At 44.4% G+C, this 72089-nt stretch overlaps 1 protein-coding gene across 1 annotated transcript; it reads right to left on the reverse strand.

The window, feature by feature from the left end:
* Positions 1 to 5100: 5100 nt before the first annotated feature.
* On the reverse strand, positions 5101 to 49720 carry CDC37 (cell division cycle 37, HSP90 cochaperone). Its single transcript, XM_073622563.1, has 9 exons — positions 49562 to 49720; positions 42292 to 42413; positions 38661 to 38936; positions 31713 to 31818; positions 31243 to 31358; positions 14626 to 14748; positions 13593 to 13775; positions 7164 to 7235; positions 5101 to 5761 (listed from the first exon to the last, which is right to left on the reverse strand). Exons 2-9 carry the CDS (start codon positions 42391 to 42393, stop codon positions 5615 to 5617), a joined length of 1125 nt encoding a protein of 374 aa, XP_073478664.1. The 5' UTR covers positions 42394 to 42413; positions 49562 to 49720; the 3' UTR covers positions 5101 to 5614.
* Between the last annotated feature and the right edge of the window lie 22369 nt (positions 49721 to 72089).

Here is a 72089-nt window from a genome sequence, read left to right on the forward strand (position 1 = left end):
AGCTAAATTGAGGAAAAGGACCTCCAAGGTAGTATTCTCAGGAATATTACCAGTACATCGAGCCACACCAGAAAGGAAGAGGGAGATTAGGGAAGTAAACAAGTGGCTGAAGAGCTGGTGTAGTAAGGAGGGGTTTGGGTTCCTGGAGGACTGGGCCGACTTCTCAGTCGGTAACCGGTACTATAGAAGGGACGGACTGCACCTAAATGAGGAGGGTGCAGATCTGCTGGGAATGAAGATGGCCAAAAAGTTAGAGGGGTTTTTAAACAAGGCGATGGGGGGGATGGTCCAGAGGCAGAGATAGCCAGCACGGAAGATATTCCAGAGGGTAGTATTGGGGGCATTAGTGGCAGGTTAACCAAAGCACAAAAACACAAGGTGAGTATAGTAGCAAGTCCTAGTTGCAATCTCGAAACACCCAATACGAGGACAATATGCGACCGGTCTAAACTATGTGGCATGTTCACCAATGCCAGGAGCATGGCAGACAAGATGGGTGAACTAGAGATACTGTTGTACGAGGAAGATTTGGATTTTGTGGGAATTTCAGAGACCTGGTTCAACAGCTCTCATGATTGGCTGGCAAACATTCAAGGGTATACCCTTTACCACAAGGATAGGGAGGGTAAAAAAGGGGGAGGGGTATGCCTATATATCAAGAATAATGTACAAGTGAATGTGAGAGATGACATCACTAAGGGAGCTAGGGAGGAGGTGGAATCCTTATGGGTAGAGCTCCAAAGGGATGAAGCTAAAGGGAAAATAATACTAGGAGTATGCTATAGGCCCCCTAACCTGAGGGAGGAAGTGGAGACGGATTTCCTATCACAAATTGGATTAGCAGCAAGGATGGGAAGTGTTATCATAATGGGGGATTTTAATTATCCAGACATAGACTGGGTGGAAGGAACCGTGCATTCATTTAAGGCTCGCCAATTCCTTAATGTCTTGCAGGACAATTTTAAGGGTCAGATGGTAGACGCACCAACTAGAAATAAAACATTACTGGATCTACTGATTACCAACAATACAGACCTGATCACGGATGTGGAAATATGGGGCAATTTAGGTAACAGCGATCACAGGTCAATTAGTTTCAGTATAAATCACACAAATAGGAAACAAAGGGAATACAAAGACACTGAATTTCAAAAGAGCCAACTTCCCTAAACTACAAACCTTGCTAAAAGGCATAAACTGGGATAAAATATTAGGAACAAAGAATACGGAGGAGAGATGGGTTTGCTTTAAGAGCATATTAAATAAAGGCATTAGCCAATGTATCCCATTGGGTAATAAATTTAAAAGAGCGAACAAAAGTCCTGGATGGCTTAACTCCAATGTAAAAATGCATATAAAAGCAAAGCAGAAGGCCTTCAAAAAATACAAGGTTGAGGGATCATCCTAAGCATTCAGACTTTATAAAGAATGCAACAGGAAATGTAAGGGTGCAATTAGGACGGCTAAGATAGAACATGAAAGACACATAGCGGAGGAGAGCAAAAAAAATCCCAAGAAATTCTTTAAGTATGTAAACAGTAAAAAAGGGAGGACAGACCATATTGGCCCCATAAAGAATAAGGAAGGACGTCTGGTTACAAAGGATGGGGAGATGGCAAAGGTATTGAATTTATTCTTCTCCTCAGTCTTCACGAGTGAATCAGGGGGCTTCAGTAACCAAAACTGCAGTGTTTATCCTGACACAACACAGGAAGCACCTCCATGGTTAACAGAGGACGGAATTAAAATTAGACTTGAGAAACTTAACATTAATAAATCACCGGGACCAGATGGCTTGCATCCAAGGGTACTTAGGGAACTCAGTCAAGTGATTGCCAGACCGTTGTTCCTAATTTTTACAGATAGTCTACTGACTGGAATGGTACCAGCTGATTGGAGAAAAGCCAATGTAGCACCAATATTTAAAAAGGGCCCAAAATACATGCCTGGGAATTACAGACCAGTTAGCCTAACATCAATAGTATGTAAACTCTTGGAGTGGATGATAAGGGACTATATACAAGATTTTAGTAATAAGAACGGTATCATTAGCAGTAATCAGCATGGATTCATGAAGAATCGTTCTTGCCAAACCAATCTATTAACCTTCTATGAGGAGGTGAGTTGCCATCTAGATAAAAGAAGGCCCGTAGACGTGGTGTATCTGGATTTTGCAAAAGCACTTGACACAGTTCCCCATAAACGTTTACTGTACAAGATAAGGTCCATTGGCATGGACCATAGGGTGAGTACATGGATTGAAAACTGCCTACAAGGGCGAGTTCAGAGGGTGGTGATAAATGGGGAGTACTCGGAATGGTCAGGGGTGGGTAGTGGGGTTCCCCAGGGTTCTGTGCTGGGATCAATCCTATTTAATTTGTTTATAAACGATCTAGAGGATGGGATAAACAGTTCAATCTCTGTATTTGCAGACGATACTAAACTAAGCAGGGCAATAACTTCTCCGCAGGACGTGGAAACCTTGCAAAAAGACCTGAACAAATTAATGGGGTGGGCGACTACATGGCAAATGAGGTTCAATGTAGAAAAATGTAAAATAATGCATTTGGGTGGCAAAAATATGAATGCAATCTATACACTGGGGGGAGAACCTCTGGAGGAATCTAGGATGGAAAAGGACCTGGGGGTCCTAGTAGATGATCGGCTCAGCAATGGCATGCAATGCCAAGCTGCTGCTAACAAAGCAAACAGAATATTGGCATGCATTAAAAGGGGGATCAATTCCAGAGATAAAACGATAATTCTCCCGCTCTACAAGACTCTGGTCCGGCCGCACCTAGAGTATGCGGTCCAGTTCTGGGCACCAGTCCTCAGGAAGGATGTACTGGAAATGGAGCAAGTACAAAGAAGGGCAACAAAGCTAATAAAGGGTCTGGAGGATCTTAGTTATGAGGAAAGGTTGCAAGCACTGAACTTATTCTCTCTGGAGAAGAGACGCTTGAGAGGGGATATGATTTCAATTTACAAATACCGGACTGGTGACCCCACAATAGGGTTAAAACTTTTTCGCAGAAGAGAGTTTAACAAGACTCGTGGCCACTCATTAAAATTAGAAGAAAAGAGGTTTAACCTTAAACTACGTAGAGGGTTCTTTACTGTAAGAGCGGCAAGGATGTGGAATTCCCGTCCACAGGCGGTGGTCTCAGCGGGGAGCATTGATAGCTTCAAGAAACTATTAGATAAGCACCTGAATGACCGCAACATACAGGGATATACAATGTAATACTGACACATAATCACACACATAGGTTGGACTTGATGGACTTGTGTCTTTTTTCAACCTCACCTACTATGTAACTATGTAAAGCTCGCAAACAGTTTGCTGAAGACAAGCAGACTAAGGACATGGATTACTGGAACCATGTCCTGTGGTCTGATGAGACCAAGATAAACTTATTTGGTTAAGAAGGTATCAAGCGTGGTGGCAACCAGGTAAGGAGTACAAAAACAAGTGTGTCTTGCCTACAGTCAAGCATGGTGGTGGGAGTGTCATGGTCTGGGGCTGCATGAGTGCTGCCGGCACTGGGGAGCTACAGTTCATTGAGGGAACCATGAATGCCAACATGTACTGTGACATACTGAAGCAGAGCATGATCCCTTCCCTTCGGAGACTGGGCCGCAGGGCAGTATTCCAACATGATAACGACCCCAAACACACCTCCGAGATTACCACTGCCTTGCTAAAGAAGCTAAGGGTAAAGGTGATGGACTGACCAAGCATGTCTCCAGACCTAAACCCTATTGAGCATCTGTGGGGCATCCTCAAACGGAAGGTGGAGGAGCGCAAGGTTTCCAACATCCACCAGCTCTGTGATATTGTCAGGAGTGGAAGAGAATTCCAGTGGTAACCTGTGAAGCTCTGGTGATCTCCATGCCCAAGAGGGTTAAAGCAGTGCTGGAGAATAATTTACAAGTTATACAAGCTGTACACTCGCTACATGAAAGGAAAAGAATAAAATATTTACAAAATGGGGTGTACTCACTTGTGAGAATATTATATATACACACACACACACACACACACACACACACACACACACACACGTTAATCAAATAAATAGTCTCCCTACATGTCTCACGAGATTCCAGTATCAGGGGACATTCTCCACTGTTTGAAGCGTTTGTAGATTGCTTCACTTCATAAAACAAGTGATCTACACTGCTTCATAAAACTGGCATTAAGAGGATAGAAAAAGAAAGAAGATGTGAAGGGGTGAGTGGCGCTACCTATATTAGTGGCTAAGTATTAAAAGACACAGTGTTATTGTGGAATGAATTATAACAAAACAGTTTCCATAAATGTGATAGTGTAATATCTATTAAACCTCACCTACCCCAGTAGGTGAGTACTAAAATTTATCACCAAAAATGTAATGGCTTACAAATTAGTGTACTTTTATTTGGATTTGGTTCACTCACATTCTGTATTTTGGGCTTGGACACTATACGCATTGTTACAAGCATCACTATACTATCATGATATTCATGTCTGGATGTTTTATACACTAATTTGTAAGCCATTACATTTTTGGTGATAAATATTAGTACTCACCTACTGGGGTAGGTGTGGTTTAATAGATATTACACTATCACATTTATGGAAACTGTTTTGTTATAATTCATTCCACAATAACACTGTGTCTTTTAATACTTAGCCACTATAGAGTGATTTGGTAGAGCACTATTTGACATATAGGTAGCGCCACTCACCCCTTCTTTCTTTATATTTTAGAGCTCTCTTACGGGGGTTTTTTGGGGTGGCTGCAACCTTCACACACATCCTAAGCGCAGACCTTCCTAATTAATTTATTAAGAGGATAGAGCTCTCCTCTGTGAATGCCGGAGAACAGAGCAGTGGAAAAAAAAAGTTCTAAAATGATTGATCTTCGTCTCATTTTTTTACATTACAGAATCCTGACATTTTAATAGGGGTGTGTAGACGTTCTCTCTCTCTCTCATATATATGTGTGTGTGTGTGTGTGTGTGTGTATATGTGTGTGTGTATGTATGTATCTGAAGTTACCCTTTAACATTGGCTATTGCAGTACACATGTTAAATGAAACAAATACACCAAAGAGTACAGTGAAAAAAGTAACTTTATGTTATTTTCAGTGCTGTAACAAACATAAAAGCAGGACAGGCTAAGGATTCACAGCCGCATGGGACACTGATTAAAAGTGTCCCAATGACTAGTTTACACGCAACAAACTAGCAAAATATGCAGGTAATCTGTCCCCAATCTGCATGCTTGGCTCTAAGGAGTTCAGATGCTCATTAACAACTCCCAGGATGGTGATCTTAACCCACATTATTTTAAAAATCACAATCTCCTGGGTAAAAAAATAAACAAATATGTATTTAACTACCTGCAATAAATCATGGAGCTTGGGAATATATGGCATTTTACACTTGAAGTGTATCCTGCTTTGCCCACATCACCAGAGCTTTGTTCCCCTTTCAGGTTAATGGTATTTGCTGTATCTCCCCACCCCCCAGAGCTTGCACAAGAGATCTTGCTAATTCTATTGCACCATATTGAACTGCTGCTTTGGAGAGGACGCTCCCCCACCCCCAACTCCAAGACTGGACATTTTATGACGCTGTGCTCTGATTGCCCCTTTCGGTCTTAGCTTCTTCATATACAGGTTCTGTTTCTGCGCAATCAGCGCCCAGGCCATCTTTGGCATTCGGAACCCAGAGTCCCGAGTCAACACATTGCTTCATGTAAATGCTGGCTTCCTGCAGAATGTAAAGAGAAACATACTTCAATGTATAGCCATACATCATGCATTGGTCGTGGTTACAGAGCACCTGTATTACAGCTGAGCCCTGGGCCAATATAAAAAGACACAAATTATAGCAGATTACAACGCTGTGTAAACAATTTATTGTAGTCCACTTACAGGTAGTCAAAAAATAATGGCATCATGAGGTATATATTCTACTATACATCACGATGCCATTATTTTTCTACTACCTGTAAGTGGACAACAATAAATTATTGTTTTTATACCTTACAGGCTTCACTATTGGTGCATGCTTTTTCTTTCCATTTGGGTAACTTCTCATTGATGAGCGTATATCATATGCATCCTTGTTTTGGCGTTTGATGAGCTGGTGGCTATATGTGGTCTGGATTACGGATTCCCTGTGATCGATTTGCAGTATTTGGAGTGTGACACCTTGATCCTCTGTGATTTATGATTACATGCTTTTTTACCATTACTTTCTGGTAAGCAGACTGGATTTACTTGGGTGTGGTGTGCTGTTTCATACACACTGAAGCTGGTGAAGGGTCCTTCATATTCCCTATCTCTTCAATGACAGAACTGCCATGTGATTAATGACAATTTGAAGCTCTGCAATTTGGACTTTTTAGATTTTTGTTTGACGATCAACGAACTGTGCTGGCTGCTTTTCAAATATTTTAGACAGTAAAAAAAGACGGATGGGTATCTGCGCCAAGTGTGAAAGAGGGCTTATGCCGTGTACACATGACCGGACTTTTCGACTGAACTGGTCCGACGGAACGAATCCGTCGGGCAATTTGATCGTGCGTGGGCTTCATCGGACCTTTTCTGTTGGACTTTAGAAACAGAACATATTTCAAATCTTTCCAACGGACTCGAGTCTGATTGAAAAATCCGTTCGTCGGTATGCTAGTCCGACGGACAAAAAAGGACGCAAGGGCAGCTATTGGCTACTGGCTATGAACTTCCTTATTCTATTCCAGTCGTACATCATCACGTTCAAAACGATCGGACTTTGGTGTGATCGTGCGTAGGCAAGTCCGTTTCGTTGGAACTCTGTCGAAAAGTCCGCTCGTGTGTACGCGGCATTAGAGTCTTTGAGGTTTAAATTACTTTACAGTATATGTAACTAGGGAGGTCAACGAGGGCTTGTTTTGAAGCTCTTTTACTGCCTGTTAAGAATATGTGAATAATTTAATGTCCACAGTCAAGGCACAGGTGAACTTTAGGGAAAAATGTAGGGACACCACTGCTAAAAAGAGTGTGTGTGTATAATATATATATATATATATATATATATATATATATATATATATATATATATATATATATATATATATATATCCTTGTTATCACTCCCCCGCTACCATTACACCCCCCCCCAAACTCACCTTGGGGTCCATTTTACTGATTGTCTCCTTTAACATCTCTATGTCTTTTGAATCAAAACATTTCTGTAATTCCTGTTGGAAATAAAATACAAAAAAAAAAAAAAAAAGCTTGTATTATGGCCGTTATCAAACCTATTAATACTAAAATCAATTATGCCAACTCCACACATTGAAAGAGTTGTTAATCTCTCATTTTGAGTTATTTTTCCCCTTCTGCCACATGCAGTCAGTTTTTCTTACAGTTACATTACACGGATTTAGGTTTTGGAGACGCTTACATTCATAGAGCTGCACTCACTTTGTTAGCTGTCAGTGGCTGTCAAGTCACTTTTGTTTATTGCTATGACAGAGGCTGCAGCAGGGCACATTTTGTGACATGTGAACATGCACTGTGCCCACCAATTCAGACAGATGAACAGAAGGTGTGCCGACAACTGTTACTTAGCAGGCATGAAGATCCTAGACTTTGACACCAGTTTGAGTGAACCCCTATTGTTGGAAACATGCTGTCATCATAAAGCCTAAATTTACTGTAAGTCACCAAAATTTGGATTTTTGCTTTACCTGTAAAACACCCCCCCTTTAAGTACATTACAGGACAAAAAAGGGGGAGATTTAGTAAAACTGGTGCACACAGAATCTGCTACAGCTGTGCATAGTATCCAATCAGCTTCTAGGTTTTAGTCTGATGCGATGCAAATGGGTGAGATTCTCATGCAGATTTTTGCTTGAGTTCAGTGAGTTTTGCATTGTGATTTATGATAAAGACAGTGCAATTGTAACGCAAATTTAATGTGTTTTCAGACATTAGACAGGAAATAGGAAATGAGAGGAGGAGCAGGAGGGGGGAAATATTAAAAAGTCTGGAACACATCAAATTCGCATCAATGTGAACCGGCACTTATTGTTAAAGCGTAATTAAACAAGCTAAGAGGAGAAGGAGAAGGAAGAAGGAAGAAGAAAGAAGAAGAAAAAAAAAAAGAGGAAAAAAGAAGAAAGAAGAAGAAGATCCCTCACCTAGGCACAACCCCTTTTAACCACCTCAATACTGGTCACTTTCACCCACTTCCTTCCAAGACCAATATTCAGCTCTCAGTGCTCTCGCACTTTCAATGACAATTACTCAGTAATGCTACACTGTGACCAAAATTAAATTTTTAGAATTTTGTTCACACAAATAGAGCTTTCTTTTGGTGGCATTTATTCACCACTGGGTTTTTAATTTTTTTGCGATACAAGCGAAAAAATAAATAAAGAGTGAAAATTTGGAAAAACAATATTTACTACTTTGTTTAAAAAGAAATCCCAAAAAAAAAAAATCAAAATTTCATCATAAATTTAGGCCAGAATGTATTCTGCTACATGTCTTCGATAGAAAAAAAAATCCTGATAAGTGTATGATAATTGGTTTGTGTGAAAGTTAGAGAGTCTACAAGCTATGCTACGAATCATTGAAAATTGATCAACCCTGATGCACTGACTGCCAATCTCATTTCTTGAGGCCCTAAAACGTCAGGACAGTACAGATACCCCTTTTTGTAAAGATGACAGTCCAAGGTACAGGCAGTCCCCGAGTTACGAACCTCCGACTTGCGAATGACTCCTACTTACGAACGGGAGTCGACATGACGTTCTGCGCATGCGCGGCCACTTTTTGACAGCGGGCACCTCGGAAAACGACGTCTGCGCATGTGCGGCTACTTGACAGAACATCAGAAACCGATGTCTTTGCCATTCTGCGCATGCGCTTCCAACTTATGAACATTTTCGACTTAGGAACAAACCGGCAGTCCCTAACCTATTCGTAACTTGGGGACTGCCTCTATTTAGTAAAAGGCATAGTGAGTTTTTTTTTAGTTAAAATTTTTTGCCCATAATAGTTTGGAAAATGAAGAATTTTTACTATTTATTTTTACCACAAAATTGTCATTAACAAGTTATTTCTCACATATGGCATAGATAAACACCTCAAAATATAGTCTGCTACTCCTCCTGAGTATGGCAATGCCACATGTGTGACACTTTTTCACAGCCTGGTCACATAGAGAGGCCCAGCATGCAGGGGGCACCATCAGGCATTCTAGGAGCATAAATTACACATTTAGTTTCCCGAGTATCCATCACACTTTTGAAGGTCCTGGAGCACCAGGACAATAGAAACGCCCACAAAATGAACCCATTTTGGAACGCAAACACCCCAACGTATATTAAAGGCATTTAAAACATATATGAATATAAATAATAAACAGAGCAGCCTGTAGTAAGACTCAATGTCTATATATAAAAAGAAAACCATAACAATACATTTTCATACTGCGCTGTATTATTATTTTCTTTTTATGTGTTAGAAATATCTTATAAATTGACAACTTTTGTGAAAAAAAAAAAAATTATATATATCTATAGAGATAGAGAGAGATATCTATCTATCTATCTTATATATATATATATATATAATTTTTTTTTTTTCACAAAAGTTGTCAATTTATAAGATATTTCTAACACATAAAAAGAAAATAATAATAATACCGCGCGGTATGAAAATGTGTTATGGTTTTCTTTTTATATATAGACATTGAGTTACTACAGGCTGCTCTGTTTATTATTTATATTCATATATGTTTTACATTTTTTTGCACATCCAGAGTGCACCAATTGAAGGTTTTGCATAAATTTAATTTTTTACTATTTCTAACACATAGCATGCACACAGCAAAAATTACACCCCAAAATACATTCTGCTACTCCTCCTGAGTATGGCGATACCACATGTGGAAACTTACACAGCCTGGCCACATACAGAGGCCCAACATGCAGGGAGCACCGTCAGGTGTCCTAGGAGCATAAATTACACATTTCATTTCCTGAGTACCTATCACATTTTTGAAGGCCCTGGAGCACAAGGACATTGGAATTAGATGTGCCAGATGATCACGGACCGATGTGCCAGACGATCACGGACAGAGGTTTACTAAGGACAGGATGTGTGACAGGTGTTTTTCACTGTTTGGGGACACTAGCTGGGTCATCAGTGTGTAAAAAGTTGTTAAAAACAGCGCATACACACTGATCCCCAGCTCCCAGATCCGCTCTCCCCCCTCTTCACTGACTGTGTGAGGAGAAGCAGAACCGATTGCCTGGCAATGGCTCTCGGTTTTCATTACACGACGGCTGTGATTGGATACCGCCGTCATGTGATCAGGAGGGCCAATCACAGAGCCCTCCTGCTGAGCGACGTTGCCCCGTCTCTGGAGGACTCGGGCACATCAGGGTTACGCCACTGCGCAGGCGCACGATCCCACTTCTTGCGACGTCCCCCCAGGCTGTTTCCATCACATTATGGCTGTGATTGGACACAGTCATGTGATCAGGAGGCCAAATCACAGAGCCCACCTGCCGATCTGAGATGCGGCGTGTCCGGGTTACACGCGCAATCCCACTCCTTCTGAAGGACGTTCAGGAATGTCCATTTAGAAGGAGGAAGCTCCCACCCGGCTGTTTATGTGCACTGGCTGGGTGGGAAGTGGTTAAGCATAGTTAATTCTCAGTTTTGTAGCAAGCAATGAGGAACAGACGAGAGGAGGGATTCCTCTGTTTCTGTGATACTCCAAAATATAAAAAAAGTAAAACTAAAAATGTTAATTTTTTTAATTGTACATCACAGGACACGGTACTTTATATTTAGGAATACTTGGGATGTCCAAAAACACTGAACATGGAGGGGTGGGCAAAACCGCAACAAGGCCAAAAAAGCCACCTTTAGAATGTTTCTAAGTGGCATCTGCAGAGGCGTAATCATCTAGGTGGTAGAAAATGTGTGAAAAGAACACCAGGTAGCAGCCTTCTAAACTTAAACAGAAGCAATAATTGCCCATGAAGCACTGACACTTCTGGTGGAATGGGCCTTGACCAGAAAATGAGAAGCCTTGTCCTTAATACCAGTGGCAAAACTAGAACCTTCAGGGCCCCCTTTACCCCCTGCTGGGGGCCCTTCCCTCTGAGCTTGGTCATAAGTGCGACCTTTGTGACCCTGGTAGTTTTGCTACTGGTGTCAGTTTATTTTAACCCTTTTTTTTTTTTTTTTTTTTTTTTTAGGAGCCCAGTTGGGGTGCTTTGGTGAGATATCGGGGGTATAAACAGACCTCTGATGTTCCACCTTTTAAACTAAGAAAGTAGACTGAGGACACAGCCCTCAATCTCCATTTCTGAAGCCTCAGCTGTATTGAATGGACAGGAATAGCTCAATGCAAAGCTTCCCCATTCATTCAGGAACTGAAGCATAGTATACACAGTTTACTGTGTTTCAGTTACGAATGGACAGAGTCAGTGATCGGTACACTGACTATTCATTTAGACAAGCTCTCCATCCATCCTGACGGATCCCCCGCAGCCAGCAGGAGAAGGGAGGGGGGGGGGAACCCGGCAGTGCTACAGCGAACAAGAGTGTGGGAAGAGTATGTAGGGGGGCATCAGAAAGAAGCAGGATAGGAGGAGGAGGAGCGGTGGTAGCTGCTGAATGCCTGTGGGGGGTGGTAGTAAAAGCGGCATTCAGCAGCTGCAGGATGAAAATGGAGAGAAAGGTTCCTCTGCATGCAGCTGCCCCACCCCCCACCCCCACTGCTCCTCCTATCCAGGTGTACAGAGGGGCTGCACAGGCCAACTGCAGCATGGGTCTGGGTCACAACTGCGACCCCTGTATTGCTCCTCACAACATTCACAGGCTCTCAGGCACTTACTGACCTGTATGGGCGGTGTACTGGGCTGTATGTGTGCTGCACGGTGTATACTGACATGCATAAGCGGTGTACTGAGCTGTATGTGTGCTGCACTGCATTTCCTGATATGTAAACAAATATTGGATTCTAAGGCCAACTAATCGGCTGACCAACTATTCCATTATGAAAATAGTTGACAACTATTTTCATAATTGATTAAGCCGATTAGTTGTTTCAGCCCTACTCCCCAGCCTCATAATGAAAGAGAACTAAAGCCCCTTTCACACTGCTGCGACTTGAAAATCGTGCGATTTCAGGGAATGCTTGTGTAAACTTGAGGTCTATGAACCTCAACTTGCATCACAGTCGGACCAAAGTAGTACAGGGACTACTTTGAAGTCGCACAGATATAAATGGTACTCTTGGAAATCATGGGGCATCACTTGTAATGTGACTTTGCAGTCCCAAATCGCAGGACAAGTCGCACAAGTGTGAAAGGGGCTTAAGTAGGCCTTTTCCCTGCTAAAGTTTGCAAAAAAGAGCATTAAAAGAAAAAAAAAAAAAAAAGTCTTAAGTGTAATGCTATGAGAAAAAGAAACAAGTAACAAATTTAATGAGGGGTTATCCCAATTTGATTGCAGAAGTTGAAATACACTTTTCCCCCAGCCCCCTCAGTGGAAGGCACAAAGGAGTCTCCCAAAGACCATCCTAGTGGGTGTCCATTAGGGCCCTTTCACACTGGGGTGGGGGCGGAGTTGGCGGTAAAGCGCTGCTATTGTAAGCGGCGCTTTACCGTCGGTATTCGGCCACTAGCAGGGGTGGTTTTACCCCCCCCCCCGCTAGCAGCCGAGAAAGGGTTAAAAACCACCGCAAAGCGCCTCTGCAGAGGCACTTTGCCGGCGGTATAGCCGCGCTGTCCCATTGATTTCAATGGGCAGGAGTGGTGAAGGAGCGGTATACACTCCGCTCCTTCACCGCTCCGAAGATGCTGCTAGCAGGACTTTTTTCCCCGTCCTGCCAGCGCACCGCTCCAGTGTGAAAGCCCTCACTGGCTGTCCACTCTACTGCCAACTGCTTGCTTTGGTACATCTCCCCATTTGTCATCAAAATTATTCCATAGAATACTGTTATTTCATCCGTACAATACAGTGGTCTTATGTGAAAAGATGAAGGCTTTGGAGATTAAAGTACATGTAAACTCTCTCCTTGTAAAACAACCCATTCCGTTTAAAATAGAAATGAAAGGCAAAATATTTGTGTATAGATATATAAAACATTAAAAATACCTTTTTTTTTTTTTTTTTTTTTTTATAAGTGATCACATATGCTCTGTTCTCAGCTGAATGAGGAGCTCATACAGCTAAAGAAAGAGAAACAGCAGTACACTGGTCTTCCCATTGAATGGCTGTGCAGAGGAGGCGTCAGAAAAATACTGATCATTGAAGGAAAGCAGGCTGAGTTCTCAGCACAGCTAGAAAACGGTGTGCTCTCCTGCCTATTGTAGTGAGTTTTTTTTTGTTTTTTTTATTTTTATTTTTTATAGGAAAGCAAAGGGACTGGCAGGAACACCAGGGATTTAACACAATGGAAACAACACAAAGAGAACAGGATACTTTTCCATACAAGTACATGGTAGACCAGGCACATATCAGGAATAGGAAATGTTGGGTTTAAGTATTCTTTAAATGTCTGGGGTATGAAAACTGCTACTTACAGGAGGAAGCGTTTCATAAACCTCTACAGGATCCAGCCCTCCTGGGCCTAGCCTCTTCTTCCGTTCCTCTTCCTCATATTCCTTCAAGGCTTTCTCTATCCGCACCTTGGCTCTCTCCCGGACTCTCCCCTTAAAGGATTCCAACTCATCATTGAACGCGTCCATATATTGCTGATCTGCGGTCTGAGAAATGAAGAGATTTTTTTAAAAGAACTTCCAAAATCAAGCACAAGTTTACAATGGTTAGCTATACTTTTCAAACTTTTTCCATTGCCAAAACTTAAAAGGGATCCTGTCAGTGAAAAAAATAATGAAAAAAGCTCCTGCTTTTATATTTACTTGTCCCAATTTGTAGAAACTTCAAGCCACTGCTAAGGAAAGCCCCCTGAAGGATCATCACACGTGACACCCTTGTGTCCCCATGGCACTATTGTGTCTTGCAGTGACGTTGGGGTTTGAGGAGGAAATGCAGATCATTCAGCCAGCTTAGCTCAGAAACAAAGCAAAGGTTTTACAACCCGTCCCTTCAGAGCGCATGTGACCGCGACGTCACCCGCTGCATGCAGTGTAAATAGCACGGTTTAGGAGATATTCACTGTACCTACAGGTATGCCGCCTTATAGGCCTACCTGTAGGTACAAGTTACAAATAAGACTTTACTACCACTTTAAGACCCCCTTCACACTGAGGCACTTTTCAGGCGCTTTCACGCTAAAAAAAAAAGAGCCTGAAAAGCTCACGAAAACCTATTTCCATTAAAATCAATGAATGCTTTCACACTGGGGCAGTGGGCTGGCAGGGTGGTGAAAAAAACGCCCCTCTCCATTGAAATTAATGGAAGCTCTTCAAAAGCGCTCAAATGTTTTACTGGCAGTTTAGAAGAGCCTCAGTGTGAAAGGGGCTTAAATGCTTTTAACAGATTGAATAAGGAAGATGCATTTTATTTGATGGTGGTGTGCGGCCATCTGACTTTTTTTTTCTGTTGTACTAAAGGTACCCATGGCTCAGCACATCTAATAATCCACGCTCTAACCTTAATCTTGGTGAAGAACTGGCGGAAGCAGGCTCTGGGATCCACCTTCAGGCTCTTAGCCAGTTCTAAAATGAACTGCATGACGATAGTCTGGTGAGCCACTTGTTCCATCAGGGCGTGTTTCTACAGCAAGAAAACACAGTTGTTATGCCATGAAGAGTCACATCTAACACATACAGAGAACCTGACAGTATCAATCAATTAAAAACAAGTCAGATGTACAAGTAATACAGAGTGGGTAACAAGAGTATATAAGTACTATCATCCACACAAATATTAAAGTGGTTGTAGAAAAAGATTTTTTTGCCCTAATGCATTCTCTACATTAAAGTGTTAAGTCTAATTTAAAAAACACTGCCAGCCCCTCTATTAGGGGCTAGCATACCATACTATGCAAGTCATTTCTAAAAACAAGCGTTGGAAATACCTATTTAGAGCGATCTTCAGGCCTGTCACGTGACTCGCGGCTACTTTACAGCTCCGATACATGGCTTCTGCGGGAGGGGCAGAGATCTCCCTCTGATGTAAGCCGGGGAGATCACGTGGCCTCCCGAGGAAGCCCTGTCTCGGAGCTGTAAAGCGGATGAGTTTTCAGATATTACTTACCATACAAAGTGTGGTATGCCAGGCTCTAATAGAGGGGCTACCATTGTAGGTTTTTAAAATTTTAATAATAGTGGAGGGGGGCGGAGACAGACACAGAGGGGGAGCCGACAGTCAAGGAGGAGGGGGTGAGGGGGAGAGAGAAGAGCAGAGAGGACAGCTGCCGATGACAGAGGGACGCCCTCTGACCACGGTGGTCCTGATTTTCATGGTCAGTACAGAGAGGGGATAAAGGAAGGTTTTTTGTTTTTTTGTTTTTTTTTACAGTTTAGAGGGGGGCAGATAACACAGCACAAGCAATGTGCTGTTTAATCTGCTTTAAGCGACCAGGATCTGAATTTTATTTTTTTTTTTTGGGTTAACAAACACTTTTTTTTTTTTTCCTTAAAAACACCGTTGCTTCCTCCAGGCCCCCCTAAATACTCACCTAAGCCCAATCTCGATTCAGCGCTGTTCCTGTCTGTAGCAGCTCTGCTCTTCTCACAGGACACTTGGTAGCAGCAGGAGCCACTGACTCTTGCTGCTGTCAGTCCGGGAGAAGAGCTGCTCCTGTGAGGAGGGAGCAGGGGCAGGGCAGAGTCGTGCTACGTGTGTCTATAGACACAGCCCAACATGCGCTCGAGATCTCAAGAGCACCCCATAGCAAGCAGCTTCCTATGGGGGCACTCAGAGAAGAAGAGGAGCCACCAAGTGCGTTGGCGGGGGACCTCAGAAGAGGAGGTTCGGGACCGCTCTGTGCAGAACCATTGCACAGAGCAGGTAAGTATAACACTTTTTTTTTTTTTTTTAAACAAAGAAATTAAAACCTTTACAATCACTTTAGTCATAATGTGGCAAACTGATGTATTGCCACAGAACATGCTCACTTTGCTTCTGACAAACACTGCAAAATCTCTTCGGTCCCATTCATATGGACACCCTCTGTTCCGTCTTAGAAGGGGATCCTAGACTAATCCCTGCTGGGCTGGATCAGAACAAAAACAGACATCATAAATGGGACATCCGTGTCCGTTCCCCTCTTTACCTCCATCTTGTGACCCACATGATCCCCATTCACCAACATCTGATTTGTGAAGGCGCACAGCAGGGCAGTTAAGCACGCTTTCTTAGCTGAAACCTGCTGTATTATTACAAAAAGGAAAAGAACCAACACACCCAAGAATGAAAAAAAAAAATTTAAATTCCTACACAAGGTCATGGCAATAACCAGAAGATTATACATGTGCAGAAACATACGCGCGCGCACACACACACACACACAGTCTGAATTACAATACATCAGTATTTTCAAACATCCCACCCACATATCGTAAGGCTGGTTTCACATATATGTGAATTGGATGTGGGTTTTTTCGCATGACAAGTGAGTGTGACCGGTTCTCAATGGAGCCAGTTCACACAGGTACAGGGAGGCCGGGGAGCGGCCTGTGGGTCGCTTTGGGTTCGGTTCAGGTGCAAATTCAGGCAAAAATTCTGACCTGATTCGCACCTGAACCAGTAAACAGACATGCACCAAACCCCAGGCACGAACCCGCAGCCACACATATGTGAACCCGGCCTAAAAGGTAACCACGCAGGTGGAGTCATCAGTGTCTTAGCAATGCTATATTAATAGTATTAGTTACCAAACCATGAACTGCTGGTCGGACATAAAGTCCACTTTGCAGGTTTGACCTACAGGTAAGCTTATAATACAGCTAACCTGTAGGTAAAATGAATATCTCCTAAATAAGCATCATACACTCTGATGGGATGGCATACTCATGTGGTCTCTCCATAGCTCTGTTTCAAGGCCGTGACTCCTGTGCGCATGCGCAACAGCATTGTGGCTCAGCCATTTAAACGGCCGGAGCCCGTGATCCCGGAAGGAAGACCAGGTAAAGGTGGAATTGCTGTCAGAGGTGACAGCATGCCACTGGAGGGATCTAGTCTTTAGGCAAGTCTGACATAATGTGCTAGTATGGGGACCTTTAGAAGTTATGTTGTGGCACGGAGCCTGCATTGACACCTGACCAGAGTATGTTCCTATTGATTTTGAAGCGTTCTACAGGTGTTTTTGAATGTGTGTAAACCATTTACAAAGGCTCCCATTAAAGTGCTTGTAAAGTCTTGTTTTTTTTTCTAAAAGCATGACAAACATGTTATACTTACCTGCTCTGTTGCAGTGGATTTGCACAGAGCAGCCCAGATCCTCCTCTTCTCGGGTCCCTCTTCTGTGCCCCTGGCCCCTCCTTCCTGTTGAGTGCCCCCACAGCAAGAAGCTTTCTACAGGGGTACCCAAGCTGAGCTGCAGCTCCGCGTATCCATTCAGACACAGAGCTGCGTTCGCCCGATCCTCTCTTGATTGACTAACTAAATTTGATTGACAGCAGCGGGAGCCAATGGCGTTGCTGCAGTGTCTCAGCAAATCAGGACGGAGAGGTCCGGACAGCCGAGACACTCATAAACATCTCTGGACAGAGATGGGGCTCCGGTAAATATCAGGGGGGCTGCTGCACACAGAAGGCTTTATCTTAAAAGCGATTGTAAAGTCTCTTTTAAAAAAAACAAAAGACCATGTTATATTTACCTGCTCTGTTGCAGTGGATATGCACAGAGCAGCAGCCCAGATCTTCCTCTTCTCGGATCCCTCTTCGGTGCTCCTGGCCCCTCCCTCCCGTCCTCACAGCAAGCAGCTTGCTATGGGGGCACCCAAGCCACGCTGCAGCTCCATGTTCAAACACGCACCTGCCATTCGGCCCCCCACCCTCTCTCCTCCGATTGGGTAACTAACTTTGATTGACAGCCGTGGGAGCCAATGGCGCCGCTGCTGTGTCTCAGCCAATCAGGAGAGGAGTCCCGGGTGGCCGAGGGACTCGTGGACATTGCTGGACAGGAATAGGGTTTGGGTAAGATTAAGGGCTGCTGGGGAGGCTGCTACACACAGGCTTTTTTTTTTTTATCTCAATTGCATAGAATGTAGAGCTGCACAATTAATCATTAAAAAATCGTGATCTCGATTCAAGCCCCCTGACGATCTCTATTGCAGAGTTTGCGGCTTCTTTCATGTATTTCATATAACAAGTGGAGAGACTTATCTGCTCTCAGCTGTCAAAAGAAAACCTCTGGGCAGTCTGCCAAGTTTTTAACATGAAACATTGTAACTAACTCTTCCTTCTTAGATCAAAGGGATAAACTTCTGTGTGAAAAAAAAAATTCAGGCAGTCTGCCAAGTTTTTAAACATGTAAATGCAGGAAGTTTAACCACTTAAAGTCTAAATCTTTTTCTGACACTTGTTTCTTAAAGTGGATGTAAACCCGAAATTTTTTTTTTCTAAAGTCATAATGTAGAGTATAAGATTTCCTCTCATTTGAGCCTAGTCTTGCCACCACAAAGAGTTAATCCAGCTCTGAGCAATCCTCTCTTATTGTTCAGTGAGATAAATGTTGATAAACAGAGAAAAACTTTGTCAAATCCTCCTCCTTGCTGTGAGTGACAGGTGATTTACATATCTTGTGCACTAGCCTAAGACATGCATTATTTTTTAATTCCCTCCCCCACTCCTTTCTTCAGCAGCTCTGCAAGGATTGGCTGTTCCACACCTCAGCATGATTTGGCATGCTAAAGTCATGTGGTTACTTTCCTGTCTTTTCACTGGATGTTAGAGATCATAGCAGAAGTTCAGTGTAAGAAATACACAGGAGAAAATGCATATTGACAAGGGGCGTAGAGAGGTGGGCGGGGAGTCTGACATCACGACTCCACCCACCGAGCTCCAGACAACAGACCCACCCACAGAATCTGCAGTTTTTCGGGTCTCATAACAGACAGAGGGGAGACATTTGACAGGTAAAAGATACATGCAGGAGGCGTGTATATCCTTATAGATAACCCCAATGGCAGTAGTTTAGAAAGGATGACATTCATCCACTTTAAGTTAAAATCAATATTTTTTGCTAGAAAATTACTTAGAACCCCCATTATATATATTTTAGCAGAGACCCTATGGGGGAAAAAAAAAAAAAAAAAAAAAAAAAAAAAAAAAAAAAAACGAAACTGAAAAGTTAACCCAATTTGTTTTTTTTTTTAATGTGAAAGATGATGTTACTCCACAAAAATCGTGAGAGAATCGCGATCCATCTTCTAAGCAAAAAAAAATCATGATTTTCATTTTAGCCAGAATCGTGCAGCTCTAATAGAATGCATTAAGATAAAAAAAAACTTCTGCCTTTACAACTTCTTTAAAGTCTATGGGGCTCATGCACTTTTTGAGCTCAGGTTGCCTTAACATACAAGTGCGAACAGTGACAATTAGAAAGAACAGGATTCTGCATGTTGATCATAGTCAGACACAGAGAAAGGAGCAGAAAAATGCACAAGTGTGAATGGGGGTTTAAGATGGCAATGTTTGCCGTTCACACATTGATACCTGCACTAAAATGGTCGCTTTAGGGAATGAAAAAAAGCCAGTAAACGGATGTTAAAACAATCTGTGTTTTAACCCACTGCTCAACCACAAAATGATAATAAAGTTTTATTTAAATCAATTCAAACAACGTGAGGAAAACGATCCCTTGATCAATTGTTTGCTGGTAGAAATCAGAATCTTCCAATCCACTTAAAATGTGTATGGATAACATCACAGCTTTTTTTATGGATATATGTATTGAGTTTAAAGACAAACTTACATACAAAAAAAAAAAAAAAGCTTTTGTTGTCCAAAGCAGTTCCTAGAAGGTCCATGCACTCAAACAAGCAATAAACAGTAAATAAATGATTATCATTACACACGTCTCTTGTTATTAAATGTATAGGTACTAGGAGCTGTACAGGTATCAGAATTTCGAATCAGTGAAATAGTAATTGAAATCAATAGGGTAGTTGGCACGACCAAAGAATAATATAGCTAGCGTATTTACACAGGGTTGAGGGCTATCTATCCATCTTCTCCAAATTTTATGAAATGTTTTACCAGTAGTTCTTTTCCAAGTCTCAAATGTGAGTTTACACAATGGTAGAGAGTCGTTGATTAATTTCAACCAAAGAAGTCTCAATGGGGATTGCGATCCCTTCCATGATAAGAAGGTGGACTTCTTTGCATGAAAGTATAAAATGCAGAGTAGTTTCTTAGCATGAGAGAGAATAGGTAGATCACCAAAGATGCCCAAGAGGCAGTTCTTGGGATTCATGATGTTTGGTAGACCTAGTGCAGAGGAGATAAAAACTGGATTTTTAAAACAGCTTACCTGTAAAATCCTTTTCTTGGAGTATATCACGGGACACAGAGCACCATAATAATGACTGTGTGTGTGTTATACGCTTACCTTTAGGTGATTGGACACTGGCAACCAATAGTAAGACGGTTCCTCCCATAAAACCCCTCCTACACAGGAAGTGCCTCAGTTTTTTAGCAAGCAATGACGATCCCAGAAAAAGAGGGGAGGGACCTCTGTGTCCCGTGATGTACTGCAAGAAAAGGATTTTACAGGTAAGCTGTTTTAAAAATCAATTTTTCTTTATCGTACATCACAGGATACAGAGCACCATAATAATGACTATGTGGGCTGTCCTAAAGCAATGCATCTGAGGGGGGGAACACATCATCCTTAGACCCATGGATCTGAGATTATAAAGCAGCCTGCAAACGCTGTGGCCAAACACAGTCTCTTTTTGAGACCTCATATCCACCTGGTAAACCTGGTGAACGTATAAACTGAAGACCAAACGGCTGCTTTGCAAACCTGAGCCATAGACACCTGCTGGCGTACTGCCCATGATGCACCAACCCCTCTAGTGGAGTGTGCTGTTAAATCGCGGGGTGGAACCCTACGCTTTAATCCATACGCCTGGACAATACGCCTGGACAATAGAATCCACCTGGATATAGAAGAACTTGTTGCCGGCTGTCCTCTTCTAGGACCCTCAGGCAATACAAAAAAGCAGTCAGTTTTCCGAAAAGGAGCTGACATTTCCAAGTAAACCTTTATCGCTGTCACCACATCCAGTGGGTGAAGCGACCTTTCCTCCCTAGTTTTAGGGTTTGGAAAAAAGGAAGGTAAAATGATATCCTGATTCAAATGAAATTTGGAAAGCACTTTTGGTAGAAAATCTGGACGAGGTCGCATGACCACTTTGTCCTCATGAAGAACCATAAAAGGTTCTTTGCACGAAAGGGCGGCCAATTCTGATACCCTTCTGGCTGATGTTATAGCCATTAGAAAAACGAATTTCCTGGTCAATAGGACCAAAGGGATATGCCTAATAGGTTCAAAGGGCTGACTCTGTAAGGCTGACAGTACCAAATTTAGGTCCCAAGGACACAAAGGTGGTTTACGCGGTGGCCTCAGGTGCGTTACTCCCTTGACAAAGGTTCGCACCAAAGAATGGGATGCAATTGGTCTTTGGAAAAAAAAAAGATAAGGCCGAAATCTGTCCCTTGATTGTCCCTAAAGCAAGCTGCAAGTCTACTCCTGTTCGGAGAAAGGCGAGCACCCTTCCAATCGTATACCTACGAGGGTTCCATTTCCCTTTTCTCACACCAAGAAATGTATGACTTCCAGACTCTATAATAGATGGTTCTAGAAACGGACTTTCTAGCGTTTATCAGTGGACAAGACTGAACCCATAATACCACGGTCTTTCAGTAGTCTGGTCTCAATAGCCAGGCCATCAAATTCAGCAACCGTAAAGAAGGATGGAATATGGGCCCTTGAGACAACAGGTCTGGGCGGCAAGGAAGAACCAACGGATCTCCTACTGCCAACTGCACAATCTCCGAGTACCATGATCTCCTGGGCCACGCAGGTCACCGGCTTCCATTCCTCCCGTATTCTGCGTAGTAGGTGCGGCAGAATTTGGATCGGAGGGAAAGCATATATCAGAGAATACTGATCCCAAGGAACCACTAATGCGTCTATCCCGACAGCAAGCGGATCTTTGGTCCTGGACACAAACCTGTCCAGTTTGGCATTGAATCTGGATGCCAGCAGATCCACATCTAGGGTCCCCCAGTATTGGCAGATCTGTAGAAAAACCTCGGGATGTAGGGATCATTCCCCTGGTAACAATTTCTGGCGACTCAGGAAATCCGCCTGCCAATTGTCCACCCCCGGGATAAACACTGCCGACAAAAACGCCACATGATTTTATGCCCAGGTTAGTATACGATTCACTTCTTTTTGGGCTGCCCGACTCCTGGTACCCCCCTCGTGGTTGATATACGCCACTACTGTGGAGTTGTCGGACTGAACTCTGACCGGAAAACCCCGCAATCTGGACGCCCAGAATTGCAGGGCCAGACGAGCTGCCCGAATTTGCAGTAGATTGATCGGCAGAGTCTTTTCTGTCTGGGACCATATTCCCTGGACAGACGCTTCCTCTAGGACTGCTCCCCAGCCGAGAAGACTGGCGTCCGTGGTCACCACTTTCCAGTTACTGGTGGGAAAGATTTCCCTCTTTGTAAATTGCTGGTTCTTAACCACCAAGAGAGGTTCCATAGAACCTGTGGAGATAGAACCATTGGCTGATCCAAGGTTAGAGCAGACTTGTCCCAGGCTTTCAGGATACTGTTCTGGAACACTCTGGAGTGGAACTGCGCATATGGCACTGCGCTGAAAGATGACACCATCTTGCCCAATAACCTCATGCACAGCCGGACAGAAGGTGTTGGTTCTTTTTTCATCTTCTGTACAAGTTCCACTATGGAGGCGACCTTTAAGGGCGGAAGAAACACCTTTTCTTGGGCGGTGTCCAAGACCAGACCCAGATACACCAAGGTTTGGGTTGGACAAAGAGCTGACTTGTCCAAATTTAGTACCCAACCTAGGCGTTGTAAGACCCGCACTGTACTTGGTGCGTTTAGAACTAGTGTAGGGCGAGAGCAATCCCTTAGAAGTAGATCGTCCAGGTATCCTATTATGGAGACTCCTAGAGATCTTAGGGAAGCCAGTACTGGGGCCAGAACCTTTGTGAAGACCCTGGAGGCCGTGGCTAGACCGAACGGTAGTGCCACAAACTGGAAATGACTGCCCTCTACAGCGAAACGTAAGAACCTTTGGTGTGGACCGAAGATCGGCACATGAAGGTAAGCATCCTTGATGTCTATGGATGCCAGAAAGTCTCCCTTTCTCAGGGACCTTATTACTGAGCGAACCAACTCCATGCGGAAAGGTCAGACGTCTACAAAGAAGTTCTAAAGGTCTAAAATGGGCCTTACTTCCCCATTTGGTTTCGGCACGGTGAACAGGTTTGAGTAAAACCCCTTGAATCTTTCTTCGTGCAGGACCTTTACAATTACCCCCTGCATCAGCAGATGGTGTAAAGCTAGGAGTAGGCAACTTCTTTTCTCCGGATCCGCCGGGACCCTTGAGTGTAGAAAGCAGTTCGGGGGAACCTCCCGGAACTCTATTCTGTAACCGTTCTTTACAGTGGAAATAACCCATCTGTCTTGAACCAGTTCCTCCCAGGCCTCCCCAAACAGCCGAAGCCTGCCCCCCACCCGTGAGAGCGGGGGCGCCCCTTCACAAGGTAGACTTGGAGTTGGGCTTGGGTGGCTTTTGGGTCCAGGGCTTTTTCTGACCCTGTGGTCTTTTAAACCCAGACGGCTGAGGCCGTCGATACCGTTTTGGGGGAAGAGGCACCAGGCCCTGGGGGATTAGGAATTTTATAAGAGGGCTGCTTCCCCTTCTTTTTAATAGGAAGCAGGGCACTCTTTCCTCCAGAGATCTTTTGGATATATTTATCCAGATCATCGCCAAACAGGCGTTCTCCATGAAATGGAAAGGCAGCAAGTAGCCTTTTACATGGTGTCTCAGCAGACCAGTTCTTTAGCCACAATACTCAGCGCATATGAACTGATAATAAACGCAAAACGAGACATCTGTTGAATTGAGTCCTTTAAAGCGTCTACCGCAAAACACAAGGCATGAGGGATCTCTGATAGCTCATCAGCAGATTCCCCCTGGCAAGGAATGCTTTTTACTATCTTCTTAAATCTTCTTACCTTTTGGGAGGTAAGTACCGTATTTATCGGTGTATAACACGCACTTTTTTCCCCTTAAAATAAGGGGAAAATCGTGGGTGCGTGTTATACGCCGATCCCCGCTATTTTGTGATCTGTCGGAGCGATCGCCGCCGACATTCACATAGCTTGTATTTTTAAACATGGCGCCGCGGAGTTCGGAGGGACTCGGGGGCGCTCGTTCAGCTGAACGAGCGCCGCCGAGGACACAGTGACTGGGCGGAGCCGAGATACACATAGCCGAGGGTTCTCGGCTTTTCTCGGCGCCGTTCACAGTCACGCCCAGTCCCGCCATTGGACCTCTGTTATGTCCATCATAGGGACTGGGCGTGACTGTGAACGGCGCAGAGAATAGCTGAGAACCCTCGGCTATGTGTATCTCGGCTCCGCCCAGTCACTGTGTCCTCGGCGGCGCTCATTCAGCTGAACGAGCGCCCCCGAGTCCCTCCGAACTCCGCGGCGCCATGTTTAAAAATACAAACTAAACGTTTGTATGTCGGCGGCGACAAGGCTGCACGGACCACTGGGGACAAGGCTGCACGGACCACTGGGGCAAAGCTGAACTGGGGCAAAGCTGCACTGGGGACAAGGCTGCACTGGGGGCAAGGCTGCACTGGGGACAAGGCTGCACTGGGGACAAGGCTGCACTGGGGACAAGGCTGCACTGGGGACAAGGCTGCACTGGACACTGGGGACAAGGCTGCACTGGGGCAAAGCTGCACTGACAAGGCTGCACTGGACACTGGGGAAAGGCTGCAGATGAACACTGATAAGGCTGCATTGATGGGCATTTAAATGTAAGTTTTTTTTCCTTAAACTTCCCTCCTAAAAGTTTTTTTCCTTAAAATTCCCTCCTAAACTTGGGGTGCGTGTTATACGCCGATAAATACGGTATATCCTGTCAGGATGCTCCCAGTCCGCATAAATCACCTGCTCCAGTAACGGATGCAAGGGAAAGGCTTGGGAAATTTGCTTATGTCGCAAAGATCCCAGAGTGGAACAAGCGAGTGCAGACTCCTGAACCGGGGGTAACTTAAATGCAATTCGTACCATCTCCATTAGAGATTGGATAAACAATTGTTGGCAATGGGAGGCTGAAATTGGCTCCTCAGAGCCAGAATCCTCCGCCGAGGAAACTTCAGCCTTTCCTACCTCCTGGTCGTTCATGACCACCTCCTCTGGATCCTCTGCCCATTCTGGTTCCAGGTTACCTGGACCCATATGGCTATAAGAATCCTGGGGCTCTAATGACTCACCACTTGGCCCGGGGGAGGGAGATCTATTACTCTTCCTTCCCCCCTGTGTTACAGAGGCAATCATGCCAGCTATCTTGCCTTCAAGACCCGCTAAGGCAGATGCCAAATCATCCTTTGTAACATAAGCCGAGGCAGGTACATTGGTAGTGGCTACTATGCCTGACAAGTGCAATGGCTCAGCCAGGTCAGAAGCCGCAGGTCCTTCAGAAGAAACGGAGTCTGCATCAGCATGGGGTTGGTCTCCTGTTATTTGTGGAGGGACTCTTACCCCTGTGCTTGCCTTGTTCCCTGCTCCTCGTTTTTTGGAAGACATTGCTTACACACGAGGAAACTAAACAGGAGTACTCCCCACAAACTATAACTAGTTTAAACCTGTCACCGCTGTGTCCAAGACCACCAGGCTCACGTGCCCACCATTCGCTCTGCCCCCTCCACGCGCACGCCAGAGCTCCCTGCTGTAAAAGCACTAGTATGAGAGCGAGCGCACGCATCAGCGATTGGCGACCCGCCTACCGCAAGCGCCGTCCTGACGCGCACCTGTGAAGTGGATATCGGCGGCGCACTCGCACGCTGGTGGCGCGCACGCGGTGAGCACACGGCGCGCACTCGCACGCAAAAAAATGTAAAAAATGCGCGCCAAACCGGCCTCTGTAATCCTAGCACAGTTACACTAGCAGTTTTACAAGGGGAAATACATATATTCACATGTATGTATATATGTATATATATATATATATATAAAAATCCTCAAAAGGGAGTACTCACCATCCCAAGCAGCAGGGCCTGTCTTGCCAGGCCCAATCTTCCCCCATCACGGGGGGGGGGTAGCGCCACTAGGGACCTTCAGGGACCGGGTCCCCCATATTGGGGTCCACACCCCTGGACCTGTAAAGCACCCTTTATGGTTTCCTTGGGCAAGATTGACCAGGAATACCAATTTTAACAAGGGTCCAGCGCCTATAAAAAGACACATTACAAGCAACACATCGTTCTTGAACCGAGGTTCGGGTACCATCCACTTTAGCTTAGTAAGCCATCCAAATGGATCCGATTATAAACATCCTCAGTGGGACATTTTCTTTGAAGAAACTTGAAGAGCTTCAACAGCCATGACCATCACCTTCAAGACACTGGCAAAAAAAACTGAGGCACTTCCTGTGTAGGAGGGGTTATATGGGAGGAACCGTCTTACTATTAGTTGCCAGTGTCCAATCACCTAAAAGGTAAGCGTATAACACACACATAGTCATTATTATGGTGCTCTGTGTCCCGTGATGTACGATAAAGAAAGAGCCTATATCTATCCAAAAGTTCTGAACCACTGGGCAGTGTAGGAAGTCAGTAGTTTGGCCACATCCTCTAAAACAGGAATCTCCAAACTATGGCCCTCCAGCTGGTGCGGAACTTCAAGTCCCATGAGGCATTGTAAACCTCTGACATTAACAGACATGACTAGGCATGATGGGAATTGTAGTTCCTGAACAACTGGAGGGCCGCAGTTTGGAGACCCCTGCTTTAAAACATTCAGTGGAGGGAGACAACCCCATTTTATATAACTTGGCAGAGGTAAGGTGGGAGTGGTGAAAGAGCTTAAGCTGTATAATGCGGTCCTGTGAGATCCACTTTGTCTGGGCAACCTGGAATCTAGGGTTACAGTCTGTGGTGAGGGGAGCATAATATGTGGAGATAAGTTTAGTGGGATCTGGTTGTCTTAACATTTTCTCCGGTGAAGGCACTCTAATAGGATTATCCAGAGAACCAAATTGCACATGGACAGCATGTCTGAGTTGGTAGTAGTAGAATAGGTAAGTGCGTGGTAGGTCAAAGTCTGGGCGCATTTGGTAAACATCACAGCTCTTAATTGTACAACACTGTAAGGCCTCATGCACACAGACATACTTATGCGCACACACACTGTGCATTTAAGGACACGCACCCGCACAGATGTCAAGCTGGGACCAGCAGCTGTTGCATTCCAATAGACATGAACGGGATTACCTGCACACAAATGCATGAAACACCTGTGCATCTTTTGAAGGCAAAGATGTACGCATAACTATACCCATGTAAATGAGGCCTAAAACGGCTTCCCTCCTGTAAATCTGCCAAAACGAGTCATGGGTGGTCCTGGTGACACCACCAATCTCCATAACTTCAACAGAGAAATCATAGGAGCTGGGCAGAAATGTTGGCAGAACATTCATTCAATAGCTGGCAGCAGAGATATGTCCATACATGCTGTTTAGTGTGGATGGGGGAATCTATGGGATTTCTCGCATTCATAAATTCTTTATGCATATGGCAAGTTTTAGTCTAGACCAAACGAACAACTACCACTTTACTTCTGGCATCAGAATGAGCCAGAATGAAGGTGTAAACATAACTAGAATTCTTCATGCTGTCTTATGCCCAGCAGAGCACAACCCAAGATCAGCGTGTACAAGGCACAGGCCAAGGGTAGATATATTCTTTGGCAGCCGCTGTACAGAACATCGGCTCCTTGTATTCATTACAGTGCCAGAACAATAGAACAGCTAATAGAGGGAAATTACCCATCAATCAAGTAGAGTCACAATCAGAGTCAAATAAAGATAGAAATCCCACAGGGGACTCAATTTGACAAAAGAACAATCAGTAACATTTAATTATTCATTAAAGCTTTGTGATAACCTGAATTACAAGATCAAATGGCAACGTCAGTGCTACATATACCAGGGATCTGCCCATATTAGAGACAGAAAAAAAAATTGTGTGTACCAATCAGCCATAACATTATGACCACTGAAAGGTGAAAAACCCTGATTATCTCATTACAATGGAACCCAAAAGTGGGTGGAATAAATTAATCTGCAGGTGAACATGTTGTCCCTGAAGTCGATGTGTTGAAAGCAGAAAAAAATTGGCAAGTGTAAGGATTTGCTTGACTTTGACAAGGACCAAATTGTAATGGCGTGATGACTGGGTAAAAGGATCTCCAAGGACCAAATAAAAGTGGTCCAAGGAAGGAAAACCGGCAACAGGAACAACGGAGACCAAGGCTCATTGATGCACGTGGGGAGGGAAGGCTGGTCTGTCTAGTCCAATCCAACGGAAGAGCTTTTGTAGGTCAAATTGCTGAACAAGTTAATGCTGGTTCTGATAGAAAGGTGTCAGAACACACAGTGCATCCCAGTTTGTTGTGTATGGGGCCACGTAGCCGCAGACCAGTCAGGGTGCCCAAGCTGACCCATGTCCACAGCCACAAAGGCCTACAATGGGAACGTGAGCATCAGAACTGAAACATGGGGCAATGGAAGAAGGCATCTTTAAGGTGTTGACTTGGCCTCCAAACTCTCCAGATCTTAATCCAAACATCTGTAGGATGTGCTGGAAAAAACAAATCCAGTTCATTAGGCCCCCACCTCACAACAGTACTTAAAAGACTGGCTACTGACGGCTTGGTGCATACCTTTGGAGGTCTAGTGGAGTCCATGCCTCGATGGGCAAATGGGAGACCTACTCACTATTAGGTGGGTAGTTATAAAGTTATAGTGTGTAATATATATATATATATATATATATATATATATATATATATATATATATTTTTTTTTTATTATTATTATACACACACCATGATTTACAGGAAGTAATATCCGTGCTGTGTAAAATAATTTCTAGTACGGCTACACACACTAAAAAGCAGTGAAAATATATACAATAGTGAAGTGCCTCAAAAAGCATAAAAAGCGATCATAAATGAGTAATGCAATAAAGTCCAAATATTGAAGTTGAAATTCCAAATTTGATGTCCAATATAGTGACATATCAAACAATAACACCAGTGTTGATGCAGCAATTCTTCATAGAAGTCCTTCAGTGATCTCCCACCACCAAGTGAATTTCAAACTCAAAGTGAGCAGCTGTCATCACAGCAGCAAAAACGCCCAAAACAGCATGTTGATCCAGCAAGAAACATAACAGCATAGGGACGCCAAGGACCTCTCCTTTTTAAGGCCTCTAACTGCAGATGAATGAAGCTCACCAAGAGCCACAGAGAAAGTTCCAACAGAGTAGTATTTATTGTTAAAAACATGCATACAGAAGATAAAGGACAGTGAATCAAATAAACTCACATCTGAAAGCCACTGTCGACCCAAAATCAAGCAGCAGCGGAGATTTTGGTGCCGACGGCATGCAGCTGCTCGATTCTGTGTCACAGCGGCTTTTACTGGTGTTATTGTTTGATGTTTGTCACTAAATTGGACATCACATTGCAATTACAACTTCAATATTTGGACTTTATTGCATTACTCATTACTTTACTTTATTGCATACTCATACTCTATGTACTTTGCTTTTTATGGCACTTCACTATTTATTTATACATGCCATGATTTGCCCAACTTGCTCCCTGTTGACTGAAGAGCTCAGAGGTGTGTCAGACCTCTGCAGAGATACCATTGCTTTTCCATCAAGAGCACGGGTCACACTGTGCAGCATGATAGCAGGGTACATTTTCATTACTACATTAGTGTAAGGATCTACTTTGAAGAAAGCTTTGAAGGACTTAATTCACTGATCGAGGTGTGTTTTAGGGCTTTTGGCTACCAGCCAACTCTTGTCAACGAAGAGGTAAAAATGTGCACGTTGGGGTATTACAGCACAACAGGTTAATGAAGATTTTGTTGCAAAGCTCTAACTGCTCTCTCAAATGGACCAAAAAAGACGCACAGGACCCCTGGACAAATTTGCACCGGAGCCGCAGTGGAGATGTGTGAACCAGCTCCATAGAGAGCCAGTCACAATCTACTGCTATTGCAAATTGGATGCAAGAACCCACATCCAATTCGCTCTAGTGTGAACCCAGCCTTAGGCCAACCACACATGGCTCAATTTTCTGTCATTCAGTTTGCGGACTGAATGAGAGAAAATTGTATTATATTTTGATTTAGATTTTGTGGACATTTTGTAAGTTATGTTGTGTCTATGTGCAAAAGTAATGATTTTAGAGTATTTTTATTGAAAATATTGGTGTGATAAACATGCAACTATCACATAGCCTACAAAATCAGTAGCATCCTTTTTTTTTTTCCTACCAGTCTTGTGATTCCAGAAAATGTATAGATTCAGGGGTCTTTTACAAACACTGAAAGCTGTAAGTGAAAAAAAAAATGAAACATTGCAAAAAAAATAAAATATCTGGCAACCTGAGGTTAAAATTGGAGCGCAGGGCCTGGCAGTGAAAGGCTTTAACTGCTTGCTGTCCACAAAAAAAAGGGTTTAGTTGCATACTATATTCACTTTATACAATCCCCAGGCTTCAGGTTTCACCAAGGGATATTACAGACCTGCATTCAGTGCAAACATTCCCCATGCTCCAGGCAGAAATGATTAAAGCGAAACTTCACCCAGAAGGTGAAGGTACCTGCTCCCACTTCCGGTCAGATCGCCGTTGCAACATTCAGCCCCTCCTCCTTCTCCCCGCTGCCTTTTGGGACACATCACAGGTCCCAGAAGACTACAGGACCATTCACAATTCACGCATGCAATTTACCTGTTTCCCTTACCTAAGATGCCAACACCTGCACCCAAAGCCAATTGAAGAATCGTCTTGGGTGAGAACATCACTGGATCCCTAGACAGGTAAGTGCCCTAATATTAAAAGTCAGAAGCTACGGTATTTGTAGCTGCCAACTTCGATTATTTAGGGGAGACTGGAGCTCCTCTTTAAAGGAACATTGTTGGGATGAGTTTACTCCTTACAGCAGATTCCTCACCTCTTCCACCTCCAGGTCAATGCACCAGATGACAAGATAATTGGCTGTCTCTTCACACACCAAGTGGGAATTATCAGATAAGTATTTCTGGCTGTCATCCCAGCGACGCAGCATTCCTATTAGGCCAAAATAGAGAATATAAATTGAGCAAAATACAACAGTACCACCCACAGCATCCTTCACAGCCAATGTGCTCATTTTATCGTGTGCCCCTAGAAACTAGCATAAGTTATGAGTATGAGGGACACAAACATTATTCTGGACCAAAATTTGTTATTTTTCAGTATAAAACAGATTGAATTAATAAAACAAGATTTGAAAAATTCCAAAAGATGTCATGTGGTGTTTGGTGTCCCAGTCAACCTGTTGGGAGCCTCAGCTCAACTGGGTTGACAAACTAGGCATGTAGAAGATGAACCTCTCCACTGCTACAAGCCCTGAACACAAGACAAGAGGGTATTCCTACTTACCAAAATGTTTTAACTGCTTAACATTCTTTTCCACAAAGGTTTTGTGTTTTTGCTCCTTCTCTTCTTCTGACACTTCGTTATTTTCTGGTTTTACATTAAACACGCTCTGGAGAAAGAGAAAATAGGATTTTTATAAAAAGCTTACTTGTAAAATCCTTTTCTTTTGAGGTACATTATGGGACAAAGAGCCTCAGTAATTACTGATGGGTTATATAGGATATCACTAGGTGATTGGACACTGGCACACCTTAGACAGGAAGTTCAATCCCCTTTATAACCCCTCCCCTTACTGGGAGTACCTCAATTTTGTAGTAAAGCAATATAAGTGTATTAGAGGAGGGGAGGGACCTCTGTGTCCCGTGATGTACCTCAAAAGAAAAGGATTTTACAGGTAAGCTGTTGTAAAAATCCTATTTTCTGTCTCGTACATCACGGGACACAGAGCCACAGTAATTACTGATGGGATGTCCCAGAGCAATGCTATCTGAGGGGAGGGGGACAACAACAAAGTAGGGTGTAATCAGACCTGAGGACCTTGTACCGCTGCCTGCAGCACACTGCGCCCAAAGGCGATATCCTCATGCCTTCTCACATCCACCTGATAAAATCTGGTGAATGTATGGACTGAAGACCAGGTTGCGGCCTTGCAGATTTGAGCCATGGAGGCCTGGTGATGCACTGCCCATGAAGCACTAATAGCCCTTGTGGAGCGCACCTTGATTTGAAAAGGCAAAACTTTCTGCTTCAAACCATAAGCTTGAACAATAACTTGTCAAATCCATTTAGCAATGGTAGATTTCGACGTTACCTGTCCTCTATTAGGACCTTCTGGCAAGACAAACAAAACATCCGTTTTGCGAATCTGAGCAGTCGCTTCCAGATAGCCTTTGACCGCTCTCACTACATCCAAAGAATGTAGTGACCTTTCTTTCGTAGAACAGGGATCTGGAAAAAAGGAAGACAGAATAATATCTTGGTTTAGATGAAAACCTGAAACCACCTTTGGTAGAAAGCTATGAAGAGGACGCAATACCACTCTATCCTTGTGCATGATTAAATATGGCTCTTTACAGGAAAGAGCTGTTAATTCTGATACTCTTCTAGCAGAAGAAATGGCTACCAGAAAAATTAGCTTCCTTGTCAACAGGACCAAGGGAATTTGACGTATCGGTTCAAAAGGCTGTTTCTGTAAGGCTGACAGAACCAAATTCAAGTCCCAGGGGTTTAGGGGCAACTTAACCGGAGGATTAAGGCACGTTACCCCCTGTATAAAGCTTCGGACCAAAGAATGAGAAGCAAGCGGATGTTGAAACAATACGGACAAGGCAGAGACCTGGCCCTTGATGGTACTCAAGGCCAGCTTCATCTCTAACCCCATTTGCAGAAAGTCAAGGATTGTATCTATGACATATTTTCTGGGATGCCAATCCCTGGATTCACACCAGGAGACATATGCTTTCCAGACTCTATGATAAATTACTCTGGAAGCTGGCTTCCTTGCATTAATCAAGGTAGAAATCACAGGGCCCGAAAGCCCACGACTCTTCAGAATGTGGGTTTCAATAGCCAAACCGTTAAATTTAGCGTTTGTAAGGCAGGATGGAACACTGGTTTACTTCTTTACTTTTAGGATCTGGTTTACTTCTCCCTGAGCTGCACGACTCCTGGTGCCTCCTTGGTGATTGATATAAGCCACTGCTGTGGCATTGTCTTACTGGATCCTGACAGGGCAACCCTGTAACCTGAGCGTCCAGGCCTTTAGGGCTAGATACGCCGCACGGATCTCCAGAATGGGTAAGGTCCTCTCGGTCTTGGACCATCTCCCTTGGACAGTTCCAGAACTGCTCCCCAACTCGAAAGACTGGCATCCGTTCTTACCACTCTCCAGGTAACTGGTAAAAAGGATTTCCCTTTTCGCAGATTCTCTGGTATCAACTACTAACTGAGGCTCTGATGCACTGTAGGAGACAGACGCTTCAGAAGATCTAACGCCTGGACCTTTTTGTTCCAGGCAGACAGGATACAGTTTTGCAGCAGTCTCGAATGAAACTGAGCATAGGGAACTGCTTCGAATGAAGCCACCATCTTCCCTAGCAGCCTCATACAAAGGCGAATAGAAGGACCCTTCTTTGCCCTGACTACCTGAATCAGTTCTTTTATGGCACCGATTTTTGCCTGGGGTAAAAATACTCTTTTCTTGGCTGTATCTATGACCAGACCCAAATACTCTAGTCTTCTTACTGGTTTTAAAGACAACTTCTCCAAGCTGAGGACCCAACCTAGGTATTCCAGGTAGTTGACTGTGGTGACCAAGTTTTGGTCCAAGCGGGCTACTGACCGGTCTATCAAGAGCAGGTCGTCTAGGTACACTATAAGCGTTATACCCTGGGATCTTAATCTCGCCAGAGGAGGAGCCAAGATCTTTGTAAACACCCGAGGTGCAGTAGCTAGCCCGAAAGGTAGAGCTACAAACTGAAAGTGGCGTTTTCTACTTCGAAACGCAGATATTTTTGATGAGCAGGCAAAATAGGTACATGCAGGTACGCATCCTTGATGTCCATGGACGCCAGAAGTTCTCCTCTTTGTAGGATGGAGACTACAGATCGGAATAATTCCATGCGAAAAGACCGTACTTTTAGGAACCGGTTTAGATCTTTGAGATCTAGAATGAGTCTGACATTTCCATTTGGTTTTGGTACCGTGAAAAGGTTTGAATAAAACCCCAATCTCTGCTCTTGCGTGGGTACTACCACGATAACTTTTTGCGACAAAAGTCGCTCCAACACTAGAAAGACAGACTTCTTTTTCTCTGGGTCTTTGGGAACATTTGATCTGAGGAAACGAGGAGAGGGGAATTCTCGGAACTCTAGTTTTTAACCTAGAGTTATTGTGGAGACCACCCATCTGTCCTGAAAATCCTCCTGCCAGACCCTTGAGAACTGTAGCAGTCTTCCCCCCACTCGAACGAGCGGGGACGCCCCTTCATAAAGAGGCTTTAGCGTTCTGTCTTGTAGACTTCCTCCCCCAGGACTTCTTTTGTCCCTGGGGTTGACTCTTAGATTTAATTTTTGAGCCTGATGGAGGAGGCCGTCGCGACTGCCTGGAGGCTGATGCTCCTGGCACTGGGGAAAGAGCCTGTTTAAAAGAGGGACGTTTACTCCTTTTATTAACTGGCAAAAGGATGCTTTTCCCACTAGAGATATTTTGGATATAATTGTCCAAATCCTCCCCGAACAGCTTAGCACCACGAAAGGGAAACCCAGCCAGGAGCTTCTTACATGGTGATTCGGCTGACCATTTTTTCAACCATAAGATTCTACGCATATGCACCAACCCAAGCGTAAGGCGAGATGTCTGGAGGATAGAATCTCCGATTGCGTCAACTGCAAAACACAAAGCAGCTGGTAGGTTGGCCAACCCCCGGGCCTGCTGTTCAGGTAAAACTTTGAGCACCTGTTTAACATGGTCTCTCAAGTATTGACAAACTCCAATTGCTGCTACTGTAGGTTGGGCTACTGAACCTGCCAAGGAGAAAACGTTTAACAGGAATTCCAATTTCTTATCAGTTGGATCCCTAAGCGTCTGAGCGTTGTCAACAGGACAAGTCAGACTTTTATTCACGGAGGATATGGCGGCGTCAATTGCCAGTATACCCCACAACTTTGTAAATTTTTCCTCCATAGGATAAAGTTTTGAAAACGTTTTAGGAGGGAAAACATTTTTATCTGGGTGATCCCACTTAGAATAAATAAGCTTTTCCAGTAAACCATGAACAGGAAAGGCATGTGCAGTTTGAGGAGGCTACAGAGAACCCATACAAAACGAGGGTTCTTCAACTGACTGGTAACTTAAATGTGGAGCGGACCAATCCAGCAAGAATTTGCACCAGCAACTTCTCATCCTGGGAAGCTGAAGAGGGCCCTTCTCCACTTGATTCCTCAGAAGAGGAGTCATCAGTCTCATCCCGATCCTCTGAGGGGGATTCCTCTCCTTTTTCCCCACAGTTCCTCTGTTTGAGGGTCTTGGGTGGTAGACGGGGACCTAGTGCGTTTTCTTCCACTGAGTGAAGATGCGATTAAGGCCACTAGTCTTTCCTCTAATCCATTTAAGGTTGAGGAAAAAACCTCCTGAGTAGTGTATACAGGGGCTGAAATGCCAGAAGCAGTTGCAGCCCCTGACCCCGACGGCTCACCCTGGCCAGCCTCCCCAGGTCCTTCAGGGGTGGAGGGTGCTGCAGAGGGGGGGGTCCTCAGAGCCTGAGGGAGATCCCTTAGAGCCCCTTTTTTTCAGGGTATTTGTACTACTTCTGCCCATAGTGCCAAGCAACAAAGGCAGAGGTACTACCAGAATGCACTGACTGTTGAGCAATGTAGTTCAGTAACTGCCGCTGCTACCAAGGCTCAGTCTGGTGCCTAAATGTTGCCTGGGAATGGCTGTGTCCCCCATGCTCACATGCGGCCGTCTGCTCTATGTCCCTCCATAAGCCGTGTGTACCTGAAAAAGAGTGCACTTTATAGTGCACCCTATAGCTTGTGTAGCCCACGTTGCAGCCGTCTAACCACGCCGACGTCGCGCTAACGCTCCGCCCCCCCTTCTCCACCCACCCCTTCCGCCCCACCTCATCTTTTTCAAAAAAGACCACTTTCCCGCACGAGCCGAGGGGCTCCAATCCCTTCGGAACAAGCATGGAGGGGAGGCTGGGGGCGGAGGAGAGAGGAGGGAAGCCGCCGTAATGGCGGCGCGCGGAGCGGTATATTACCGCTTCCTTGTGCCTTAACCTAAGCCGTGGGGGGAGAATCCCTGAGAGAAAAAAAAAACCCTTCCCACATCCTACCTGGTACATGGCTTGGAGGAGCGTACAGCACGGACACCGAGACAAGACAGAACAGACATGAAAAGGTATGTGCTCTTGATAGCTCTCGGTGGCGAATTTAGGCATAGCATACATTTAATTAAAGGAGAAACCTACTAGAATTAGAAAAATTCTTAAAGGGGTTGTAAAGGTAAAAATTTTTTCACCTTAATGCATTCTATGCATTAAGGTGAAAAAACTTTTGACAATACCGCCGCCCCCAGCCCCCCTGTTTTACTTACCTGACGCCTCGAATCTCCGCTGCTCGTTGTCGTCATCTCCATTGCAGCTCAGCCTGGTCGCTGATTGGCTGCAGTGGATGGATTGAAAGCAGCGCAGCCATTGGCTCGCGCTGCTGTCAATCACATCCGATGACGCGGCGCGCCGGGGGGCGGGCCGAGTGATACAGCAAGCGGCTATAGCCGCCGGCTGTATCACGGGAGCGCGCCCGCAAGCACTCACCACCATGCGAGGGAGCTCGCATTAAGGTGGTTAATGCTTGCGGGGAGGAGCTGAAACAGCCGCCGAGGGACCCCAGAAGACCAGGTTCGGGGCCACTCTGTGCAGAACGAGCTGCACAGTGAAGGTAAGTATAACATGTTTGTTATTTTAAAAAAAAAAAAAATTTACCTTTACAACCCCTTTAAGGAGTCTCCCTTACTTTATGCAGCTGCAGGGTTCTGTGTAACAGACCCAATCTTCACCTCTCACGGTGTGCTCCGTTTAGAAAAAACCTTCAGGGACTGGGACCCTCTTTGTATAGGGGATCCGCAGCTCTAGGCCTGTAAAGCACCCTGCCAGGAATATGGCTGAAAAAAACAAATACTGGATCCCGGTGTCCAGCTCTTTAAAATGAGAAGCGTTACAGGTAAAACCTTGTTTCTTTGGACACAAGGCCTGGGTACCATCCAATTCGGCCTGGAAAAGACACCTCGAATGGATCCGGTTGCATGGCTTGCCCCAGTAAGGATATTCCAGCGGAGCTCAGCACAGCACATCTTTACTCGTGACCAACACCTAAGACACTGGCGAAAAAACGGAGGTACTCCCAGTAAGGGGAGGGGCTATATAGTGGGTTGAACTTCTTGTCTAGGGTGTGCCAGTGTCCAATCACCTAGTGATATCCTATATAACCCATCAGTAATTACTGAGACTCTGTGTCCCATGATGTACGAGAAACAAACAGATGTTTGGAAAGAAAAGCAAAACTGTGGGTTTAAAGTAGGCTGTCCAATGCTGGCCATAGATGGCCAGTTCTTTATCGTTCAGCCAGATATCCCCTGCCGAGACACTGTATTCTGACAGCAGGACCTACAGTCATCCGAATACACTGATTAGCGGCTGCAGCCAAAGCTCGACAAAAATATTTCAGTATTTCCCTTCAACATAAGTCGATCAAACAACTGACTTGTGTTGAAAGGGGATGGCCACGCACGGATTGTAATTGAGCCGGTCCATGCTGAACCAGCCAATTTCCGGTCTATGGCCTGGTAAGTTCACCTTAGTATGAAAATTTACCATGCAAAAGACGGGCCTTGGCATCTTCTCCTGTGTGCTTGTTTTTGGCACTCTTCATTGGCCGACACAGGATGATGTCACTCCTATGTATGTTGGACCGTGTGTACGGGGCACAAGAATAGTCTAAAATGTGAGCCGCCTATGGCCAGCTTAGGTGTCATTGTGATGATTTTTTTTTTTTAAATCAGATAAACCTTTATTGAACAAAGCATAGTTGTCATTACAAAAATCAGATCATATGCACTGCAGTATGACATAATTGCTTTAGATTGAAAACAACACCCCAAACGGAGGTCGCAAACACAGTACTTTTGTAACATGCGATCCGGTTACAGTACATTTGCAAAAGTAGTGCATTCACTACTTGGCAGTGCGATTTTAGCCTATTCAAAATAAATGGGCCAAAATGGTACTGCACTGAACCACATGTGACTCTCACAGGAACGCACAACGTGTTCCTGTGCAATTCATGTGCGGGGCATGGTGTGAACCGGCCCTTAAAAAAAAAGAAAAAAAAAATAAAATCCCTCAGTCCCCAGGAACCAGTGCCCTGTAAAATCTGTGATGCGATACAATACCTTGCTAAAGCCTTCTTTGCTCAGTGTGTCCACGTTCCATGGCAAAGTCTTTTCCTTCTTCTTCAGCTCATCCTCCTTCTTCTGCCACTTCTTCTCCTCTTTCTTCAGCTGCTCCATCTCCTGCTGCAGTTTCTTTGCCTCAGACTTTGCAGATTCTTGGACCTCCATCTCCTTCAGTTTCTTTTGACAATCCAGTAATTTTTTCTTGCATTCATTTGCCCCTTTTGTCAGTTCTTCCTTCTCCTTTTCAAACTGCTCCATTCTTTCCACACGGGCCTAAAAAATATTAGGAACTTTAGTAAAGAACGTGGCCAGCTTGTAGAACCTTTCCAGTCACAATTCATATACTACAATCTTTCCCTCCCCAGGGCATTTATGTAACTTTCCTTTACACCTTCACCATTCAACTGTTCAGCCACCGGATGTAAAGAAAAAATAAATAATTTTTTTTTAAAAAGGGTACGCTTTTGGGATCTGTTACCCCACCAGATCTGTTCTGCTCACACATCAGATGTACATTGTACCAAGTACTGTTATGTGTTCTTTTAGGTCTCACATTGGTTGCATTATTTCTATGTTACCTCTCTGACTCTTCCATACCAATAAACAAACTTGAAAAAGAAAAAAACTAAAACTCTACGTTCAGGTATGGAGGGGCATGTGAAAATGCTGGTGACTGGCTCAGCACTATTATATTAGATCAGGAAAACTCTTCGTCCCTGCGTAAGCTACAGTGCCTTGAAAAAGTATTCATACCCCTTGAAATTTTCCACATTCTGTCATGTTACAACCAAAAATGTAAATGTATTTTATTGGGATTTTGGGTGATAGACCAACAAAAAGTGGCACATAATTGTGAAGTGGAAGGAAATAGACTCTGGTCCGGCCGCACCTAGAGTATGCGGTCCAGTTCTGGGCACCAGTCCTCAGGAAGGATGTACTGGAAATGGAGCGAGTACAAAGAAGGGCAACAAAGCTAATAAAGGGTCTGGAGGATACTAGTTATGAAGAAAGGTTGCGAGCACTGAACTTATTCTCTCTGGAGAAGAGACGCTTGAGAGGGGATATGATTTCAATTTACAAATACCGGACTGGTGACCCTACAATAGGGTTAAAACTTTTTCGCAGAAGAGAGTTTAACAAGACTCGTGGCCACTCATTAAAATTAGAAGAAAAGAGGTTTAACCTTAAACTACGTAGAGGGTTCTTTACTGTAAGAGCGGCAAGGATGTGGAATTCCCTTCCACAGGCGGTGGTCTCAGCGGGGAGCATTGATAGCTTCAAGAAACTATTAGATAAGCACCTGAATGACCGCAACATACAGGGATATACAATGTAATACTGACACATATTCACACACATAGGTTGGACTTGATGGACTTGTGTCTTTTTTCAACCTCACCTACTATGTAACTATGTAATTGATAAATGGTTTGCAACATTTTTTAGAAATAAATATCTGAAAAGTGTGGCGTGCATTTTCATTCAGCCCCCTTTACTCTGATACCCCATAACTAAAATCTAATAAATCCAATTGCCGTCAGAAGTCACCTCATTAGTAAATAGAGTCCACCTGTGTGCAATTTAAACTCAGTATAAATAAAGCTGTTCTGTGAAGCCCTCAGAGGTTTGTAAAAGAACTTTAGTGAACAAACAGCATCATGAAGGCCAACAAACACACCAGACAGGTCAGGGATAAAGATGTGGAGAAGTTTAAAGCAGGGTTAGGTTATAAAACAAATATCCCAAGCTTTGAACATCTCACAAAATTCAATCAGTCACTTGAAAATGAAAATTTTGAGTATGGCACAACTGCAAACCTACCAAGACATGGCCGTCCACCTAAACTGACAGGCCGGGCAAGGAGAGCATTCATCAGAGAAGCAGCCCAGAGGCCCATGGTAACTCTGGAGGAGCTGCAGAGATCCACAGCTCAGGTGGGAGAATCTGTCCACAGGACAACTATTAGTCGTGCTCTCCAAATCTGGCCTTTATGGAAGAGTGGTAAGAAGAAAGTCATTCTTAAAAGAAAGCCATAAAAAAGTCCTGTTTGCAGTTTGCGAGAAGCCATGTGGGGGACACAGCAAACATGTGGAAGAAGATACTCTGGCCAGATGAGACCAAAATTTAACTTTTTGGCCTAAAAGCAAAACACAATGTGTGGCAGAAAACTAACACTGCACATCACCCTGAACACACCACCCCCACCGTGAAACATGGTGGTGGCAACATCATGTTGTGTGAATGCTTTTCTTCAGTAGGGATAGAGAAGCTGGTCAGAGTTGATGAGAAGATGGATGTAGACAAATACAGGGCAATCTTATGCAGTGTACACACGGGCGGACTTTTCGACCGAACGGATTTTCGGTCGAAAATCAGACGGACTTTAGATTTGGAACATGTTTCAAATCTTTCCAACGGACTCCAGTTCGGTCGAAAAATCCACTTGTCTGAATGCTAGTCCGGACGAACGAAAACCAACGCTAGGGCAGCTATTGGCTATCAACTTCCTTATTTTAGTCCGGTCGTACGTCAACACGTACGAATCCGTCGGACTTTGGTGTGATCGTGTGTAGGCAAGTCTGTTCATTCGAAAGTCCGTCGGAAGTCCATCAAAAGTCCGTCAATGTCCATCGGAAAGACAGTCGGACCTTTGATGGCGAAAAGTCCGCCCGTGTGTACACGGCATTAGAAGAAAACCTGTTAGAGTCTGCAAAAGACTTGAGACTGGGGCGGAGGTTGACCTTCCAGCAGGACAAAGACCCTAAACATACAGCCAGAGCTACAATGGAATGGTTTAGATCAGTGGTTCTCAACTCCAGTCCTCAGGACCCACCAACAGGCCAGATTTTAAGTATTACCTTGGGGAGATGCAGACTAGAATACTGCTATCACCGAGCAGCAAATTATATCACCTGTGATGTATTTCAGTTATCTTGCAAACCTGGCCCGTTAGTGGGTCCTGAGGACAGGAGTTGAGAACCACTGGTTTAGATCAAAGCATATTCATGTGTTAGAATGGCCCAAAGTCCAGACCTAAATCCAATTGAGAATCTGTGGCAAGACTTAAAAATTGCTGTTCACAGATGCTCTTCATCCAATCAGACAGAGCTTGAGCTATTTTGCAAAAAAGAATGGGCAAAATTGTCACTCAAGATATGCAAAGCTGGAAGAGACATCCCCAAAAAAGACTTGCAACTGTAATTGCAGCGAAAGGTGGTTCAACGAAGTATTGACTCTACAAAGGTGGTTCTACAAATGCACGCCACACTTTTCACATAATTTTTTTTTTTTTATTTAAATTGGAAAACCATTTATCATTTTCCTTCCACTTCACAAATATGTGCCACTTTGTATTGGTCTTTCACATAAAATACATTTTATGTTTTTGGTTGTAACATGACAAAATGTGGAAAATTTCAAGGGGTAGGAATACTTTAAGGTACTGTATGACTTATGAGTTGGAGCCTTCTCAGGACTATAAAAGGCGAGGGGGCATTAGAGTGAACCTTTGGAACATTCATTTTTCAACGCAGTCAATTTTTTCTTCAGTCATATAGAAAGTTTACAATGTACAATTGCACATAACAGTTCCACTTTAAATTCTGCAAAACAAAACGTTTTCTCTCACCTGGTGGCGCCACCTGAACAAGCTAGCTGTATCAATGTTGGGATGGGTGTCGTCTTCATCGTCGGACACTTCAATGTGATCCCAAACGCTGTAGTCAACCATTGTGCAAGTATGTGAGGTAACTGCAGAGACAGGAAAACAATGACTATACAATGGATCGCAGGAAGCTACGAACATAAAATAAATACAGAAGACCAAAAGGGTGGGCTTTTCAACACAGAGGCTGCAATTGCTGACCCCCTTCTAAATTATATAAAGACTTACAAAACTGAAATTGATTATTAGGAACTGAGGCAGAACCTTTTTTAGTATCCTCATAGGAACCCCTGGTGACTGGGCCCCCCCCAGGCAGCCGCCCATTCTGCCTTTAGGACCCCCCACTGATCTGAATCTTACAAAAAGGTCTTGTTCACACCATCTGGTGAGTGTTACGCTCCCTAAAACATGTGCACTAGGGCGATGTGATAGGCTCCATTCCCACCATGCAGGTGCGAAGAAGCGTGCACATTTTCCACACGTTGCATGTAGGGCAGCCCATTCATTTCAGTGGATCCTCTCCCTGCACCTGCTGCCACATTTTAACCCCTTCAATACTGGCTTCCTGCCCAGGCCAATTTTCAGCGCTGTTGCACTTTGAATGACAAATGTGCAGTCATGCAACACTGTACCCATTTTTATCTTTTTTTTGACAAATAGAGCTTTCTTTTGGTGGTATTTAAAGCGGAGTTCCACACAAAAATGGAACTTCCGCTTTTCGGAACCCTCCCCCCCTCTGTTGTCACATTTGGCACCTTTCAGGGGGGAGGGGGGTGCAGGGAGTCTAGGCCTCTTCCTGTCCCTCCGCGCTGTCTCCTGGGAAACACACAGGTCCCAGGAGATAGCAGGGACCAGTTACGACGCGCAGCGCGACTCACGCATGCGCAGTAGGGAACCGGGAAGAGAAGCCGCAACGCTTCACTTCCTGATTCCCTCACCCAGGATGGTGGCGGCAGCTGCCTAGAGTCGAGCGATTTATCGGCGTCGGCTGCCGACATCGCTGGACCCTGGGACAGGTAAGTGGCCATGTATTAAAAGTCAGCAGCTGCAGTATTTGTAGCTGGTGGCTTTTAATATTTTTTTTTGGGTGGACTCCCTCTTTAATCACCACTGTTTTTTTATTTTTTTGCTAAAGAAACGAAGAAAGACCCAAAAATTAAAAAAAAAAAAAAAAAAAACACAAACAAAACTTTCTTCTGTTATAAAATTTTGCAAATACAGTAGTTTTTCTCCATCACTGATGTGTGCTAATGAGCCTGCACTGTTGGGCACTGACAGGTTGCACTGATGATCAGTGCCCTGATTAGCAATTTAAATGTGCCCTGTCAGAATTGCCAGTTACCGGCTCTCCTTTCCTCATGCTATGACAGCACTGAGGAAAGGAATGACGATAACCAGCAAGTTTTTTTTTTTACATGTGATCAGTTGGGGGGGGGGGGGGGGGGGGGGCGGGTTCGTGCGTGGTTCTGGGAGGATGAAAAAACTTCAAGGTCAGGCAGACGGACTTGCAGTTTGCACTGATCAGCACACTAGTAGTTCGTTCATTCTTCCCCCAGCTTTGTAACAGAAAGCTCGTACAGAGGTATGGGCACAATACTGAAAGAATCCGACAATGGACCCGTGATCTGCTGATTGCAGGTGCAACGGGCTCCTGTAAAAAAAACAATATGATAAAAGGCACAATTTTTTATCTGCAAAATCATGTGCATGCATTAGGGCGGTTTAACAGTTTAAAAAAAAACAATTAGACCCCTTTCACACTGGGGTGCTTTGCAGGCACTAAAAATAGCGCCTGCAAAGCGCCCTGAAAGAGCCGCTCCTGTCTCTTCAGTGTGAAAGCCCTGAGGGAGCGGTGCGCTGGCAGGATGGTAAAAAACAAGTCCTGCTAGCAGCATCTTTTGAGCGGTGTGTATACCACTCCTGCCCAATGAAATCAATGGGCAGCACGGCTATACCGCCGGCAAAGCCCTGCTGCAGAAGGGCTTTGCGGGTGGTTTTAACCGTTTTTACGCCACTAGCGGTTAAACGCGCCCCGCTAGCAGCCGAATACCCCCACAAATACGACGGTAAAGCTCCGCTAAAAATAGCGGCACTTTACCGCTGCCGACGCCCCAGTGTGAAAGGGGCCTTATACACCCTGCATGCCGGGAATGTAACTGTCACATTGGTTGTGCTCTCGAACAAACTGTCAATCCATCAAATGGCCGGTGTCATAACTGAACAGGACCGTGGCAGTTAGAGCTGCACAGTTAATCGTCGAGAATCGTTATCGCGATCTTGACTAAAGTGTTTCACATTTTTTTTTTTTTTTATGCAAGGATTTCTCTCTGCTCTTCTGAAGCCACAGCCCTCAAAAGAAAGGAAGAGAAAAACTGGGCAGTCTGCCAAGAATCAAAACATTCTTTATCAGTTGAACTTAAGTATAAACATAGTAACAATTTGAAAATGAAATAGACAGTGTTTAAGTGGTTAAACTTTTTTCACTTTTTCACACAAAGGCCCAGTTCACACTGAAGCGCTGTGATTTTGTTCCGTTTTTTGTCCTTTGTGAAGTGCAAATTTACCACGATTTTACTGCGCATTTCAGGAGATGGACATGGCTGCGATTGATATTCTAGCCAATGGAATCATAATGTTAAAAATAAAAAAAAAATTTAAAAAAGGTGTTAACTTCCTGTGTACTTCCTGGTTTTTATGGAGAGTAGTGTGGTGGAATTCGCACATATGTGAACCATCAGTGCGATTCAAGAACGATTTACATTGATGTCTATGGAGACTAAATTTGCAACGCAGTAAACTCGCACAAGACCCTTTTTTTTAATCGCATCGCATTCGTAGAGGAATCGCAAAGCATGTATATAAATGACCGTCATTGAAAACAATGACTTTATGGATGACATGCGAATTTAGAATGTTTTTGATGCATCACATTCGTCATCAACTCGCATCAGTGTGTACCGGGCCTAAACCTTTTTTCGACATTTGTTGGTTAAGTTAAAATCATTTTTTTTTTTTACTAGAAAATTACTTAGAACCTCAAAACATTATATATATATATTTTTAGTAGACACCCTAGAGAATAAAATGGTGGTTGTTGCAATATTTTATGTCACACTGTATTTGCGCAGCGGTATTTCAAATGCAATTTAACCACTTGCCGCCTGCCATATAGCAGAATGATGGCGGCAAAGTGGTTTCAATATCCCGACTGGGCATCATATGACGTCCGCAGGATATTGAGCCGCTGCGTGCCCCCGGGGGCGCACATCGCGGCGATCGTTGTTGCCGGGTGTCAGTCTGACACCCCGCAACACCGATCTAGGTAAAGAGTCTCTGACAGAGACTCTTTACCACGTGATCAGCTGTGTCAAATCACGGCTGATCACGATGTAACTAGGAAAAGCCGGTGATCGGCTTTTCTTCACTCGCGTCTGACAGACGCGAGTAGAGGAGAGCCGATCGGCTGCTCTCCTGACAGGGGGGGTCTGTGCTGATTGTTTATCAGCACAGCCCCCCCTCGGATCCTACCCAGGACCACCAGGGAAGCCGCCCAGGACCACCAGGGAAATCAGCTACACTGGACCAACAGGTATGCCCCCTAGACCCCCAGGGAAATACTCATCAGTGCAAAGGCAGCTGCCAATCAGTGCCCACTCCAATGCCCACCACTGCCAGTGCCACCAGGGATGCCTAGCAGTGGCGTATCAGTGCCCATCAGTGCTGCCTATCAGTGCCCATCAGCGCCACCTATCAGTGCCCATCAGTGCAACCCATAAGAACCCATATTTGCAGCCTTTCAGTGCCCATCAGTGCTGCCTATCAATGCCCATCAGTGCCACCTACCAGTGCCAATCAGTGCCGCATATCAGTGCCCATCGTCAGTGCCCGTGAGTGCCTGCTCATTGGTGCCACCTCATCGGTACCGCCTTATCAGTGCCCATCAGTGAAAGAGAAAACTTACTTATTTACAAAATTTTTAAACAGTAACAAAAGCAAAACTTTTATTTTTTTTCAAAATTTTCGCTCTTTTTTTATTTGTTTCGCAAAAAATAAAAACCGCAGAAGTGATCAAATACCACCAAAAGAAAGCTCTATTTGTGGAAACAAAATTATAAAAATTTAGTTTGGGTACAGTGTTGGATGACTGCGCAATTGTCATTCAAACTGCGACAGCACTGAAAGCTGAAAATTGGTCTGGGCAGGAAGGTGTATAAGTGCCCTGTATTGAAGTGGTTAAAAAAAAATTTTTTTTTTTGTATAACGTGAAAGATTTTAAGTCGCGAGAATCGTGATCTTTTTATTCTAAGCAAAAAAAAAAAAATCATGATTCTCATTTTGGCCAGAATCGTGCAGTCATAGGACTGTCGATCGGACTTTGCCCTGTGAATTCGGCCCGACATTGATCCGATTTCCATCTGAGTGGAAGTCCATGCAAAAACTAAAATCCCTGCATCTCTAGCCACCAACATTCTAACACTAACCTATCTAGCCCTGAAAATTAAAAAAAAAAAAAAAAAAAAATCACTATAAATACCCTTTCTACAGGCAATCCGACCCGATCTCCAGCGGAGGAAGCTCTGATCCCATGCTGAGCTGTCAGCCGCGGCTTCGCTCTTTGGGCAGGTGCAGTGGACACGTCCGTCAACGGAAGCCCCATAGTAACTCTATGGGTAACGTCACTTCCCATGCAAAGCTTCCGCCACTGGAGATCGGGTCGGATCGCCTGTAGAAAAGCTATGTATACTGATTTTTTTCCTTTCAGGGCTAGAGAGGTTAGTGTAAAGCTGGATGCTCACTATACAAATTTCTGTAGATTTTTTTTCCTTCAAATTTACCAAAACCATATAATATGAGGCCAAACCTTATGAGTTTCAGTTTGTAAGCAATCAGGGAGGACCTTGCACTGACAGCAATGTCCACTACTGTCTCAGCCGTCCGAGATTCTCCTTCCTGATTGGCTGAGACACAGCAGCAGTCCCATTGGCTTCCATTGCTGTTAAAGTCAGCTAGCCAATCAGGGGAAAGAGGGGGCGGGGCCGGGTTGGGGCTCCATGTCTAATTGGACACAGGGAGCTGTGGCTCGACTGCCCCCATAGCAAGCTGCTTGCTGTGGGGGGCACTGAATGGGAGGGAGGGGCCAGGAGCACAGAAGAGGGTACCCGAGAAGAGGAGGATCCAGGCTGCTCTGTGCTAATCCACTGCAACAGAGCAGGTAAGTATAACATGTTTGTTATTTTTATAGGGAAAAAAAAACAAGACTTTACAATCACTTTAATGCCACGTACACACGATCGGACATTCCGACAACAAAAACCATGTTTTTTTTCTGACGGATGTTGGCTCAAACTTGTCTTGCATACACACGGTCACACAAATCTTTTCGGAAATTCCGAACGTCAAGAATGCGGTGACGTACAACACGTACGACGAGCCGAGAAAAATTAAGTTCAATAGCCAGCGTGGCTCTTCTGCTTGATTCCGAGCATGCGTGGAACTTTGTGCGTCAGAATTGTGTACACGCGATCGGAATTTATGACAACAGATTTTGTTGTCGGAAAATTTGAGATCCAGATCTCAAACTTTGTTTGTCGGAAATTCCGACAGAAAACGTCCGATGGAGCCTACACACGGTCTGAATTCCCGACAACAAGCTCCCATCGAACATTTCCCGTCGGAAAATCCGACCGTGTGTACGGGGCATAAGGCTGCAAAGGCAGCTGATGTCGATGTACACATGCTGCAGCCATTTCGCTTTGCAGCTGCGGCAACAAATAAAACCCTTCTGCATTCCTGAAGAAAGAAAGAATATGTTTCTGAAATGCGTCAGTGGGATCCTGTCTAGGTTTGGTCTCAATACAGGTATTGTGACAATTATCAGGACACTATAGAACATTGGATACAGGTTTTATGATATGTATGTTGTAGCTGCAATAATTTATACTGCAGCCGCGATTTGTTTGTTTTTTATCTTTGTTTCAATAAAAATGTATATTGTGATTTTATATTTTTCCGTCAGTATTATATTTAGATGTATTTCTATGATTTACTTATATACTTGGCCCAAAAAGTCCCATTAGGGTGTTCTTTTGCTCTTCAGTTTATTGTGGGATGTTGGCCTACTTTTGCTCCTGACTAGGAACGGGCTCGGGCTTGCTCTATCTGTGTTGATGGGGGGAATCGTGCAAATTACTTGTACTGTACTGTAGTTGGTTGTGTATGGCCGGCCTTATCACTGGAAGTGAAAGAAGATCCCAATTGTTGGGTTGTCACTAGAAGAAGAATAGAGAGAACACCTTCCTATGGGAAGGAAGGGTCACCAGCATCTCCAAAACTTTAATCCCATAGTATCAAAAAAATAAAAGCGACGTTTCAAAGCCACGCAGGACCCCTTCATCGGGTGTGTGACCACATGCCTGACGAAGGGGTCCTGCGCGGCTCCGAAACCTCGCTTTTATTTTTAGATACCATGGGATTAAAGTTTTGGAGATCCTGGTGTGCTGGTGACACTTCCTTCTCGTGATTCCAGCCGTTGGTCATTTCAGCACCCAATCTAAGATACAGCCAGTTTGTGCAGGAACGTGTGCGTTGGGAGGATTGCATCGCATCTTCCTATGGGGGACACTAGTTCTGGTGACACCCTGGGATCACTTCCCATTTTAATTTAGAGGCAGGAAGTGAAGGGAAACCTTCCTAATTGTACGGTAAAACGAATTACCTTAATTTCTACTTTTAAGATATAACAGGAGCAGCGGGGGGGGGGGGGGGGGGGGGGGATATGTAAAATACCCAAAGAGAGCGAAGGTCTGCTTTAAAGTTTTAGAAATTGTTTGCATCCCAATCACAACCTATAACTGGAACGTACTCTTCTCTAGACGAGGAGCGGCACACTTTCTGGGCTCTCCTAGGAAGCCTTTCCCTGGGGGGGTCCAGCACACTAGTTTACACTGAGGCTGTAAGGAAGGGGTGCACCCCACATGTGACCTTCCAGTGTATGGGATCCCCACAAGATTCCCAGCACACTCTACAATGCTAACTACCCATGCAAGTCCATTCACTACAGAGAGACTCCAGGGGAAGGTGTCCCCCTAATATCAGCCCTCCCCCACAAGGGACACCAAATACAGGGCATGCCTGGCTACAGAACTACACATGTGCTGAAGTCCTACACTGCACAACACAACGTCTGCTGAACACAAAAGGATACAACGTCACCAGTCATCCCCGACACACATACCTCACGCAGCAGCAATTAGTAGCCTGTAGCCTGCTTTCTGGAAGGCTCTGGCACTCTCTAGCCACCCCCTGCCCTTTCCTTGACGTCACTTCCGCCAGCTTCAGGCAGTCAGCCTGCCCTCTCTCTGACGTCAGCCCCCCCCTCCCAGCTTCCAGCCTACCAGCCTGTGTCTGCGCCTTGCTCTGTCGTCACTTCCCCGGCTCTGCGTTCCAACAGGGCCCCGCCTTCTTCGCATACAGTGCAATAAGAGAAGTGGCCAGTGGCCGTGCTAGTGTCAGTGGTGTGGGGCGTGGCTTGTGAGTCGGTGATGATCTAGTGGGGGGGTGATCTCTGGAGGCGTGGTCTCCAAGAACTTACTAGACCGAAGATGTGCACGGCAGCCAATCAGCTTCTAGCTTTCCTTTTCAACGTTTAGTTTAAATGGACAAGCTGAAGCTAGAAGCTGACTGGCTACTATACACAGCTGCTCTAGATTCTGTCTTGGTAAATCCCCCTTATTATCCCCAGGAAAGGTTGCCGCGCATTCTATCTATCTATATTCACTATCAGTGTGTTCTGTATCCATGTATTCACTATCAGTGTGTTCTGTATCCATGTATTCACTATCAGAGTGTTCTCTATCCATGTATTCACTATCAGTGTGTTCTGTATCCATGTATTCACTATCAGTGTGTTCTGTATCCATGTATTCACTATCAGTGTGTTCTGTATCCATGTATTCACTATCAGAGTGTTCTGTATCCATGTATTCACTATCAGTGTGTTCTCTATCCATGTATTCACTATCAGAGTGTTCTGTATCCATGTATTCACTATCAGTGTGTTCTCTATCCATGTATTCACTATCAGTGTGTCCTGTATCCATGTATTCAATATCGGTGTGTTCTGTATCCGTGTATTCACTATCAGTGCGTTCTGTATCCATGTATTCACTATCAGTGCGTTCTTTATCCGTGTATTCACTATCAGTGTGTTCTTTATCCGTGTATTCACTATCAGTGTGTTCTTTATCCGTGTATTCACTATCAGTGTGTTCTGTATCCGTGTATATCCATGTATTCAATATCAGTGTGTTCTGTATCCATGTATTCAATATCAGTGCGTTCTGTATCCGTGTATTCACTATCAGTGCGTTCTTTATCCGTGTATTCACTATCAGTGCGTTCTTTATCCGTGTATTCACTATCAGTGTGTTCTTTATCCGTGTATTCACTATCAGTGTGTTCTGTATCCGTGTATATCCATGTATTCAATATCAGTGTGTTCTGTATCCATGTATTCACTATCAGTGTGTTCTTTATCCATGTATTCACTATCAGTGTGTCCTGTATCCATGTATTCACTATCAGTGTGTTCTTTATCCATGTATTCACTATCAGTGTGTTCTGTATCCATGTATTCACTATCAGTGCGTTCTGTATCCATGTATTCACTATCAGTGCGTTCTGTATCCATGTATTCACTATCAGAGTGTTCTGTATCCATGTATTCACTATCAGTGTGTGTTCTGTATCCATGTATTCACTATCAGTGCGTTCTGTATCCATGTATTCACTATCAGTGAGATGCAGAGACGAGTTTGAGCTCTATTTCCATCCAATCTCTAGATTTATGATGGGGGTGTTATGACAGAGAGGATTATAACCCCTGGCATGTTCAGTTTTGCCATCTGTGTCCCATTGGGGGGGATTTCCCTTCACTTCCTGTCACATAGCCAAACAGGAAGTGAGAGATAATCCCTGCAAAGGGAAGGAATCCCAGGTTGTCACCAGAACTAGTGCCCCCATTGAAAGATTTCCTCTCTATTCCTGTTCTGGTGACAACCCACAATTTGGGATTTTCATTTTAAGGATAATGCTCATCATGATAAATAGAGAGGGTGAAATGGGGACAGCAATAAAAAGTGACAAGTGTTCTAATCTCTATCCAGAGATGCCTTTAGTTATACTTTAGAGCAGAGTCTCTTTGGTGGAGTCCCTTACCTAGTAATCGTTGGTCGGCTTCAGCTGATCATGAGTCCGCCAGGACCTTTAGCTAGATGGGCCTGAATGTGCCTTGTCTTCATTAGGAGTCTTTCACCCTCGGGGGGTCAGGGAGGGGTCCTTCCTCTTTGGAAGTACCCTTATGACCATTTAACACGTCATAAGGGCACTTTTTGTGTGTTTACATGCACTTTTGCATGTTCACATGCACTTTTGTGTGTGTGTGTTCACATGCATTTATGTGTGTGTGTTCACATGCACGTTTGTGTGTGTGTGTGTGTGTTCACATGCACTTTTGCGTGTTCACATGCACTTTTATGTGTGTGTGTTCACATGCACTTTCTGTGTGTGTTGATATGCACCTTTGTGTGTGTGTTCACATGCACTTTTGCTTGTGTGTGTATTGTTCACATGCACTTTCTGTGTGTGCGTGTGTGTGTTCACATGCATTTTGTGTGTGTGTGTGTTCACATGCATTTTGTGTGTGTGTGTGTTCACATGCATTTTTGTGTGTGTGCTCACATGTACTATTTTGCTGCACTTTGTTCTTTTATTTTCTGCAAACTGCTCTGAAGCCTAAATTGGCTTTAAAGCAAAACTAATCTGCATCTGAGCACCACAAACGTAAAATGCCTGTAAGCAGGTGCTTACAGGTTAGTTCTCCAGGCTGCCCAGTAGGGAAGGGGTTAAGTCAATCTTGGTATTTTCCCGGGCAATTCTGAGCTCTGCCCTCCACCCTGTGTTGACAGTTAAATAGGGGGAAGGCTCTGCTCAGGGTGTCCGTGGCCTGCATGGGATGGAATTAGGAGGCCAAGCCTGAAGATGTAACCACCAGCAACATCTGGAGTGCACTTTAGGAAATGTGTCTGAGCCGGGATTCCACCACATATGGACTTTCGCATTTGGGGAGTTATGCACCTTGTAGCCTGGGTCTAGCTAGCCAGCAATGAACTGTCATTGCACTGTTGGATTGTATACCTGAGTTGTCCAGTAAAGTCTGTTCAACTGATTCAAGCCTGGTCAGAAGTTATTCAAACAAGTGCATTGAGGCACATGGTGTATCTAGAAGAACAGGACCTGTAAAGCACATACGGGATGAATAGGAAGGAGCAGAAGGCCACCACAAAGGGTTAACTCAGCCAAGGAGTTGGCAGGAAGAGTGTAGTTGCTATGGGTAACCATAAACTGGTGGGAATGTAATAGTAGCCAGACAGCAGAAAGTGGTACCAGGCATTGGTGACAGGCAGTGGCTTTGGGAGGGGGGCTAAAGGAGGCTGGAGCCCCGAGCGGGCCCCCAAAAAGCCCTGGGTCTCCGACAGTCACAAATCTATTATAAGCCCCAAGCCCGAGTGGGGACCGATCTGACTCCGAGCGTGGCCGAGTGACATAGCAGGTCCCGCTTTCTGGAGCCTGCAACGCCTATGATGGATGTCCCACTGGTCCAATGCCGGGAACCACGGGACGTGTGACGTCCACCATAGTCGCTGCAGGCTCCAAAAGGCAGGAATTACAATGCGGCCGCATCACTATGAAAAGGTCCCCACTCCTGTCTCTGGCTGCCTGCTGTCTACTGGGATGGGCGCACTGGCGCCGCACACTACAGCTGAGCTGCAGGAGGAGCCGGAGGTCACAGTCACCCGAAATCTGACGTCACGTGTAATGGTCAGTGTGGGTCAGGTAGGTCAGTGTGGGTCTGGGTCAGTGTAATGGTCAGTGTGCGTCAGGTAGGTCAGTGTGCATCAGGTAAGTCAGTGTATATCTGGTAGGTCAGTGAAATGGTCAGTGTGCATCAGGTAGGTCAGTGTAATGGTCAGTGTGTGTCAGGTAGGTCAGTGTAATGGTCAGTGTAATGATCAGTGTGGGTCAGGTAGGTCAGCGTGTGCCAGGTAGGTCAGTTTAATGGTCAGTGTGGGTCAGGTAGGTCAGTGTAATGGTCAGATAGGTCAGTCTGAGTCAGGTAGGTCAGTGTGGGTTAGTGTGTGTCAGGTAGGTTAGTGTGTGGGTCAGTGTAATGGTCAGGTAGGTCAGTGTGTTTCAGGTAGGTCAGTGTAATGGTCAGGTAGGTCAGTGTAATGGTCGTGTGTGTCAAGTAGGTCAGTGTAATGGTCAGTGTGTGTCAGGTAGGTCAGTGTAATGGTCAGGTAGGTCAGTGTAATGGTCGTGTGGGTCAGTGTGTGTCAAGTAGGTCAGTGTAATGATCAGTGTGTGTCAGGTAGGTCAGTGTAATGGTCAGTGTGTGTCAGGTAGGTGTGGGTCAGTTAGGTCAGTTTTTAGTGGTCAGCATTGATGGGCACTGGTAAGCCAGGCAGCAACCAGCAAGTGAGCTCGAGGGTCGTAGCTCGGCGACCAGGGATCACAGAGACCCCACCACTGGTAAAATTGTGGGGCTCCTACGACCTATGGTTCTGGAGATATGGGGCTCCTTGCGCAGCCTGTCAGAAGCTAAATACAGAGTGGCCAGTTTAAATACAAGCTGTCACACTCTGTTTGCAGCAGACTGAGAGGTTGAGCTCACAGTGCCTCTCACTTCTTGTCAGAGGCACTGAGCTCAATGGGCAGCTTGGAGTCTTGGACCAATGGTAAAGTACCATTGGCCCCAGCTGTCTAATAAAAATGCTGCAGTGGAGGCACGCCTCTCACTGCAGTGTCATAGAACGGGGCATGTGTCTAAAAGACAAATACTCCCTTTCAGCCCAGCCCTCTTAACTACAAGGCAATACATGAGTTTTTATGTGTATAAAATTTACCCACAATCCCATGTTTTTCTCATATAGTTAAGAGGGAGAATGAAAATCTGCTGCTGCTGAAAAGGTACAAAAGGCTAAATCATATATTATTATGCTATATGTTATAATATAATAATTTATTATTTATCTATTTACTGTGAAATTACTGGTTGGAAGTTATAACGTCAAACTCCAGTAATTTGTCCAATAAGCCACCTGCTTGAGTACAGTTTTTGAAACTATAGTAAACTACCTTAAAAATAATATATAATAATAATTTGTATATTACTTACTTATGGTAAATAACCCCTTGCCACCCAGGCCAATTCTGACACTTCTCTCCTACATGTAAAAATCATCCTTACTTTGCTAGAAAATTACTCGGAACCCCCAAACATTATATATATTGTTTTAGCAGACACTCTAGGGAATAAAATGGTGGTCATTGCAACTTTTTATGTTACACGTTATTTGCGCAACAATTTTTCAAATGCATTTTTTGTATAATGTGAAAGATGATGTTACGCCAAGGAAATACCTAACATGTCATGCTTTAAAAGTGCGCACACTTGTGGAATGGCGCCAAACTTCAGTAATTAAAAATCTCCATAGGCGACGCTTTAAATTTTTTTACAGGTTACATGTTTAAAGTTACAGAGGAGGTCTAGTACTAGAATTATTGTTCTTGCTGTAACGTTTGCGGCGTATGTAACCTGTGTGTATCTGGCTCTGATACTATCCAGTGCCGCACCAGCCACTGACCTCACCGCATGTCCCTGCATTAATTGTTGTATGTTGGAGTATTTTGAGGGGACAGCAAATTTACACTGTTATACAAGCTGTACACTCACTACTTTACATTGTAGCAAAGTGTAATTTCTTCGGTGTTGTCACATGAAAAGATAGAATAAAATATTTACAAAAATGTGAGGGGTGTACTCACTTTTGTGAGATACGGTATATCCTCCGATGTTATCACCCTCTCAGTGGGATATCCAAGCCGGCCAAGAACAGGAGATGGACCATATAAAAGAGAGCTCCAATAGTGTGATACTGTTTATGTAACTTTTATTTAAAAAAAGCCAAATGGCTACTTACAGCGGATAAAATCAATCACACATAGGATAAAATCGTCTGCCAGCAAACATACTGTAAGTCTATCACCCGCACTTCCGGGGTCACGTGGGGCGCGATGGCATCAGCGCGTAGCTCCGCCTGACATGTTTTGTCACACATGACGTCTTCCTGGGGTGCCACGTTGCCACATCCTAGTATTTTCAAAAAGTTTATAACAAATAAATATAATATACATTCCTATCTATTTACTAATGCTAGCAGCATAAGGATTAAAAAGAGTTCATGTTGATTGAGAGAGTTTAAGTTTCATTTTAAGGCCTCTTGCACATGATGCTCCTGTTTGAGCATCTACTTTTTCAGAAGTAATTTCAGGCATGTTTTTTTTTTGTTTTTTTTTGGTACGTATTTAATGACATTCTTTAACTTATTTTCGCATATATGCGTTTGCGCATTTTCACGTATTTTAGCACAAATTTATTCTTGCATTCTCGTTCTGCACAATATGCAAATGGACATTTGATTTTAATTTAATTTTTAAATGTATTTTCGCATATATGAGTTTGTGCATTTTCACGTATTTTAGCACAAATTTATTCTCACATTCAAGTTCTGCACAATATGCAAATGGACATTTGTGCGACTGACCAAAAATTCAGATTTTTCTTTTTTTTTTTTTTTTTTTTTTACTGAACAATGCAATATGTCTAAACAAGCTCTCGAGAAATTCTATGGTTACAGCATACACTTTCTTTTTATAACATCAGCATTGTAATAACCGTACAAACAATAGTCATATTTGACAATCCAATACATGCTTACTGGAAAAATCTCCTTTCATGTTGTGAGTTCTACTTGTCTGCTACCATCTCTTTCCACAATTTCCTGGATTCCCTGCATGCTTTTCAGCTTTTCCTTTGCTGTCTACTTTCCATTTCTAAGGACTACATATCCCATGGTACCTTGCTCCCTGCAAGCAGTGGTTCCTGTGCTGACTCCGCCTCCTGAAACTCCTCCTCTCAGCAACTCTTCGAAATCTCCAATTACTTTACTTCTGACGACTTTCCAGGAGCAGATTTGGGTTGGCTCTACTGCCCATGCGCGCGTGTGCAACTGACAGAATCACAGTAACCCCAATTGAATAACAGAAACCGTGTCGGTTCTTCCAATTGCCGCAGTGTGCATGCACATTGCACAGGGTACGTCACTAACCTTTTTGAGGACTCGTTTAGAAGATCGGATGGGGTTTCTGTTATTATGTTGAGTGCACGTGCATGCATGGGCAGTAGAGCCAACTCTGCTGCTGGGGAGTCACCGGAAATGGCGTAATTGGAGATTTTGACAGGTTGGCTATTTTTGACAGAACACTCTGTGCAAAGTGTGACACAGCAGTGCCTACTCACAGGGCGTAGTGACTACGTGTCATAGAATTTAGATTCAGAATACTTTATTAGGGAAGTATTCCGTGAAGTAAATGTGTGTGGATCTTCACAAAGTAGGTTTACAAACGTAAAGATTGTTCTGATTAATAAGAGTAGGCTAGACATAATTATAATACGATGTGGAAATAGGAATTAAGGATTTTCCATTTTGACTATACCTATGTTTTTTTTGGGGTTTCTGGGTGAAATTGTATTTTAAAAACTCCTAAAACAGAACTACACCCAAAAGGAGAAGTTCCGCTCTAGCCCCCCTCCATTTCAACTTTTGGCACATTATATTTTTTTTGGGGGGGTTTAGACAGGTACCCGCCCCCATTCCCACTGCCATCTTCTTGTGTGACGTCATCGGGAGTCTTCCGGCTCTTCTGTGTTCAGCCGACGAACCTCCCGATGATGCACCCCTAAGCCCGTCCATCTCCTCTGACCACCAATGAAGGGAGCATCCTTTCTGTCTTCCTACTGCACACCTGTGTATGAGGTTCTTCTCTCACTATCCACTAATGCAAGTAGGAACCTCTCCCCTGACCACCAGTGTAAAGAACATTCTTTCTAGCTTCCTACTGTACACCTATATAAGAAGTTCTGCTTCCACTGGCCACTAAGTCTAGGTTCACACCTATGCAGCTGCGTTTGATGCATTTTTGCAGGCACGTTTTTCAGTGCATTTTGCGTTTTTAAACCAGCGTTTTTTTATGCATTTTTGCATGCAGTTTTCATGCATTAAGTGTTTAAGTTTTTGTTTTTTTTTTCTCTTTAAATGCACTGTAAAACACACTGTATAAAGCTGGTTGCTAAGGAGGGGGCTGAGAAGCCGGCCGCCGCGTCCCTAACAACCGACGAGTCATCAGCTGAAAGCTGAATTGAAAAAAAAAAAAAAATTTGCCGGCAAAAAAATTCGGGAAAAAAACGGCGTGGGGTTCCCCCCACCCAGGTCCATACCAGGCTCACTGGGTCTAGTATGGATTCGGAGGGGACTCCAACGCCAAAATAAAAAAAAACGGCGTAGGGTCTCCCCCAAAATCCATACTAGACCCTTATCGGACCATGCTGCCTGGCAGGTCAGGAAAGGGAGGGCACGAGCGAGCAGCCCCCCTCCTGAACCATACCAGGCCGCATGCCCTCAACATGGGCGGGGGTACGGGTGCTTTGGGGCACCCCAAAGCACCTTGCCCTCATGTTGATGAGGACAAGGGCCTCGTACCGACAACCTTTGCCCAGTGGTTGTCGGGGTCTGCAGGTGGGGGGGCTTATCGGAATCTGGAAGCCCCCTTTAACAAGGGGACCCCCAGATCCCGGCCCCCCCACCCTATGTGAATGGGTATCGGGTACATCGTACCCCTACCCATTCACCAAAAAAGCTGAGAAAATAACAAAAAAAAAACAAGAGCCAGTTTTTGACAATTCCTTTATTAGTAAAATAGTTCTGAGCCGCCGTCTCTCCCGGTGTCCTCTCTCCCGATGTCGTTTCTCCCGGTGCCCTCACCTTCTTCCGCTGCCTTTTTCTCCCCAAGCTGTCATCTCCCGGTGTTGTCGTCTTCTTCCTCCACCTCCTCCTCACGTCGTCACCGCCATCTTCTTCCTCGCCATCGCCGGCTACCCGTTAAAAAAAAAAAAAAGGGTCTTGTCGCGAAGCTCTGTCGCCCGGAGAGCCCGCCCCTTGTGACATGTGATGTCGCATGTCACAAGGGGCAGGCTCTCCAGGTTATTGGATGGCCACGCCCCATGCCTATATAAGAGGCGCCGGACAGCCGGGAACATAACAATGGAGGAAGACAGCTTCGCGACAAGACCCGTTTTTTTTTCTTTTTTTTTAAGCGGCGAGGAAGAAGAAGAAGACGGCAGCGAAGACACGAGGAGGAGGAAGAAGACGATGACACCAAGAGATGACAGCTCGGGGAGAAAATGGCACCGGAAGAAGGCGCGGGCACCGGGAGAAAAGACACCGGGAGAGAAGAGAGACAGCGGGAGAGACAGCGGCTCAGAGCTATTTTACTAATAAAGGAATTGTCTAAATATGGCTCTTGTTTTTTTTTCACTGCTTTTTTGGTGAATGGGTAGGATACGATGTACCTGATACCCATTCACATAGGGTGGGGGGGGCCGGGATCTAGGGGCCCCTTGTTAAAGGGGGCTTCCAGATTCCGATAAGTCCTCCGCCCGCAGACCCCGACAACCACCGGGCAAGGGTTGTCGTGAAGAGGCCCTTGTCCTCATCAACATAGGGGCAAGGTGCTTTGGGGTGGGGGTGCAGATCCCCCCCGCCTCAAAGCACCCGTGCCCTCCCCATGTTGAGGGCATGCGGCCTGGTATGGTTCGGGGGGGGGGGGCCTGCTCGCTCGTCCTCTGCCTTTCCTGACCTGCCAGACAGCATGCTCGGATAAGGGTCTGGTATGGATTTTGGGGGGGACCCTATGCCGTTTTTTTTTTTTTTTGGCGTTGGGGTCCCCTCAGAATCAATACTAGACACGAAGGGCCTGGTATGGATCTGGGGGACCCCACATCGTTTTTTTGCCGCCAAATGTATTTATTTATTTTCAATTCAGCTTTCAGCGGGGAACCCCGCTGACAGCTGATGACTCATCGGTTGCTAAGGACATGGCGGCCGGCTTCCCGGCCCCCTGCTTTACATCGCATCACAAACGCACCACTTGCATTTCTGGTGCAGCTCCTTTGAAATCAATAAGCCGCAAATCGCGGGGGAAAAAAGTCCCTGACCCTTTCCAAAAACGCAACGGTCACAAGATGCATAGATGTGAACTAGTACCATAGGAAAACATGTTAAATGGACTGTAGTGCATTTCTGCAAACTGCAAAACACACTAAAAAATGCATTGGTGTGAACATAGGGCAATGCAAGTGAGCGCCTCTCCTCTGACCACTAATGTAAGGAACATTCTTTCTTGCTCCCTAGTGAATACCTATGCAAGAAGCTCCTCCTCCACTGACCACTAATGCAACTGAGCACCTCTTCTCTGACCACCAATGTAATGTACATACTTTCTAGCTTTCTACTGAACACCTACTGTATGTAAGAAGTTCTTCCACTGACCACCAATACAAGTGAGCGCTTTTCCTCTGACCACCAATGTAAAGAACATTCTTTCTAGCTTTCTACTGAACACCTATGTAAGAAATTCTTCTTCCACTGACCACCAATGCAAGTGAGCTCCTCTGCTCTGACCACCAATTCTTTCTAGTTTCCTACTGAACACCTACACTATATTGTCAAAAGTATTGGGACACCTGCCTTTAAAAGCACATGAATTAATGGCATCCCAGATTTAGTCCGTAGGGTTCAATATTGAGTTGGCCCACCCTTTGCAACTATAACAGCGTCAAATCTTCTGGGAAGACTGTCCATAAGGTTTAGGAGTGTGTCTTTGGCAATTTTTAACCATTCTTATAGAAGTGCATTTGTGAGGTCAGGTACTGATGTTGGACGAGAAGGCCTGGCTTGCAGTCTCCGCACTAATTCATCCCAAAGGTGTTCTATTGGGTTGAGGTCAGGACTCTGTGCAAGCCAGTCAAGTCCCTCCATCCCAAACTCACTCATCCATGTCTTTATGGACCTTGCTTGGTACACTGGTCTGCAGTCATGTTGGAACAGGAAGGGGCCGTCCCCAAACTGTTCCCCTGAAGTTGCATGAAATGTCTTGGTATGCTGACACCTTAAGAGTTCCCTTCACTGGAACTAAGGGGCCAGGCCCAGACCTTGAAAAGCAACCCAACACCATAATCCACATCCAAATGATTTGAATCAGTGCACAATGCAAGGTCTATAAAGACATGGATGAGCAAGTTTGGGATGAGGAACTTGACTGGCTTGCACAGAGTCCTGACCTCAACCCGATAGAACACCTTTGGGATGAATTAGAGCGGAGTCCGCAACCTAGGCCTTCTTGTACAACATCAGTGCCTGACCTCACAAATGCGCTTTGGGAAGAATGGTCAAACATTCCCATAGACACACTCCTAAACCTTGTGGACGGCCTTCCCAGAAGAGTTGAAGCTGTTATAGCTGCAAAGGGTGGGCCAACTCAATATGGAACCGTACAGACTAAGATTGGGATGCCATTCCTGTGCGTGTAAAGGCAGGCGCCCCAATACTTTTGACAATATAGTAGTGTATGTATGAGGTACTTCTTCCTCTGACCACCAATGTAAAGTAGCTCTACAATGACCACTAATGTAATGGAACACTACACGGACCACTAATGCAAAATATAAGGGGACATACTTCCCGCGACCACCAGTGTGGTGGGCAATATCTCAACTGACCACTAAGGAAAGGGAACATTACAATTTTAATTTTTTGTCTATTCATTTTTTTTTTGTTCTTTCATAATTAATACCATTATGAATTTTTCATCTAGAGCTGGTGGTGTTAAATAATGATGTGCTCTAGGTCTCAGATATGCTAGGTATATTACTATCCTTATTATTTTATTTATTAGTATACTAAAATAAATCATTGATCATGCTAATGTACCAAAGCTATTAAAAAAAAAATCATTTTAAGTGGGCGTTCCTTGACAGCTGAATATTTTTTCAAGGGTTCCTCCATGGTAAAAAGACTGAGAAAGGCTGCAGGCTAGGTAAACTTCATAAATTGTCCACTAGGGGGCTATGAGGAAAAATCTTAGAGAACAATACTTATTAAACTGCATTTGTGTCCGAAAGCCATGAGATCACAGTAACTTCTAAAATCACAATAAGTTTAGCTTACAATTATCTGCATATTGGATTTTTTTTTTTTAATTTGTGAAAAGGGCAAATGAAGAAAAATAAACCCTGACTCTTTACGATAAGCTTTAGACTGTTATTTATGGTGTGGGGCTTGCCATCGATTAACAGAGTGAAGGAACGGCTGTTGTGGTAAATTGCTGTTGATAACTTCAGAAAAATGTCATTTCCGACAAAACCTTTCTATTACGCTGACCTGCAAGAGTTCACGGTGTTCCTGAAGATACTGACAAACTACTTGTATCATCGCCAGATAACACGGATGGCCCCACACAGAAAATGGATAGCCTCCTCCATTCTCCGCAGCGGTTGCAGGGTAATCATAATCCATCCTGATGGGAAATTTAGAGTGCCGACCGCTGATAGCAATCATAAAGGTCAAGCATTCTGACTTCTGCTTATAGCAAGAATAGCCATTGTGTATGACTTGGACTTTTTCAATAGAAAATTCTTAAAGGAGGAAAACTCCATCCAGCACTCTTTGTGTCTCCTATGGACTCATCATGTTGCACTGTTATGGATTTAGAAAAAGTATATGTAGCAAGGTCCCAGGCCTCCTCTAGTCTAACTCTAATGAGAACCTTTAGAACCAAGAACTGCTGACATCCTTCCATATAGAGTGGGTTGTGAGGCATAGTGGGTGTAATGCAAGTTAGATTCATAGATTCATGGGTGCCAGACACTTCTTGAATGCAAAGAGATTTTAATTCTCTTAACCAGAACTTTGGGTGAGAGGGTTTAGGGCCAGGACACCCTTAGGTAGTTGCAATGTTAATTAGCAGACTCCAAGACTTCTATAGGTAGACAGCCTAGAGGGAAAGGCATCCAGCGAGATGCCACATCTGCATGTGTAGGAATGCTGTCTCCTATGGCAACAGTCTTTAACAGTTTCTAACACAAGGTGTAACAGTTCTGTCACTTCCTCTACAATCACTTCTTGTAGTTCTTCAACCCTCTGACCTCCCAGTCTCTCTCACTAGACTAGAAGATTCACTGCCACTGAATCCCTTGAGCTCCTCCAATCTTCACTGTAGTATCTTCCTCAAGCGTCAACCCCGCTTCTGCGCTGGGTCCCTAGCTTGGCACTCCAGATACTTCTCAAGCTTCACCCCACTGGCCTGCTCGGTCCCTGGCTTGACACAAAAGGCTGCTCTGCAAGCGCCATCTTTGCTGGCTGGGTCTCTGGCTTGACACCTGCTGAAGTCTCCCAATTCTCCACAGGTCCCAGTTGGTGAGAATTCTGCTCCGGTATCTGCTTCAGTTACTCACTGTGCTCCATGGTAATAAGGTGGTTGGCCCCTTTGTGGAGACAGCTTCCCCTCTACCTCCAACCATGACAGGTTCTCCGGCCGGCAGAACCGTTACTTCTGGTTGGACTGCAAACCGCAATCCCAACCCTGAGCTGCTCTCTTGCTTCTAGATAGGCCCTCAGACAGCCTAGCAGCCAGATGTGCCTGGGATAGGCTCAAACTCAGGCCTAGCAGCCAGGGCAGTTCAACACACATCCACCCAGACAGCCGTCCAGGTGCCATAGAAACCCAATCACCTGACTCCACCCAAATATATAGGCTCTCCCAACAGGCCAAGAGATTTAAGAAAACCCCTGCCCATTGGCTGAGATACCCCATATACTCCTAATCCGTCCTTGCTTTGCCCTTGTCTTATCTAATGCCACCAGGTACCCGGCCACCCAGCGGCAGAAGAGAGAAGTGCAACAATTCCAGACTTGGGGTGAAATCAATTGATCCCTAACAACGAGCCAAGGTAACTACACCTGGCAGGTAAATTTAGGAGCAACCCTGCCTAAACATCAGGGTGCTACATATAAATCTATCTGCAGAAAATCTACTTTTTAAAGTCTGGGGTTATTTACGAAAGGCAAATCCACTTTGCACTACAAGAGCACTGCAAGTGCACTTGGAAGTGCAGTCTCTGTAAATCTGTGGGGTAGATCTGAAATGAGGGGAAGCTCTGCTGATTTTATTATCCAATCATGTGCAAGCTAAAATGTTATTTTTTAATTTTCCTTGCATGTCTCCCTCGGATTTACAGCGACTGCACTTCCAAGTGCACTTGCAGTGCACTTGTAGTGCAAAGTGGATTTGCCTTTCGTAAAAAAACCCCTATGTGTCCAGCTTCCAGGTACAAGTTGGTCATTGAAATTGTTATCACTGTGACCACTTTTCCTTTGAGGTGCAATCATTAAACGCAATGTGCAGTGTGGAGCTCCTAAAAATGGTCTGAACAATGCAGCAGCCTGGGAAGGAAATCAGTGCCCAGAATAGGCTGCCATTGTTGACCTACTTACCTGGCAGTCATGCAGATCCTTTCTAAAACCAAGCCTTACTGAGTAGCCTACCCGGAACAGGTATGAAAATCAGGTGACTTCTATTGAATGATTGTCTCAGGTCATTGACTTAAATCTGCCAGGAGTGTGTTATGTGCAAGGTTCAGGGGTGTGCTACAGTGTGCAGGGGTCAGGGGGTGCACTACATACAGATTGTAGGGTCTAGGGGTGTGCTACATACAGAGTAAAGTATTTAGGGGTGTACTACATACAGAATGCAGGGTTCAGGGGTGCGCTGCGTGCAGGGTTCAGGGGTGCGCTGCGTGCAGAGTGCAGGGTTCAGGGGTGTGCAGAGTGCAGGGTTTAGGGGTGCACTACGTACAGAGTGCAGTGTTTAGGGGTGGGCTACATACAGACTGCAGGGTTCAGCCGTGCATTACATACAGAGTGTAGGATTCAAGTGTGTGCTACACACAGAGTGTAGGGTTTAGGGGTACGATGTGTACAGAGTGCAGGGTTCAGGGGTGTGCTATGTACAGAATGCAGGGTTTAGGGGTGCGCTACATACAGAATGCAGGGTTTAGGGGTGCACTATGTACATTGTGCAGGGTTCAGGAGTGCACTATGCACAGTATGCAACATCTCATTTCCACCTCTCCTCCGAGTCCTGGGTTCTGACCTTTACACCCACCATGTAACAAACAGATAGCTTCCAGGCTACTATACCAAAGAGTGGTGATGTCATACTGGCTACGGAGTGTAGCAGGGGTATGAGTCCAATAGAATTACATATGCTTTATTTAGGCATGCAGCATGATTCCCTAAACCCTGCGTTCTGTACATAGCACACCCCTGTTTAGCTTGGGTTCCACTTGAAAGGTAAACAAATATAAGAACCATTTATATTCTTACTTGAATAATAATGTCCTTTGTGTAATAAAGACCAGTCACCGTTTCCTTTTCTCTTTTGCCGGGTGATTGGTCTTGTATCTGTCCCCCCTGTAGTTTTCTCAGACAGTCTGTAGTGGGTGGACCTGCTGGCCCCCTTGCTCTTTGCATAGGCTATGATTATAATACTGCTACTTTTCCGAGGTAATAGCTGATTTGCAATGGCATTTGGTGTACACAATGTGGATTTATAACCTTTGTGCCTATTCAGAGGCGTAACTTTAAAGTGAAAGTAAACCCTTACATACAGTGCCTTGAAAAAGTATTCATACCCTTTGAAATGTTCCACATTTTGTCATGTTACAACCAAAAATGTCAATGTATTTTATTGGGATTTTATGTGATAGACCAACACAAAGTGGCACATAATTGTGAAGTGGGAGGAAAATGATAAATGGTTTTCAAAAATGTTTACAAATAAATATGTGAAAAGTGTGGCGTACATTTGTATTCAGCCCCCCTGAGTCAATATTTTGTAGAACCTCCTTTCGCTGCAATTACAGCCGCAAGTCTTTTTGGGGATGTCTCTACCAGCTTTGCACATCTAGAGAGTTACATTTTTGCTCATTCTTCTTTGCAAAATAGTTCAAGCTCTGTCAGATTGGATGGAGAGCGTCTGTGAACAGCAATTTTCAAGTCTTTCCACAGATTCTCAATTGGATTTAGGTCTGGACTTTGACTGGGCCATTCTAACACATGAATATGCTTTGATCTAAACCATTTCATTGTAGCTCTCATTCAGGGTTGTTGCTCAGCTGGAAGGTGAACTTCTGCCCCAGTCTTAAAGAGGTTTTAAACTCTCGTGTTTTTTCACCTTAATGCATCCTATGCATTAAGGTGAAAAAACACTAATGCTCTCTTTGTCCAGCCTGTCAGTTTAGGTGGACGGCCATGTCTTGGTAGGTTTGCAGTTGTGCAATACTCTTTCCATTTTCGGATGATGGAGTGAACAGTGCTCCGGGAGATGTTTAAAGTTTGGGATATTTTTTTTATAACCTAACGCTACTTTAAACTTCTCCACAACTTTATCCCTGACCTGTCTGGTGTGCTCCTTGGCCTTTATGATGTTGTTTGTTCACTAAGTTTCTCTAACAAACCTCTGAGGGTTTCACAGAACAGCTGTATTTATACTGAGAATAATATACACACCGGTGGACTCTATGTACTAATTAGGTGACTTCTGAAGGCAATTGGTTCCACTAGATTTTGGTTAGGGGCAGGGGCGTTGCTAGGTCTACAAAAGATCCGGGGCTAGAGCCCATAGCAGTGAAGTAAAGAAAGTCATACGCTTGGGTGGGCATACACATGTAGAGAATATACGTGTGTGTGTGTATATATATATATATATATATATATATATATATATATATATATATATATATATATATATATATAGGCCTGGATGGGGGCGGGAACTACTGAAGTTAACTTTTCACATTAACAGGCCGGTAATTGGTTACTAGGATTGCAACCAATCACCTGCTGTTTAATGAAAAAAGTTAACTCCTGCGGTTCCCGCCCCCATTCAGCCCTATGATAATGTCTGCGGGGTGCAGTGTCGACCCCTGCCCTAGAGACTCGGGGCTATGGGCCCCAGATTCGGGGCTATAGCCTCAATAGCCACCCCCTAGCAACGCCTCTGGTTAGGGGTATCAGAGTAAATGGGGCTGAATACAAATCTACACCACACTTTTCACACATTTGTTTATAAAAAATTTTGAAAATCCTTTATCATTTTCCTTCCACTTCACAATTATGTGCCACTTTGTGTTGGTCTATCACATAAAATCCCCCCAAAAATACATTTACGTTTTTGGTTGTAACATGACAAAATGTTGACAATTTCAAGGGGTATGAATACTTTTTCAAGGCACTGCATACCCAGGGTAGTGAACATCCTCAGATGATATACAGAGATTAAACAAATCCTCCTACATAGGTTGACCCTTTCAAAAGTGCAGGTGGTGTTAAAAAACTTTCTTCATCTGTCAGCAACACAGAGGATGGGGCGGAGAGAGGCTGCAGTTACACTGTGTAAGAGCTGATTTGAGGAAAGGAATCCACCCCCCTCCACACAGCAGAAGATCTGTGTTGTGAATAGACAAGCTTTGTTTTGAGCTCTCCCCCCTACCTCCTGACACAAATTTATTGCACATGTCAGGAAAACTTTTCAGAAGCGCCTCATGTTGATAACAGAGGAACGAAGCACCAGAGAGAAACAACACTCTAGAGAGAAACAATACTACTGATATACAGTATCACACAAAAGTGAGTACACCCCTCACATTCTTGTAAATATTTTATTATATCTTTTCATGTGACAACATTGAAAAAATGACACTTTGCTACAATGTAAAGTAGTGAGTGTACAGCTTGTATAACAGTGTAAATTTTCTGTCCCCTCAAAATAACTCAACACACAGCCATTAATGTCTGCACCGCTGGCAGCAAAAGTGAGTACACCCCTAAGTGAAAATGTCCAAATTGGGCCCAAAGTGTCAATATTTTGTGTGGCCACCATTATTTTCAAGCACTGCCTTAACCCTCTTGGGCATGGAGTTCACCAGAGCTTCACAGGTTGCCACTGGAGTCCTCTTCCACTCCTCCATGATGATCACGGAGCTGGTGGATGTTAGAGACCTTACGTTCCTCCACCTTCCTTTTGATGATGCCCCACAGATGCTCAGTAGGGTTTAGGTCTGGAGACATGCTTGGCCAGTCCATCACCTTTACCCTCAGCTTCTTTAGCAAGGCAGTGGTCATCTTGGAGGTGTGTTTGGGGTTGTTATGTTGGAATACTGCCCTGTGGCCCAGTCTCCAAAGGGAGGGGATCATGCTCTGCTTCAGTATGTCACAGTACATTTTGGCATTCATAGTTCCCTCAATGAACTGTAGCTCCCCAGTGCTGACAGCACTCATGCAGCCCCAGACTATGACACTAATACCACCATGCTCACACAAAGACACACTTGTCTTTGTACTCCTCACCTGGTTGACACCATCTGAACCAAATAAATTTATCTTGGTCTCAGACCACATGACATGGTTCCAGTAATCCATGTTCTTAGTCTGCTTGTCTTCAGCAAACTGTTTGCGGGCTTTCTTGTGCATCTACTTTAGATGAGGCTTCCTTCTGGGACAACAGCCATGCAGACCAATTTGATGCAGTGTGCGGTGTATGGTCTGAGCTCTGACAGGCTGTCCCCCCACCCCTGCAACCTCTGCAGCAATGCTGGCAGCACTCATACGTCTATTTCCCAAAGACAACCTCTGGATATGACGCTGAGCACGTGCATTCAACTTCTTTGGTCGACCATGGCGAGGCCTGTTATGAGTACAATCTGTCCTGTTTAACCGCTGTATGTTCTTGGCCACCGTGCTGCATTTCAGTTTCAGGGTCTTGGCAATCTTCTTATAGCCTAGGCCATCTTTATGTAGAGCAACAATTCTTTTTTTCAGATCCTCAGAGAGTTCTTTGCCATGAGGTGCCATGTTGAACTTCCATTGACCAGTATGAGAGAGTGAGAGCGGTAACACCAAATTTAACACACCTTCTCCCCATTCACACCTGAGACCTTGTAACACTAACGAGTCACATGACACCAGGGAGGGAAAATGGCTAATGCCGCATACACATGACCGGACTTTACGGCATACTTTGCCCAGCGGACTTTTCAACTGACTTTCCGACGGACTTTCCGAATGAATGGCCTACACAATAGCTGCCCTAGCGTCGGTTTTTGTCCATCGGACTAGCATACAGACGAGCGGACTTTTCGACCGGACTCAGGTCCGTTGGATAGATTTGAAACATGTTTCAAATCTAAGTCCGTCAAACTTTTGAGAAAACAAAGTCCGCTGGAGCCCACACAAGATCGAATTGTCCGACGAAATCCGGTACGCCGGACCAAGTATGTCGTAAAGTTCGATCGTGTGTACGCGGCATAACTGGGCCCAATTTGGACATTTTCACTTAGGGTTTGTACTCACTTTTGTTGCCAGCGGTTTAGACATTAATGGCTGTGTGTTGAGTTATTTTGAGGGGACAGCAAATTTACACTGTTATACAAGCTGTACACTCACTACTTTACATTGTAGCAAAGTGTCATTTCTTCAGTGTTGTCACATGAAAAGATAGAATAAAATATTTACAAAAATGTGAGGGGTGTACTCACTTTTGTGAGATGTGCTTTGCTCAATTTCCATGACTGAGGTTACAACCACTTTAACCTTCAGGTCCCCGGTGCAAGAAACCGCGAAGGGTTCCCCTGACCGCCGGGGCCCTTTCCGTCGGTCCCTCCAGGCCTGGGGCCCCTCCCACTGATCCCAGGGCCCTTTTATAAGTCCTGGTTCACAATGTGACACATTAAGTTGCATAACAAGTCAGAACACATTAATTTCAATAGGTGCCGTCTTAATCAAAGCAACTCAAGTTGCAGGCTCCTGCACTACTTTTCTGCGACTTTGGCACAATTTGAGTGGCATAGACTGCAATGTTAAATCCCAAAAGTCGCAAGGAAATTGCAAGCAAGTTGCAGGACTATGGGGTCGCAGTAGTGGGAACCTCCTTACGGTCCCGCACTGGTCCCTCCATTGTGGCAGAACGCCAAGGCCCAGTAGCAAGTGCGATATTTGCGACTCTGGTAGTTCACTTGCAGTGCCTGTTGATGATTATATTTAAATAAAGAATGTCATTGTGCCAGGAATTTAGAGGAAGAGAGGAGAGGAACCAGAGCCACTGAGCTGGACAAGTATAACGGGAGGTTGAAAAGCGAAACTCTTTATCTGGGTAGGATGGAGTGGCTTTGTGAGTGGGGGATAATTACAGCCCCTGCATTGGGTTATACGTAGAATTTAGAACAGCTCTTCATTTTTAAGTAAATACCATGCTTTTTAATGAGGTCGGAATTCTTCTTTGTCAGACTTTTCCATTTCCGACTAAGCCTCTTTCTCTACACTTAAGCTGATTACATTTAAAAGCAGGAAAATGACCCATCACCCTAAATTGTGTTTATTGCACTGCCGGAATGATAGTGGTGTCATTACTTTGTACATGCGGCTGGAAAGGACATGTTTTCTCCTTAGATTAGTGCAGAAGATCTATTACTCAGTCTCTATCAGTGAGATCTTTACACAATGTCTGCTTTATTATGTGCATCACGGCTGGAACGAAAATGTATCTTTCGGCCAGATAGCGCGTCACGTGATGCTCTTGTCCTCTTGTATCTTCTATCTATCAGTTTTGTACTGATAATTTAAAGTCAAACTTTACAAAAGAATACTTAGTTTTGTAGGACACTGTGGGATGACAATAAATTTTTGTTAAAAATGTTCATTTTTTTCCCCTTTGGGTTTATTTTTCCTGCATATTCAATAACCTCTTTGCAGGAATGTTCTTGTGGCTGTATTTGCACCCCAGTGGCGGCTGATTATCACAGGTTTACTGCAGTGACTACAATACAAGGAGTCAGCACACTGTGCAATGGCATGGCTTATCGTGGTTACACTTGGGATCGGAAAGGTGACAACATCGACTTCTGTACAACCACCCTGTCAGATTTTCCCCGCTCCAGCCGGCAGCACTGATCAGTGAACTCTGAAGGCAGGGGAAGTCTACTCTCTGTCAGAATACAATAGCTCAATGGGGAGGCCTAAAGACGTCAGTTTCTGACAAAACACGTAGGGACAGGGGCTAATTCAGTGACTTCATCACGCATACCAATCTGCGCTGTTTCTATGCTGGATGCCAGCTGGATTATATCTTAAAGTGCTGCTTCTTCTTTTAACATGTGAGTGTATTTGATTGTCTAAAAAAAAAATGCGGTTTTAAAGGATTTATTTATTTGTTTTTTAAACATATACATCCTTAATATACCTGGGAGAGGAGTTTATTGGCTACTCTGGGCATCGAGGAGGAGCGAAGCTGTTTAGAGATATTCACACATGCTTATCATGACCACTCATGTACAGAGTGGGGCTCTGGTAAGCCTTTATTAGTATTTTGAGCATGGTGGAATGGTAGAAGTTTTCAAAGTGGAGCATTGTGCACATTAACCACTTGCTGACCACCCTATAGCAGGTTTACTGCTACAGGGCAGCAGCTGTGCACGGGATCATGTGTATATATATATGTGATTTGTTTGCATAGTTACATAGTTAGTTGGGTTGAATAAAGACACAAGCCCATCTAGTTCAACCAAAAAAAAAAAAACAACCATACAATCCTATATAACAATCCTATACCCACAGTTGATCCAGAGGAAGGCAAAAAAAACAGCAGAGCATGATCCAGTATGCTACAGCAGGGGAAAATCCTTCCTGATCCCCGAGAGGCAATCTGATATTCCCTGGATCAACTTTAGCTATAAATGTTGGTACCCAGTTATATTGTGTGTATGAAAGAATCCAGGCCTTTTTTAAAGCAATCTACTGAGCTGGACAGAACCACCTCTGGAGGGAGTCTATTCAACATTTTCACAGCTCTTACTGTGAAGAAACCTTTCCGTATTTGGAGATGAAGTCTCTTTTCCTCTAGACCTAAAGAGTGCCCCCTTGTCCTTTGTGATGACCTTAAAGTAAATAACTCAACATCAAGTCCACTATATGGACCACTTATGTATTTATACATGGTGATCATATCCCCCCTTAATCTCCTCTTCTCAAGAGGGAATAAATTCAGTTCCTCTAATCTTTCCTCATAGCTGAGCTCCTCCATGCCTCTTATCAGTTTGGTTGCTCTTCTCTGCACTTTCTCCATTTTCTCCCGATATTCTTTTTGAGAACTGGTGCCCAAAACTGAACTGCATATTCCAGATGAGGTCTTACTAATGATTTGTACAGGGGGACAAAATGATATCTCTCTCTCTGGAGTCTATACTTCTCTTAATACAAGAAAGGACTTTGCTCACTTTGGAAACCGCAGCTTGGCACTACATGCTATTATTAAGATTATGATCTACCAAAACCCCCCAGATCCTTCTCCACCATTGATTCCCCCAGTTGTACTCCCCCTAGTATGTCTGATGCATATTCTTAGCCCCCCAAGTGCATAACTTTACATTTATCAACATTAAACCTCAACTGCCACATAGTCGCCCAATTAGACAGTGCATTGAGGTCGGCTTGTAAGTTGGAGATATCCTGTAAGGATGTTATTCCACTGCATAGTTTGGTGTCATCTGAAAAGACTGAAATGGTACTTTTAATCCCAGACCCTATATCATATATAAAGATATTAAAGAGTAAGGGTCCCTGCACTGAACCTTGGGGTACACCACTGATAACCTTAGACCATTCAGAGTAAGAATCATTAACCACTACTCTCTG

The sequence above is a fragment of the Aquarana catesbeiana genome, linkage group LG03 (assembly GCF_042186555.1).
Source record: "Aquarana catesbeiana isolate 2022-GZ linkage group LG03, ASM4218655v1, whole genome shotgun sequence".
NCBI lineage: Eukaryota > Metazoa > Chordata > Amphibia > Anura > Ranidae > Aquarana > Aquarana catesbeiana.

Excerpts from the sequence above, each read along its gene's own strand:
- CDC37 (XM_073622563.1), bottom strand. The coding sequence starts at position 42,393 with ATGGTTGACTACAGCGTTTGGGATCACATTGAAGTGTCCGACGATGAA. Across the intron at positions 38,937-42,291 it reads TGTTCAGGTGGCGCCACCAG|GCCCGTGTGGAAAGAATGGA; the intron begins GTGAGAGAAAAC and ends AATATTTTTTAG. Across the intron at positions 14,749-31,242 it reads TTGACCTGGAGGTGGAAGAG|AAACACGCCCTGATGGAACA; the intron begins GTGAGGAATCTG and ends TTCTTGCTGTAG.